At 33.0% G+C, this 59,509-nt stretch overlaps 4 protein-coding genes across 6 annotated transcripts; 1 reads left to right on the forward strand and 3 right to left on the reverse strand.

Moving 5' to 3' along the window:
• Positions 1-9,980: 9,980 nt before the first annotated feature.
• On the reverse strand, positions 9,981-18,032 carry LOC108904001 (protein bicaudal C). The gene is made up of 10 exons (XM_018706367.1): positions 17,951-18,032; positions 17,645-17,724; positions 17,379-17,591; positions 17,088-17,318; positions 16,643-17,036; positions 12,647-12,953; positions 11,264-11,431; positions 10,928-11,099; positions 10,434-10,749; positions 9,981-10,369 (listed from the first exon to the last, which is right to left on the reverse strand). Exons 1-10 carry the CDS (start codon positions 18,015-18,017, stop codon positions 10,266-10,268), a joined length of 2,052 nt encoding a protein of 683 aa, XP_018561883.1. The 5' UTR covers positions 18,018-18,032; the 3' UTR covers positions 9,981-10,265.
• A 1,235-nt stretch (positions 18,033-19,267) lies between these two features.
• Positions 19,268-21,276, forward strand: LOC108903991 (methyltransferase-like protein 14 homolog). Its single transcript, XM_018706358.1, has 5 exons — positions 19,268-19,393; positions 19,451-19,621; positions 19,723-20,159; positions 20,610-20,863; positions 20,918-21,276. The coding sequence occupies exons 1-5, from the start codon at positions 19,328-19,330 to the stop codon at positions 21,169-21,171; spliced, it is 1,182 nt and encodes a 393-aa protein (XP_018561874.1). The 5' UTR covers positions 19,268-19,327; the 3' UTR covers positions 21,172-21,276.
• Positions 21,277-23,924: 2,648 nt separating this feature from the next.
• On the reverse strand, positions 23,925-40,290 carry LOC108904012 (phosphatidylinositol 3,4,5-trisphosphate 3-phosphatase and dual-specificity protein phosphatase PTEN). 3 transcript variants are annotated; one of them, XM_018706381.2, is made up of 5 exons: positions 39,395-39,471; positions 38,597-38,818; positions 34,647-35,581; positions 30,139-30,283; positions 23,925-24,687 (listed from the first exon to the last, which is right to left on the reverse strand). In XM_018706381.2, the coding sequence occupies exons 1-5, from the start codon at positions 39,459-39,461 to the stop codon at positions 24,668-24,670; spliced, it is 1,389 nt and encodes a 462-aa protein (XP_018561897.1). In that variant the 5' UTR covers positions 39,462-39,471; the 3' UTR covers positions 23,925-24,667. The 3 variants fall into 3 exon arrangements, with proteins under 3 accessions (XP_018561897.1, XP_018561896.1, XP_018561895.1); XM_018706380.1 differs by lacking the exons at positions 23,925-24,687; positions 39,395-39,471 and adding exons at positions 25,259-26,914; positions 39,817-40,290; XM_018706379.1 differs by lacking the exon at positions 23,925-24,687 and adding an exon at positions 25,259-26,914.
• Positions 40,291-47,657: 7,367 nt separating this feature from the next.
• Positions 47,658-55,389, reverse strand: LOC108903990 (ATPase family AAA domain-containing protein 1-B). The gene is made up of 4 exons (XM_018706355.2): positions 55,031-55,389; positions 54,762-54,973; positions 54,283-54,709; positions 47,658-48,248 (listed from the first exon to the last, which is right to left on the reverse strand). The coding sequence occupies exons 1-4, from the start codon at positions 55,195-55,197 to the stop codon at positions 47,933-47,935; spliced, it is 1,122 nt and encodes a 373-aa protein (XP_018561871.1). The 5' UTR covers positions 55,198-55,389; the 3' UTR covers positions 47,658-47,932.
• Between the last annotated feature and the right edge of the window lie 4,120 nt (positions 55,390-59,509).

Consider the following 59,509-nt stretch of genomic DNA (forward strand, 5'->3'; position numbering starts at 1 on the left):
AAAAAAATCACAGCTACTTTGTTTATAACAATGAAGACTTCTAATAAGTGCCATATCGAAGATAAAGAGCTAAAGTTTCTATGTGAAATTTTTGAGGACGACAGCATTTCTGAGAATGCTCCAAATAATGACTTCGATACAAGATGACTGTGAGTCAGTGGAGGGGGAACCTACAAATCCACGAGCAAATTGATAGAGCAAGTTATATCTCTGGAACTTGTTGGCCGATTTTGTGTTTTTTGTTATTTGGGGTACCTTCTTGCGTACATCACAAATATGCATTTTGTTAATAAATAATTAATTAAATAATTAATAATTAATCCAGTAATTTGTTTAAACATTAACAAAACCTTTTTTTTGCAAAATAACATTTTTTGTAATTTTTTGTAATGGAACATTATAGGAATGATTAAATATCATTTTTTAATAAATTAATATTGCAATTAACTAAGTATGTTGTTTAAACTTTTATAAAAAGAAATTCTAAATTATCAACATTTTCGTAGTTATTTTGACGGGAAGTTATAGATATAGGTTCAATATTTTTCTTATTAATAAATTAACATTTAAATAATTGAATAATTTGTTTAAACATTAAAACATTTCAAAATATCAATATTTAAGGTTTTTCAGGAAGTCATAGGAATAATTAATTTACATATCTTACATACTTAATACTTAATTGTTATAAACAAAGTAGCTGTGATTTTTTTTAAAAAAGTGTCTAACTTTGCCCCAAATTAAGTTAGAACAACTTTTTCTTTTTTTTAATTTGTGTAAAAATTCCAGTTTTACGAATATGGAAAAATAATCTCTCTACATATACTGGCAACAAATTTATTCTAATTGTTTATAAGACAAAAATTACAGTGGTTTTGTGGTACGTTTTTGCAGTGGTAAAAACATTTTTTTTGCAATAAAATAATTTCTTCCAATAAAAGAAGTGTTTCTCTTTCATATGACACCCGCAGAATTAAAATATCTTGGTAATTTTGCGTGTCAAGTTATTGCAAAAATAATGCCTCAGAGATAAACATTTAGAATTTTGCAAAAACTATTGGATGAATCGGTCTGAAATTTTAATCATATATTAAGGACTATAAAAGCCAACTATTTGTGCAATATCAAAGCTTTTTATTTTTTTACTGTTTTTAAGTAAACACATATATTGTTCTCAGTTAATTTCTTTTGGCACTTTTACTTAAACATTGACCCACTGTGCATTCAGATAATAAAAAGATATATTTTGCAATTATAAAATATTTATGCATTTACGTTTTATTTCTCTAAATTTTGTACATTTTTTCTGAAAAAAAGATATGGTTTTTCAATAGTTTTTCTCGAATAACTCGGAAAATAGACATTCTATGAAAAAAATAACATTACGAAGGAAATGAAGCTTATAGAAAAAGAAAAATATCGAGTGTTTTTTTTCATTTATATAGGTGCAATAGGTGCTGAGATACGGCTGGTTGAAGATAATTTCATGTCCGCCAGAAATTTAATTGGAAACATTTAACGTAAAGTAACTAAAAAAAAAATCTATTTTTCAAGAAAAATGCACTGAACATGTTTTAAAGTACTTTAAAAAAATCTTTAAAATGAACTTGACTAAGTAACTCATTACTATAAAAATTAACAGTTATGATCAAAATAAACCTGTTAATTCGCTTTTTTGGAAAAAAAATCGGTACAAAAACTGATGAATTTTTTATGAGATTTAAAATTCAAGGCAAGTACCTAATCCTACAATTTACATTTTTCATGCGCCAACAATATATTATACAAGTTTAAGCGGTTTAGAATGCATATTTTTGAAAATATTGTTTTGATTGAAAAAAAAATTAATTCCAAAAAAATAACATATTTTTGAAAATAACTAAAAATAAGAAAGATAAGAAAAATATTCAAGAGTACAAAAATTTAGATTTTTTTTCACAGAATATTTTGTTTTTCTTTATTTGTGTAGGATAAAAATGAACAGAGATGTCGCTGCTAGAATTTTGCAGTTGAGGGCGAAGGTCATGTTTTTCAAACCCTTTAACCTCAAAAATCTCAAAAATAACGCGTTAAAAAATATTCAATTTTACAGTAGTTTTAGTGGAAATTATAAACGAAAAAAAATAAATGCGTGAGCAGGGGCGGCGGAGGGTTGATTTGGGGGGTGGAAAAGTTATGAAAAATTGTCAAATCTACAACTTTTGTAGAGGTCACTTTTTAACATCACCTCAAAATTTCCGAGAAAAATGCGAAAAACATCTTTTTTTTCGTTTTTTATTTCTCATTTCTGCAAAAATAATTTAATTTTGACGAAACTTGGTGAAAGTATACCTTTCTCTATCTTAAATAACCTTCATTTTTTTTAGATTAAAAAATCAAGAAAAAGTTTTTTTTTCAAAGAAAAATTCTACTTAAAAAAATCATCGTATAGAATTCTGCCGGTAATCATTTTTTTCGTTTTGACATATACTTTTTGGTGAAATAAAAAAAATTGTAATCACAGCTCAAAAACATGCTCAAAAATGCAAAAAAGTAAAAAATTACTTGCAACAATGAATTTTTCAGTAATTGTTCATAATTTCTTTAAATTAAAAAAACATTCAAAAACTGATTACACCATTCAATTCTACGGAAAAAAAACAAAAAACTGNTATTTTTTACGGTTTTTTGACCTTTTGACCCCTTTCCTGACCACCTAGGTCAAAAATTTTTGCGGATTCGGATTCCTGAGGGTCGAATACATATTTGCGCCCAGGTTTGATCGACAGAGGAAAAAATGGAGGTTCAGCCTTCATTTCAATGGACTAATAAAACCAATGTGAACCCAAACCAGCGGCTGCTTGCTGTGGATGTTTACAGTGCCGATGAGCGCTTTTGCCCAGGAATTGAAAAATAAAATTGAAAATAACCCCTGGAATCAATAAAGCAATCAATTTTAAAGCAAAAAGGATCTTATGAACATTTTCGATAAGTCAATATTTTCCGAGTTATTGGTGATTGAAAATGTACATTTTTATTTAAAAAGAAAGACGTTTTTCAGTAGTTTTTCTCGAATAACTCGGAAAATAGACATTCTATGAAAAAATAACCTTACGAAGGAAACGAAGCTTATAGAAAAAGAAAAATATCGAGTTTTTTTTTTTTCATTTATACATATAGGGGCAATAGGTGCTGAGATACGGCTGGTTGAAGATAAATTCATGTCCGCCAGACTCTAAATTAGAAGCATTTAACGTAAAATAACTAAAATAAAATCTATTTTTCAAGAAAAATGCTCTGAACATGTTTTAAAGTACTTTAAAAAAATCTTTAAAATTAACTTGACTAACTCATTAGCATAAAAATTAACAGATGATCAAAATAAACCTGTTAATTCGCTTTTTCGGGAAAAAAATCGGTACAAAAACTGATGAATTTTTTACGAGATTTAAAATTCAAGGCAAGTATCTAATGCTACAATTTACATTTTTCATGCGCCAACAATATATTATACGTTATAAGTTTAAGTGGTTTAGAATGCATATTTTTGAAAATATTGTTTTCATTGAAAAATAAAATTAATTCCAAAAAAATTACATATTTTTGAAAATAACTAAAAATAAGAAAGATAAGAAAAATATTCAAGAGTACAAAAGTTTAGACTTTTTTTCACAGAATATTTTGTTTTTCCTTATTTGTGTAGGATAAAAATGAACAGAGATGTCGCTGCTAGAATTTTGCAGTTGAGGGCGAAGGTCATGTTTTTCAAACCCTTTAACCTCAAAAATCTCAAAAATAACGCGTTAAAAAATATTCAATTTTACAGTAGTTTTAGTGGAAATGATAAACGAAAAAAAATAAATGCGTGAGCATGGGCGGCGGAGGGTTGATTTGGGGGGTGGAAAAGTTATGAAAAATTGTCAAATCTACAACTTTTGCAGAGGTCACTTTTTAACATCACCTCAAAATTTCCGAGAAAAATGCGAAAAACAGATCTTTTCTGATTTTTCGTTTTTTATTTCTCATTTCTGCAAAAATAATTTAATTTTGACGAAACTTGGTGAAAGTATACCTTTCTCTATCTTAAATAACCTCAATTTTTTTTAGATAAAAAAATCAAGAGTTTCTGAGATATTCTATTTTTTCGGCCTGAAACACTTTTTTTTCAAAGAAAAATTCTACTTAAAAAAATCATCATATAGAATTCTGCCGGTAATCATTTTTTTCGTTTTGACATATACTTTTTGGTGAAATAAAAAAAGTTATAATCACAGCTCAAAAACATGCTCAAAAATGCAAAAAAGTAAAAAATGACTTGCATCAAAAACTGATTACACCATTCAATTCTACGGAAAAAAATAAAAAAAACTGTCTCATTGTTTGATCCAAAACTAGTTTTATACAGTATTGCTATAAACATAAGTCGAATAGTGAATAAAATAAATAATATTTTTTTTCTGTAGGATAGATTAGTGTCTCGATTCGTGTACTAATTTTTTTAAAGTTTGTTGAATTCATAGATATAAGTGTGTTCAAGATAAGGATGGTATCCCAGTATCCCTATCGCATTAGGATCTAGGAAACAGTAAAAGATACGAGGCAGCTCAGATTGGAAAAAAGTTGTGTTTTCCGGAGATATCCGGAAAAACCCGAAATTTTGCTAAATTGTTTANAAAAATAAGAAAGATAAGAAAAATATTCAAGAGTACAAAAATTTAGATTTTTTTTCACAGAATATTTTGTTTTTCTTTATTTGTGTAGGATAAAAATGAACAGAGATGTCGCTGCTAGAATTTTGCAGTTGAGGGCGAAGGTCATGTTTTTCAAACCCTTTAACCTCAAAAATCTCAAAAATAACGCGTTAAAAAATATTCAATTTTACAGTAGTTTTAGTGGAAATGATAAACGAAAAAAAATAAATGCGTGAGCATGGGCGGCGGAGGGTTGATTTGGGGGGTGGAAAAGTTATGAAAAATTGTCAAATCTACAACTTTTGTAGAGGTCACTTTTTAACATCACCTCAAAATTTCCGAGAAAAATGCGAAAAACAGATCTTTTCTGATTTTTCGTTTTTTATTTCTCATTTCTGCAAAAATAATTTAATTTTGACGAAACTTGGTGAAAGTATACCTTTCTCTATCTTAAATAACCTCAATTTTTTTTAGATAAAAAAATCAAGAGTTTCTGAGATATTCTATTTTTTCGGCCTGAAACACTTTTTTTTCAAAGAAAAATTCTACTTAAAAAAATCATCATATAGAATTCTGCCGGTAATCATTTTTTTCGTTTTGACATATACTTTTTGGTGAAATAAAAAAAGTTATAATCACAGCTCAAAAACATGCTCAAAAATGCAAAAAAGTAAAAAATGACTTGCATCAAAAACTGATTACACCATTCAATTCTACGGAAAAAAATAAAAAAAACTGTCTCATTGTTTGATCCAAAACTAGTTTTATACAGTATTGCTATAAACATAAGTCGAATAGTGAATAAAATAAATAATATTTTTTTTCTGTAGGATAGATTAGTGTCTCGATTCGTGTACTAATTTTTTTAAAGTTTGTTGAATTCATAGATATAAGTGTGTTCAAGATAAGGATGGTATCCCAGTATCCCTATCGCATTAGGATCTAGGAAACAGTAAAAGATACGAGGCAGCTCAGATTAGAAAAAAGTTGTTTTTTTATACCTAACAATGTGCTGTTTAGAAAGTTTTAAAATTCCGGGTAGTTCCGGAGATATCCGGAAAAACCCGAAATTTTGCTAAATTGTTCAATTTTTTCTGGCTTTTACGAAATTTTCCGAAAATCGTTTTTGGATTGTCTTAATAGCTTTAAAATTAAGGAAGTTATCGTTAAAAAACCAACGGTACCTTACCGCTTCAATTTTCGGAGTATATCAATATTTTGGTTATCCACAACTTTGATAAAGTTGTAATATGGTAAACTCAATTTTTTTTGTATTTTGTTTTTGCGATAAATTATAAATTGTAATATAAACAGGTAAAAGAATTTAATTTATCCTGTTTGTACCATCAAATCATTTCAAACAGTTAAACACTATTTTTTTTATATTTTGTTATTAGTAGTTTTTTATGGGTTGAAATATTCTAATAAATTATTTATAATACCATAAACTATTGAAAAAATTTCTATCTATACGAGTATATAAGTTATAAAAATATTTTAAGGTCAAAGAAACTATTAATTTTATATTTTTATCAATAAGGGTGGTTTTTAAGGGTTGAAACTTTATATAACTTTTCATCTACAGGGTGAAATAAGCCTAATTCCAAACTTTCATAACTAAAATAATGACAATAAATTTTTCACTTTTTAATACAGGTTGTCCCACCAGGAATTGCCACTGTCGTTATCTCGGAAAGTATTGATCCGATAAATCTGAAAATTTGGCAACCTAGCAAGGGCCAACACAGCTAAAATATTTAGAAGTTTATGGCATTTTCGGTTATACTGGAAGTCGACATTAACTTTCTTATTTTAAATGGGACACCTTATATATTACCGCATTTTCAAATTCTACGTGAAATTTGAGGGTCAGTTTATTAAATATTCCCGGTACCTTGGAGTTATAGATTTTGAGATATTAATTTTTAAAGAAAAAATTTGGCAGATGCAAGGGTCCGCGGAGATGTCAGTAACTCTTTTTAAGAGCGTGATATCAAGTAGATTTTTGGTACCTGTAGAGGGCATAGGTCACACTAAGTCATGGCATACCAACAAATTAAAACAATTAATACTAGGTGTTTCATTTTTGGTGTTACATTTCGATAACTTCAAACAGCTATAACTTTGTTAATTCAAATGGAACGCCGTGTATTTTTGCACCATATTACAGAAAATCAAATTCCCTTTTCACCGATATAGGCATTGTAGGGGTTCAATTTCGATTTTCTCCAATATTTGCAGTGTTCTTCCATTCATTAAAAATATCATCAAATGTGTCTCAAACGACAAATATTGGTATGTCATTCAGTATTTTCATGGTTATTTTTTTAAATTATTAATTATGATTTGATTGATTTCTTAAAATTCATAATGTCTTTCTGCTTATTAGTAGTAAATTGGGGTAAAAAATTTTGCATGTTCTATTTATATATCTTATATAAATTGCACTACCCATGAATAGTAATACATTTTAAATATCAGCATTTGAATGCGGTTTTTTCCATTAATTTACAAATCAATATTTAATTATCACTGTCAGACTAACAGCAAATGGTGACTTATGGACAATATCGGTTGTTTTGCTTTTAAGATTCCCAGCAATTTCACCGCCATCCTCGCAAAAAATTGGGTCATTTGAATTATCACAAAAACCTCAATAACAGAAAAATTAAAAGAGAGAATAAGAGGGTGTAATATGAATAGACAGACGGTACAATTCTACAACAGGTTTTGATTAAATTCCATTTAAAAAAAAACATGTTTTGGCGGTTCGAAGTTAAGCAAATTCGGTAATAAATGTTCACCACTCTATGTAAAATTAAACAGTTTTTAAAGTAACTGTAATCAATGATAGGCATCCCTCTTATTTTACATGTACATTAATATTTATTAATTCCCATACATTTTTTTGTGAAATGGACTATGCAATAAGCTTAGATTAGACTAAACTAGAAAAAACTCGAAAATGGACTGTTTTTTGAATAAAATGGAAGAATTACGAATCAACAGAACTTATGTAATTTTCAAAATCCAGTACCTAGCTCTACCGCCCGTAAATTCATCCTTTCGTTCAATATCCGGGATATTAAAAGAAAATGTCCCTTACCGGCACTGCATAATTATTTCAAATTCGCCGCAGTTTGGTTCTTGTAACGATCATGTAACGTACCGGTGCCTGTATGCCGTTATTGTAATGTATGGCTGCGGAAAAAGTTCATTCAGATTGTGGGGTGCTTCTGGCCCCGATCCAAATTTAGTCGCAAGTGACTTATGGCAATCGACAATGGCTTTTCTGGCGTCATTTCTCTTTTCGCCCGTGTTTCAGGGCCACCGCGACGAGAGTTTGAAAAATAACCTAATAAACCGTCGCTCCCGACAATATTATTTAAAAAAAAAAATACTTATAAGTTAGACACTCACGTACTTATTTTCGGGAAATCCTTTAATATCCTGTATTGTCCACAGAAAGCATTTTTCTAATGATGTTTATAGGAATTCTTGAAGTATAATTATAATACCAACACTACTTTGTGTAAATATGCACGAGATATCGCCGCAAGTGACACTAAAACTGACTCGAGTGTGCTATGATTTAAAGTCTGTTCTGAATTATTTTTTCCAACTAGCTACCTACTGATTTGCGATTGTTCACGCTTGAGAAATTCGTGACTTTTAACAAAAATAAACAGCGTGGTAGTTGCAATAACTCCAAAATTATAGCATACCTACGACAAATCGCAAACAGTGACTAATGCTTTCTTAGAACTTAATCACAAAAAAACAACTTTTGAAAAATCGGTATTAAATTCATCCTCGTTACCAAATTAATGCTAATTTTGTTTGCTTTAAGTAGAATTGTTCATTACGACCACGACTAGGTATAATCATAGTCAAATAACAAGACAGAGATTTTGGTCACATTTTCGTGAATGACACTAATTGAAGGGCGAGTAATTTGTTCTTTATCGAATTACCTACGGACTAATGAGTATTAAGTCGACTGTTGCTGCATGTTATGGAATCGATTTTTATATTTATATAATTTCATTGATACAGAGCCAGTTTTGCATATTCTAACCTCCAACATAAAACAATAGAAACAGTTGACAGCCGTTGTTTCTGCAATCGATTCGACCGTAGGTACGTAACCCCATAAAAAGCCATTATTATAGTACTTGTGTACATTTCAACGAAAAAATCGTCATGTTTATAATCGAAAAATGCAAGAGGTCGCAGTAGAAAAAAACGCAATCGGCAGAAAAAATGTCAGATTACTATAATCGATTCCGTACAGCAAAGTTGTTTCTACTAAGACCGAAGGTGGTCCTGAAAAATGATACTATCACTTACCACGCTAATATAGAAGATGTTTCGACGATGCTTCACTCCAGACTTGCAGCAAACACCAAAACAATGTTAATTTTAACACAAAACATGAAATAAACTATTAATTTTACAGCACACACCACATAACATCAAGAAAGTCAAGAACCGACTTTATGGAACAACACAGTCACACACACACAGGCGCGTGCGCCACCGCCGATGATTCTTCGTCGTCCAGCCGCTAGAGGGGTGCAGCCGTAGTATCGAATTCTGCAGGAGGGCCACTTCACATTGATTTTTTAGGAAGTTAGAGGCGACTTCTACCGTCGAAATGGTCAATTTTAAATTCGTTCAAATTTCAAATAGATTGATTTGTGAGAAGAGGCGATGATTAAGGTAACAGTTTTATATTGTATCACTTTAATTTTATAAATTTTGTATAATATATATCCATAACACATTTTTTATATTTAAATAATAATAAATAACCATAAATACGTAATATCAATAATATAAATAGTAAATCAGTACAATAAAGAACAATCTACAAAAGTTTTAATTCATTATACCTAAAATACTATGAACTTGTAATAAATCAAAACTTTTGCTTACAAAATCAATACATATAAAACATATAGGCTAAAAATGTGAATTATTGCAATGAATTTTTGCCATAATAATACTTTAATAAATTGCGGGCTTAAAATATTACATCATTTACTGTAAAAATGTAGGCAACAATAAATATAATTAAAACATACAAATAATAAATAAAAACCCAATGAATTTAACTGTCATAACATTTACGGAAATTAGTTAAATAAAACATTCAAAATCGTGATGTTTTACTTAATAGTTTACAGTAAATCATTGAAAACAGCTAAAAAACCAGGTAAACCGACCACTTACCAAATACACTGTATAAATATATGCACGCAATTGACCCTTGCTTTTTTGTTAACCATCGACGACCATTTATAACAATTTATTCAATATAAAACGAATATCACAACAAAAAAACAACATCAAATGTTGCTATCACCGGAAAGGATCGAGAAAACGTTCAATATCCCGCTCGATCCCGTCCCTTTCCCTACAATATTAGTATAGCTATCAGCATACCAAAACCATTTTCTTAATACACGATGAAAGACAATACAAATATCTACGAAAATCATAAATCGCATCTCCGGTCCGTATTCAGTCATCAAAAAGGGCATTGTCGATTTTCTCACCGGTTCAAATCGGGTTTCCATCGGATTCAGGAGTCTACCAATTGTTCTCTCTGGGGCTCAACGTGGAGTTGGTGGAGGAGGAGCTTTTCCTTTCCGCACCCGGAGCCGCCGAGAATGGACTAGACCTCTTATTTAACTCTGGAAATCGAAACACATTCACAACGATAAAACCCCTCTGAAAGACTTATGACCAACACCATACCTGATATCGCCAGCAATATCTTCCTGCGAGCCCCGAAAGCGTTAATTCCGATTTCGATGAGATCCTGATCAGTCAAAGTCGAGAACGTTGTCAAATCGATTTCGTGAGTCGTGAAGACAGTTATGTACCGTTCCAGGCCCAGCGCGGACAGCATGCCGGGCAAGTCCGTCCAGCTGGAGGTGGTGACGCGGTTCAGGACGTGAGTCGAGGTGTGGTCGAGGATGTTGCTGGTACTCAAAGCCGCCGCTCCCGACGTGGAGGGAAGGTTGTACGAGTCGCCTTGCTTGGCCGTTGGGGTCTTCCATATGTCTTCGTCCTGGAAAAAAAACAAAACCGTTTGAAAAATATTGTACGAGAGGACTTTGCCAGTCCACGAATTAAAAAATTTAAAAACAAGTTGCAATTTCGAACGTCATCTGCAGGATTTTGTTTACTATTCTTTATTTTTGGCAAAATACCCGAATAAAGAAAGAACCAATAAGTAAACGTTGTACCTTCTTGCCCCTGTTCTTATCCGGGAGGCCACCAGCGGGGCTGGTGTGGCTGATCCCGTAGCCGGACCAAGAATTGTTCGGTACTCTGTAGATGCCAGGAGCCGGTCTGGTTTGCATGGCGCGGTATCCGGCCAGACGTTTATTTTCGAGTTCGAAAGGAGTCAGGCTGTTCCTGTCTTGCTTTTTGTCGACCGACGGTCCATGGTAGTTCCCCGGCAGGTTCATTTCGTTCAGTACTGCCGACAACTCAACTAGAAAAAGAATAGTCACGAAAGATTTAAAAAAATGCGATTAGATAAAGTGATAAAAGAACTGTTCTAACCCATTTTATCAGACGAAGGCGATTCTGTAAAGTTCCGATAGTAACTCGGGGATATAGAAGTCCTTGGGCTGGGCAGGGGGCTCGAGCCTAACGAGCTGTTGGTCGAAATGGAAGAATATGTTTCCCTGCTCTGTTCCAAAGAGGAATTCCCTGAAGAAAATTGGCCGTGAAGCGACTGATATCTGAAATATTCAAATAATAAGTACGGTTTCGCTTATATTCCTTTTTTTTCAGACAGCCTTAGGTTAGAGAAATGTAATGCTCTCAGTCTAAAATAAAAAAATTATGAGAGACTGCAGACTATCGTCAGTTGATTTTAAAAAAATATATACATCTCTACACCGTGTTCTGTTAATAATAACCAGAACATTTCTCCAACATTTTTTTGGAACACAGGACTTAGATTTTTTTTCTATGAATAATTGTCCTCCAGATGCATTTTTTCGACACGTTTTTTTCTGAAAATTTTTTAAATAAAAATTAGGACACTTCAAGCTGTTAGACGTCCAAGTTTTAATTGCCACTGTTGCGAGAAACAACTACTCCGAGGGCTATATGCCCCTACCGGCATTGAATTATACTTGCAACACCTAGTGCAACAGCTAGAGTTGTTCGTCAATTTAACCCACCAGGCACAGACTGGTTTCAGACTTATTAGTCCTCATCAGTGTGTCATAGGTGAGACAACCGACGAATGAACCAGCTGTTTTGCGTCGTATCGTCACGACAAGGAAATACATTGTATTTCAATGTATTTCAATATTATTCAATTATTCAATGTACAATGTATTCAATGTACAATACCTTGAAATCAAAAATGTCAATTATACGAAAAAGAAATGTTTCTTCATTGGTCTTTTTTGTTTTATTTCGACTGCCCAAAATCAAGTTTTGTTTTTCTTCAATTATTCCTGAAACACCCTGCATGAGCAGTAAATACTTCATGTTTGCAACAAGAAATGAAAATTAGGGAGGTTTTGAATATTTGTATTCGCATTTCCATGTGCGAAGTTTCACATCAAATTTGCAATTTGTACGTTTCATTGCATTTTTTTTTAATGAATACGAATATGCAAATGAACAAAAAAGGTTCATAGGAGATGAGGTTTCGTGTTCCAAGAAAATTTTATTTTCGCCAAAAATATCACTTCATTAAAAATAGAAAAGAACCAAATTTGTTCAACACTTTTTCTCGCATCCTGTATATGCTGAAAACTTAAATTTTAGCAAAAGTTTGTATCTTTATCATCGTTATTTCCCACTAAATCTATAAAAAAAAAAACAATGCAAAATCAGAGAAACCCTCGGAAAGAAATCGATTTTGAAATCAAAGCTCACTTTTAATGGTGCGTTAATATTGTTGGAAAATATATTTTCTACAATTATTGATTACATACCCGCTGCTCGCCATAGACTGCTGCATTACGTTGTACAAAAACTGAGGTTGCTGCATTATTCCTACGAATGGCGGAGCAGTCTGTCCGACACTCGCGGAAGGATATTGCCAAGTTGGGGAAATCAGGGGACTGAGCAGAGGGGACATGGGCGAAGGATTTGCGTTAGTAGGCGTTGGGAGAAGATCACTCGTTGGGAAATTTGAATGCAGGGGAGCGTTGTTCGGCAGATGGTAAGACGAAGGGATGTCGGCACACAGCGGTGGCTCCTCGAGGCCCAGGATAAGGTTTCTCGCTTTGTAGATGTTCACTGGAAGTGAGATAAGTCTGTGATATTAACATTGTCAATTATAACGTTAATTTTTGTATACAGGGTATCCCGAAATTAGGGGGTAATATTTCTACAGGATGTTCTATGTCGAAAAAGATTACTTCTTTATATAAACGTGGGTCAAAAAATTATTCCTAAGGAAGTTATAGCCACTTAAAGAGGCCAATCTGACGATGGTTTTTTCTAAATAACTCCGAAACCAGTTGAGATAAATTTATAAAATTTGGTAACTAACTTAACTCTTACGTACTCAGTCCGCTACTAAACCGAAATTTAAAAATTTTCATCACATCCAACACTGGGGGGAGGGGGGTAAAATTTACCATAACTTTTTTATGCCTGAAAAGAATTAAATTTTCAGTTTTTTAGTAAAAAAAGGTACTCTTGGTTCGTATTGGTAGAATGTTCCATTTTTGTGTAAAATCCGTTTAAAAATAATGTCACCGGAAATTGAAATTTTCAATGTTTTTTATTATCGCAGGTAACAAACATGCGTTTGGTGTCATTTGCATTGACAGTTCAGTTATTTACTGTTTGCGAATTGTTATCAGTCGAAAATGCAATATTTTACGAATGTACAGCTAGCAGATATTCATAATACCCATTTCCGGTCAGAGGAAGATCCACGGGCAATACAGCGCACAAATTTTCAAAACAGATTTGCGATAAATGTGTGGACAGGAATTTTAGGGGACCAGCTACTTGGACTAATTCAGTTTCCCGTTGCAGAAGAATACTTAAACTTTCTGCAAAATGATGTAAGAGAACTATTGGATGATGCACCGTTAAACATACGCTTAACATTACACTATCAACAAGATGGGACACCACGTCACTTTACCCATAATACCATAAATTGGTTAAACGATAATTTTTCTGGCAGGTGGATAAGTATAGGTGGTCCCACTCCATGGCCGCCTCGGTCTCTAGACCTAAATCCTCTAGATTACTTTCTATGGGGTAGGATGAAGGCTGTAGTTTATGTTACACAAATAAATTCTTTGGAAGAATTACAACAGAGGATTCGTTTATTCGGCTGCAAATCAAATCGCACAAAATAGCTGAAAAATGTATTCAGCAAAATGGAAATCTGTTTGAGCACTTGCTAAAATAAAAATAAAATAAAAATTACTACTGAGATAAAGATAAGTTTTATTAATAGTGCGGTATTCAATTACTTTTATTAGTTTATTGTATTTAATAATTTTATTTCAATTGTTTTTTTTTACTTTGTCAAATAATAATTTACTAAAAATAATAAATTTCTATAATAAAATAACAATTCGCAAAAAGTAGATAACTGAACTGTCAATGCAAATAACGTCAAACGCATTTTTGTTATTCAAAACCTGCGACGATAAGAAATATTGACAATTTCGATTCCCACATTAACACATGTAACATTATTTTTAAACGGATTTTACACAAAAATTTAACATTCTACCAATATGAACCAAGAGTACCTTTTCTTAATAAAAAACTATGAAATTTCATACTTTTCAGTCAAAATTTAAAAAGTCTGCGCATAAAAAAGTTATGCCAAATTTTACCCCCCTCCCCCCCAGTGTTGGATGTGATGAAAATTTTTAAATTTCGTTTTAGTACCAAACTGAGCATGTAAGAGTTAAGCTAGTTACCAAATTTTATAAATTTGTCTCAACTGGTTTCGGAGTTATTTAGAAAAAAACATCATCAGAGTGGTCCTATTAAGTGGCTATAACTTCCTTAGGAAGAACTTTTTGACCCACGTTTATATAAAGAAAATTTAATCTCTATAAATATTGCCCCCAATTTCGGGACACCCTGTATAAATCGTGTTCAAGATTCGATAGTACTGATCAGAAGAAAAATTAAGTTAAGTTCTAACGAACGTGTGATCTAAAACGCTTCTTAAGGGAGTTGTAGCCCTTTATAGAGTCGAGAAAAATAATAGATTCTGTCTATTTCTAAAAAATCTTGTTCATGACACCATAATTTTCAGATAATTTCTCTAAAAACCGCCTAGAAAAGTTATATCCCATACATGTGTCATTTCGGTGATCACATATAATCGTTCATGTTGAGAATAATATTCTGTTATAACACACTTGTAATGATATGGTTTCAAATTAATATAAAGCTTATTCAGATGTTCCTCAAGGTTCACACTTGGGACTGCTACTATTTCTTTATTTTATTAATGATTATTATACTTCGGTAAGGCCTACGCTTGAGTATAGTTCACAGCTTTGGCATACGAAGCAATTTATTCATACTAATAGTGTAGGGGAAATTTAAAAAATATACACTGTGTCCCGTTTTTCAGGTTAACACCTCTGGAAATGTGAGATGGCTGTGGACTTTCCGCAAGCCAATTTTTTTACAAATAATACGCTGAAGGAAGGTTATATTCTACTAATCCTTTTATTGATGTGACAAAAGCCTGGTCTACTACGATTTTTTAAAAGGGTCATTTTTCCAGAAACTAGTATTAGGCATTTTTTTATTAAAACGATATTATTACCAGGCTATTCAACACCCATCAAAATACCCATATACCAGATTTGAACAACAAATGTCTATTGAGTGTTTTTTATGTGGTGTCAAACTTCAAAAAATCAGACAACTGAGAATTATAATAAGCAGGTCAAAGATTGCCATGAAAGTGAAAACAAATACCAATCGGACAAAGAAAGAATACAGACACTATAAATTAAATACTTTTAATTATATTAATTAATTATAAAAATAATAACTTACAAAAACATTAATGAATTATAAATAATAAGATCTTAAACAAAAAAATTGAAAAACGTTAATCTAAATATAGTTTTAGTTTTCTCCACTCTTTCCAGTTGAACAATTGAACATTTTCCAATCCTCTTCCTAAATTTAAAAATATTTTACATAGCAGTTGTGGAATAATATCTGCACAAGCTTATCTTATGCAATTCATTAAGTCGTCCAAATTCCTTGGTCTGTTTTTATAAACTATTTATTTTATAAAACTGCAAAAGTAAAAATCCATAGTTCGAGCAAACTAGAATTTAATTTAGATTGTTTTGCAATTTTTCGTTTAACAACTTAGTATTTATAATTCATTACCTACATTTTTGTACGTTAATTATTAGTTTTACTATAGCCGCAACTAAAAGTGTTAAATTTATAGTGTCTGTATTCTTTCTTTGTCCGATTGGTACTTGTTTTCACTTTCATGGCAATCTTTGACCTGCTTATTATAATTTTTAGTTGTCTGATTTTTCGAAGTTTGGCACCCCATAAAAAAACACTTAATAGACATTTGTTATTCAAATTTGTTATATGGGTATTTTGATGGGTGTTGAATAGCTTGGTAATATTATCTTCTTGATAAAAAAATGCCTAATACCACTTTTTGGAAAAACGACACATTTAAAAAATCGTAGTAGGCCAGGCTTTTGTTATATTAATAAAATGATTACTAGAATATATTATTCAAGGTACTATTTGTAAAAAAATTGGCTTGCGGAAAGTCCACAGCCTTCTCACATTTCCAGAGGTGTTAACCTGAAAAACGGGGCACACTGTATATTAATAAAACTATCACCTCCCCAAGTTGGGTATACCATTTTTTTGACACCCTGTATTTAACAAATGGGTTTCGAAATTCCACGAATAACAAACAATAACTGGTTAACTATATTACTTACTGGCATGACGCTCAATCCCCTTGATGACGCACGCCTTGGTGTTCTGCTTCGTTTTCTGCCTGATATTTATAACCAAATCGCAAGACGATTGAATTTCTGCGATTTGCTCGGGCCGCGTCCTCAGGGCCATCGAATCTTCCGGGAGATCGAAGATAATGATCAACGGCAGGCTCCCCATCAGCAGCTGCCTGGCTTTGTACACGCTGTGGATATTTCCCGTTATAGTGACATTGCTCTTCTTCAAATTCGGAATGTTCGGATCCTGAGCGTCGGGGAACATTATCTGGCAACTGGTATACTGCATTACGGCCTTCAGATTGGAGTGGTTCTTCCCCAGGACTATCTGGTGGTGGTGTGGTGAGATCTCCATGGACATCTGAACGGGGATCTGGCTCTAAACATTAAAACCGTTCAGTCGAGACGTGGAGACGTTCCTTTTACTTACCGCTAAACTGTCGCATATGTACTCTATCAATAGAAGCGTGGCGTGTTTGACTTGATCGACTTCCCATTCCACACCTTTGACCAGCACGAGGGTGGCATGCAATTTGGGCCTCGTCTTGAACATTACCTGCACCTTGTACTGCTCTTGGATCTTGATGACGTAAGGGCAAGTAGCGTCGACGTTTTGAGACATTATCGGCAGCTCAAAACCAAATATCAGCGGGATCAGCTCCTAGTATTAATCTTGATCTTTCAGTATTTTGTCAGAAGACTCGAATTTTATGTAACTTACCCTGACGCGACTTCTAGCACACTCCACGCCTTCGATATCGCCCGATATGGAGACCTGGTTGCTCTTCTCGGTGGGATTGGAACGGTTGGAGTCGGGGAAGTGGACGTGACACTGCGTTTCCTCCATGACGCGTTTTATACTCAAACCGCCTTTTCCAATGATGTGGGAGTGGTCCGTATAGCTCACGTCCATTTTCATCGTCACACGATTGCACTGGAAAACGAGTCGTTAAATTCGAAATCGTCTTTGGAAGTGTGGCGTCTTACCCTGGTGTCTAGAATTGTCATGATTCTCTCCTTGGCAGCTTGGACGTCGTCTGGCCTGCCTGCAATTCGCACATGGGGGTCTGAAACGCAAATATATTACTTAAAAAAAATTATGTACCTGATATGAGGTTGAAATTCCTGAAAACGTTTTTTGAATGTACTCAAAAGGTTTAAAGATAAACAAATTAAAATTATTTAATTTATTCAAAGTTTATACCAATCTGGAAAACGTACAAGACGAATAAGTAACAGGTAAGTGAAAAACAGTGTATATTATCGAGAGAAAATGGCATTCAATAAATGTACCTTTCTTAGATTTTGCTCCTATCTTCAATTTATTCGGCCAGGTGATATACGTATCTGTATCTTCCATAATCTTAGCAAAAAACACGTCTGCTGGAATAAGAGCGTCATTGTCACCTGAAAATTAAGAAAAAATGCTCCTAAGTTGTTATCAGAAGTAAATAAATAAAATATCGCCTTACACACTAACAAAAAAAAGTTTTAAATTGGAAAAGAAAAGATAAATAAACTGAAAATTATGTTTCATTCCTCACCGGTAAGCATCTGCTCCAACTTCTTCCTGTCGACCCTGAAGCGGTCCTGATACAAGTCCGAAACGTCCTTTAGTCCTAGTTTGGTGACGAAATCCCTCAGTTCCTCCCTAGAGTCCCAGTTGGAGTTCCACCCCGATGTAGTAGTGCCGCTCTCGGATACTTCAGATAGCGTGTCCGAATTTTTGTTCATATCCACAACACGCGGCGGTAAAAAATTACAGGACATCTTACAGTTAAATTAAAAACGACACAAACGGCTGACAAACTGTATACAATTGTAAATAGATGAGTTTAGTATAACAAAATGGCTATAGTCACCTTAGTTTTAAAAGTTTTTCGCGTTTTCAGGATCTGTAAACCTAGTAGTGACTCTTTGAAATTTTAACACGGCCAAAAGAGTTCAAAAGCCGTGCGCTGCGCGCATAGGAAACTGAGAATTTCTTACAAAGGAGTAGTTTTTGCCTCACTATCAGTACCTTTTTTATTTAAAATATTTGTAGAAAAAAATGATGGACATATTTCCTATAAAATGTTATCATTATATTGCCTGAAGTTACTGATCTAAAAATTAAAACAAATTTTTGTCCTACAAAACATTCGTAAGTATACATATATAAAATTATGAAAAAGTTAAATAACTATTTTTACTTTAAAATTTATGAACTGAGCCCCTTTTAAGCCGGCAACCAACTTAACACTGTGTTATATTATTGGTTGTATGTATAAGGGGGAGGAGATGACAGATTATTTTAGAAAATTCAACTAACACGCTCTAGTATTGTGCATATTATACAAATACAGGGTACTCAAAAATATTAGAGAGGTTTGTATTCATAAATAGAATATTATATGTTTAAACATTGGCAACAGAAATGTCACTCAACATGGTAGAATATATCATTTTCATATTATTTATAGTCTATGCATTAATTATAAATACAGTACTGTGTTTGAGAATAATAGGCACATTAGGAAAACTTTGTTAACTATAAAATTTGTAGCCAGCTGGCCAAGGTGGAGGCCATAAAAGTGAAGAAGAAGTAGAGACAAAAAACTGTCAAAAACATTGACAACGTCATTATGTGTTTTGACTGATTGTTGTTAAACATTGTGGAGTTTTTTTAAAATGGGGGATATGTTAAAAGAATTACGCGAAAAATCACGTAAAAGAAAGTTGCTATTAGCCCAAACGGTTGGTTACATAAATATTGTTGACAAATAGGTACATAACCTTAAACATGATTTTTAGTTGGGAGTTTCTGGAGCGGAGGAATTAAGACAGGTGTTGGGTACTGCAGAAGGCTCCGTTAAGAAGCTAGTTAATAAAGAATCAGCCAATAGTCAAGAAAATGATAAATATGATTATAAAAAGGACACTCCAGATGAACTCGTTTATAGAGACTCGTCAATGTTTTTGAAGGTGAATTTCAGTAATATAAGAATTATCTTACTGATTTAACAGTAAATATACTAATAGAACAAGAAATAGCTACATTTTAGATACGAATATATTTATTTTAGGGTACACAATCCTCAAATCCACACAACGACTACTGCCAACATTTTGTAGACACAGGCCAAAGGCCTCAGAATTTTATTCGTGACGTGGGTCTCGCAGACCGTTTCGAGGAGTACCCCAAGCTTCGCGAACTGATAAAACTCAAAGACGAACTTATAGAACAGACAGCCACCCCGCCGATGTATTTAAAATGTGATCTAGCAACGTACGATCTCAAAAACATCAACAGTAAATTCGACGTCATCCTAATCGAACCTCCCTTGGAGGAGTATCAGAGGACTATGGGGGCGACCAACATGCAGTTCTGGTCGTGGGACCATATTATGAACTTAGATGTGGGCGAAGTGGCTGCGCAGAGGAGTTTCGTGTTTTTGTGGTGTGGAAGCTCGGAGGGTTTGGACATGGGAAGGGTGTGTTTGAGAAAATGGGGCTTTAGAAGGTACGGAATGAGTGTAGGGTGTATTGCGGCATTACTATAAGTGGTGTAACGTAACCGGTAACGCACAATTTGAATAGGAATTTTTAAAATGAAATTGGATAGATTAATAGAAAGATTTTCGAATAACACAGCTTTTATTAAAAATTATCAAAATATAGTGAGGAATAAAAAACTAACAGGGAAAAATCAATTTTCAACTCCCATTTAGCAGATTTTTAATTTTAATTAGATAAATCGTCAGCCGAAGTTCTACATCAAATATATTTAAAGAAAATATTATTATTTTTTTTATTTTGATACAAAAACAAAGTATTACTGGACATTTCTTCATAAAAGTTTTATTTTATTACTTTAACCACTCGAATTCAAACCTTAAATTCGATCAATTAACGATGGAACACCCTGTACGAGATCACAAAATTTGTAAGAAAGTTACCTTTCTTTATTTAGGTGCGAAGATATATGTTGGATAAGGACCAACATAAAAAACCCAGGCCATTCGAAGAACCTCGATCCGAGGGCCGTATTCCAAAGAACGAAAGAACATTGCCTAATGGGTATTAAAGGTACAGTTCGACGGTCAACCGACGGGGATTTTATCCACGCGAACGTGGACATAGATCTCATAATTTCCGAAGAGAACGAGTATGGGAGTTTGGAAAAACCCGTTGAAATATTTCACATTATAGAACATTTTTGTTTAGGTATGTACACACATCTCTACCATGAATCGTTTCACTCCAACTTTTTTTTTTCAGGGCGGAGACGGTTGCACGTATTTGGTAGAGACAGTACGATACGACCTGGGTGGCTGACGATAGGTCCCGAACTGACAAATTCCAATTTCAACGCTGATTTATACGCAAGCTATTTTGGCAACAATACGATCACCACGGGTTGCACAGAGAGGATAGAGGCTCTCAGGCCGAAGAGTCCCCCACCGAAGGGTAAGGGCAACGCGGGTGGGAGGGGAAGAAACAACTTTCAGAGGGGAAGGGGACGGGGACGGTGAGAAACGTTTGTTTGCATTCGCCTCGTACGATTCTCTTTTTATAAACAATTATTTATTGTTTTATCCATAGTGAGGTTTAAGTCATTTGTAATAAAAGTATATTTACAATTTTAATTCTTGTTTTGCTTTGTGAAACTTAAGAAATGAGTATAACTCTAAAAAAAACTTTATGAATCTTGAATGAAGATCTCTGGCTGCTCCAAAATTGAATATTTTCTCCAAGTACATGTAACGAAATACTAAAATTTAATAGGCAATGTGGGTGAGATATAACCTACAAAGTGCATGCAGTTAAAAAGTTTTAGTTTCAGAAAATAAAGAAAGAAGCGGTTTTTTATATGCCCCGAACATCGTCGATAGTCCACAGCAAATTATCGAAATCCATTTTGACAAGAACAGGACGTAAAAAAATATCAAAATATTAGTCACCATGTCACCAAACATAAAACTGACAGTTGAAATAGATGTTAGTACAAACTGAGTAGGTCACTCTGCCTGTAGGTATAAAGTAGTACTGTTCCAGGGGCTTGATTTTTGAAAACAGGAGAACTGATTCTCCAGAGAAAAAATTCACCGGACAAATTTCTCTTAAAAACATAAATACTTATTTTTGAACGTTGAAGGAATCCAATTCTCTAGAGAATTTAATTTATGCCGTATGTCGAGGATATATTTGCAACTGACCAATCAGCGGGCAGAGTTTTCTTCAATATTTCAGTGCCATTATTGGCGACCCTGATGTTTAGTCACTTGATTTGATTTTGAAGTTTGTTTTGTAAATGTCATTATATTCGTCAGGGAGACTAGACATCTCCATGATATGCGTAGTAATTTAATATAACTTCAATTTGAATAGAACTATATTTGAAAACACAAAAAAATTAATATTATTATAATTATGATGAAGCGTTCATTCACGTCGAAAGCGCAAAAAAGAAATTAATATGCTTAGAAACAACGAAGAACTTTTTAAAATGAAAGTTTTCTTCTACTTTTACTCACAAAAAGGCCCAAGAACAGTGGTCAGATATTGCTGAAACTTTAAATGGTTTAATTAATTGTCGCGGAAGGTTTACAATTTCTGCAGCTTGCAAATTATTCATTATATTTAGATTTAATAATAAATTATTTGGATCCATTACAAATTTCAAATTTCAAATGATTACGCACCTTCGAACAGCGAATGAATGAAGTGACAATTTGCGCATGAGCATGAGATGACATTCGGATTCAAACTATTCGGAGAAAACGCCAATTCCCCCGACAAAACCCGGTGGAATTATTTCTCTTGATATCTAGAGAAAATATTCCACAAGAAAATTTCAAAAATCACATTATCTGTGTGTCAAGAGAAAATGACGTAATTTTCTCGAATGAACTAATTCTCCTGTTTTCAAAAATCAAGCCCCTGATAGACTACACAACAGCTGATGCAAAATACAGTTCATTAATTTCCCTGGCAGGTTGCCAATTACTCTACAAAAATTTTTAGTGCGTTTTACTGATACAATTACAGAACGTACCCCTAATGTGAAAACCTGTTTTGTGGTAAAAACTGTTTTTTTTAATGTAGATTGCTTCAATTTTGAATGTTTATATCTTTTTTGTAAAAGGACGGTATAGTTTTAGAATAGTTCAAAATTGTTGCCACTTATTAAGCAAATAAAGACGTCGATTTCTGCCAATAGGTACATGTTTTGTGCCAGTAGGCATTCAGTAACATGACTTTGTAGGTTAGAATCACCTATCAAAACTAAAACACGTCTGTAGTCAAATATGTAATGACTAAATTGTTTGATAAATGACATGTCTATGGCTGGTGATGAATAATCTTACCTGTTTACTACATACAAATTCGATTCTGATGCACTCCATCCATGTTCCATTCTAGTGTTTGGTGAAGGAAACTAGCGGACAAGATAAAGAAAATCGAAGGAAGTACTTTTAAATATATATTTAATCATATTCGTTTGATTTCTTCTAAATATGTCAAATTATTTAAGTAGTAAATTACGTTCAGATCTAAAAAAAAAAAATTGCGCCAACTGTCCTCCATCGTACTACTTACATTTTCCAATCAAGAGCATTTATCACAAAAAACTAACATTATAATTCATATATAAAAACTATACAATATAATTTTCTACACATATATAGATCTATATATAAAAAATAGTATTCGTCATAAACGAATAATATTTTATTTAAAGAACCTATCACATTTACGTTTTTTCACCACCAAAAAACGGTGATATTTAAAACCATTTTATAACTAAATATACATTAGCCACATTACATGATTAAGTAGGTATACCAAATTTTACAATATTTGGTCGTAACACGAAGCTATGGACAGGAGACTTGCAAAACTCTCATCGAAAGGCCATTTTACACTTACATCTTTTTCGAATAAACTCGTTTTGGTGCACTGGGATCGAAATCGAAAAGTCTGTACTTTTTACAGAAAAACATACATTTTTCGTTTGTACGATATTCGGTGACTGTACAAATGAACTACCGTCAATGCGATCGTGGAAATGACCGTTTTTGAAAATCTCCGTAACAATTACAGCATGGTCTGTCGTCTGCTCAACCAAATTTTAGGTTTCGTGTAAAGAATAACTGAGAAATTAATTACCATGGTACGATTAACATATATTTAATGACAATACTATTACTATTAAAATTTGGCATTGTAAGTACATAAAATTATAAAATAAAAACAACCTACTACATTTTTAAAATATTTCAATTTTCCTAAAACCGTTCGTTAAAAAATTAAATAGGCCTAATCTAAAATGAAAATCTATAAATTTAATTTTAAATATAACAGCCTTTTCTAGGAAGAGAGGAAAATTTTCTTTTTAAACAGTTAAATTTTGAACCAAGACATTGAAACACAGAGACAAAAATGAACACAATATTTCGTACATATTTACACATGTAGGCGTTCGTATATACATGGCGTTTAAATACCTAATGTAGAAAGTTCCCCGTTCAAACGTCAAAAACACTCATTTCTGAGATCCGAAACCTGAAAATTATCGATGAAACGTTTTTTATTCTATGAAACGAACTGTTTTATTACAACCACACGGCGAATTTTCTACATCATATTTCTACACGCTTCGACTGTGGCGTATTTTTAAAACGACTGTCCATTTTGTTCTTTTCTTCGAACAAATGTAGTTAAAAAAAAAAGGAAATGGCAAACTTATATTATCTTGGTAACCAAATAAAACATTGGCAAGACAAAAAAAATAACAACTGAGATCAAAAACAAAAGAATTTGTACTTTCTAAAAACACAAGTTTAAAACTAGTTTTGACTTCCCTTAAAAAAAATAACAACGTAAAGCAAGCACATGAGAATATGGACATGGATACATGAAAATGTGACAATTAAAAACCACTTTCAGATGAATTACATGCAATATTTACATCATCTTTAATTTTTTTTTTGTTGAAGACATGCCATTAGATGTTTGCGGCCCCCTTCACAGGTATGTCGATTCCCCTGGAAATATAAGTTAGTTTTACATCTAGTTCCCATTCAACAACACAATTTAAGCAATAAGCTGGCTAACTTAAAAAATAAACAGCAAAAACCACACCGACTCTCACACGTCACATGAAATCTTTATTTTACCCAAGCATGTTTAAAAATCCTCTCCCATTTTGTTTAATTCCTTGTACAAACATCAAATGACCCAGTTCTAAGGTATCCAAATTCGATTTTCGACTTTAAGCCTACTCTAAAGTTTCATGAAACAGGTGCCAAAAATATCCCGCTTCTGATCTTATCAGACGAAGCAATCTAACGGCTGCTAATGGCAAAATTTCAGGTCTACATAATTTTTTTTAGTAAATAAAAGGTATCTAATGTGAGTGATAGTGAGAAAGATAATGATGTAAGTGCAACGATTAGGTAAAACGAAGAACCGATCAAGAAAAAACGCTACAGGCATGCACACAGATGAAACGTGAACGCAAAAAAAAAGAGCTGTCCAACAACAAAAGCGTATATTGAAAAGTTAATTACCTTCATCCCAAAAATTTTTGCTTGTTAAGGAAAAATATCCGACACATTCAAGTAAACCTTTATTAATCTTAACGGAAAATACATCACTCTACAAGATGCTCATGGTACAATTTTTAATAGTGAAGACGCAGTATATCAAAGACCGGTCTAATCGAGAAAGAAAAAGCCTGATCGCTCTACGAAATTTTTTACATGAGGTAGATAACGTTCTCGTCAACGGATAAAACTTGGCCGAAAGTGTGCACGGGAGGGTCTTTAATATACCGTCGGGTCAGTATTTCGGCCTCGGCAAAAGTTTTTGTACTGTTTATTCTGCTGAAGGAGTCGTTTGTAGCTGGGGAGAAAATACTACTTTTATGTATAAAAAATATTGTTCGTAGGCATTTTTTTATCACTATCAGATAAGGTGACGTCAGTTGGGAAGGTGGCAAGACATAGACAGGGTTCGATTCGGATTTCGCTTCGTTTCTTGTGCAAAAGGGATAGATATATACTTAACAGTAATCCTAACTGCAACAGCATGTATCGCTACTAAAACTGCAGAATAATTCGTTTAATTTTGATCGAATTTGTACGAGACGAAAATTTTAACGATGAACGGACCAAACGGTTTATGTTTCTGGTTTTGAAGCACTATTAAGTATATATCGGTGCTGCAAGTAGCAAAACGATGGTTTCTGGAACGATTTATAAAAATTGTCATATTTGAAACATCGAAAAGTTCGAATGTTACAATTTCAATATATTTGGCAACGAAATTAACGTGCCACTAAAAACGGGCCCCAATTCAATGTACGCGAATTTTATTTTGAAGATTTTTTTAATTTCAAATTTTAACAAAAAATCGCTTTCACAGTGTATCTCAATTAATAACAGAGACAATGACGTGATTTAAAAATGTTCAGAAAAGATTCATTCATTGCTATTTTTACAGGCGCACTATACAGGGTGTTTCAAAAAAATAGGAGAAATACGATTGGACATTCGGGAGAAAAATCAACTTGGAAATTCGGGTTCGTTTTTATTAATTTTTACGCAAGTCAGAGGCGGACTGGCTAGATAAACAGGCCCGGGAAACATTCATCAAGCGGCCCGTTTTTTGAAAGAAAAATATTTTACATCCTTCTACAGCGCGGACCGGCTCAAAATGACCGCGGCCCATCGGGAAACCTCCCGAGTTCCCGCATAGCCAATCCGCCTCTGACGCAAGTGTACGCCAAACCGTCAAATTATAATATGACCAATAAATTTCCCATCGTTTTGCTATAGGCAGCAGATTAAGCGATACATATCGTGTCTATGCCTTTGCTTGTCGTAATAACTTCAAATCATACTAATACGGCAACAGTTCGCATTTCGAGGTAAGTCGGTGCCAGAATCGAACGTTTTGCACTTTAAAAGCTGAATTCCGCATTAATTTATCGTCGAACTTGCAATTTATTCACGAAATCACGTATTCATGACGATTCCAAAATTTATTCCTAATAATTAACCCCCGCCTGCGTAATTCATCTTTCAAATTGACGAAAACGTCGCTTCGCAACCGACCCCCGTCCCCAGTAACTCGTCCACTCTCTAAATCACACAATCAGTAACTCGGGTTGCTGTTCGCTACTAGACGATGTCAACTGGGAGGCTAGCTCGCATTCCGACAAGATTCTATACCCAACGCCGCGTGGATCCAAGTGTTCGCCGTCCAGGACTGCATTAAAGTACCCCAAAACGTGTATTAGTCACATGCACTTGAGAATACAACGGAAAAAATGCTCGGTTCTGTCTTTCTCTCGCTTTCAAACGCGTCTATGGGGTAAAAACGTCTTTGAAATACTGATAGAGTGGAAATCTTAATACTTTCCTCACTCTGAGATTTCAAGAAGGCTTGTTGAAATGAGTGTTTTTTTAGTAAAAAATTACTACTAATTTTTGACTCAATAAGTTTATATTTAACACTACTAATTTTAAATAGTACCTACAGATTAGTAGGTCATTTTGTCAGTAGGCATAAAGTACCGCTTTGTACCAGTAGACACAAACTAATGCTTTGTGAAGCTTTGTGACAGTAGGCATAAAGCAATGATTTCTGACAGTTGGCACAAAGTAATGATTTCTGACAGTAGGCACAAAGTAATGATTTCTGACAGTAGGCACAAAGTAACGCTTTGTGACAGTAGGCAACGAGTAGCAATGACATTTAAGAGATGACATAACTGATAGGTTATATACCTCACCCCACTATCAATTTTAGTTACATTTTAACGCTTATTTTAATTTTATTCCAGCAAAAGTTATGTCTGTTACAATTTTGTGGTTTACTATTTTTGTGAATGATTTTTATTTTAGTTAATGACGTTATATTTGACCAATAAATTGGCCAATTTATTGTACGACATAAAAAAAAATGTCACCAATACTATAATGACAATAATTTCTTGAGTCAAAAATCGGTAAATGTTAAGAGTTTAACCAAAAATTCGTAATAAAATAAAACCTATAGAAAAATTAAAGTTACCGGGAGACAATTTTGGACATGAACCGAGAATTATCGACAGAACTGAACTTTTTTCTTGTTGACAATTAGAGAAACATTAAAGCAAATAGTTTGTTATTGTATTAGTAGAAATCTGTACACAGAGAACAAAAGTTAAACGTTAAACAGAGGTAAGTAAATGTTTTCAAAATTATTCGGACAGCATTCGGTGGTAAATTTACATTTTTTTATAATTGTTTCGAACGAAAAATATATCCCAACGCTGCGGGCGAATAACTTTGAAAAATCCAGTACACAGAATGGAATGAGTGATGAGTGAGAAAGCCAAAAGCGTTGTACTTAAGATTACCCAACAAAAACTTGTCCGATAATAAAACAATTTTTTTAATTTTTGAATTTTGGTATTTTTTTTGGAGGCCAGACGAAAAAAATAAACGACTCGCGAAAACAAAAATTTTACAAGGCCAAATTTTCTACAAACTTATGGAAATGGAAAAGGAATTCTGAAAATTCGTCACATAAAAAAATTAAAAACATCCGCATATTTTAAATATGCACATAGAAGGGTATAAAAAAAAAGGTAATAGTAGGTATATCTATACATAAACTTATTTTAAAAATAAATACTCTGCGTGATACTGTAAACATTCATAGAATTTCATAGTTTCAACATATTTAAATACATTTGTGCGAAAATGTACAAATCAGGTGCTACAAGTGGACGACGACGAGGTCGAACGCCTTTGACTTTACTTTTTCCGGATCGCCCACTTATCACAGACAAAAAAATTCTCTTCTGGCTCTTTATTAACCGCGAAAAGAAATTACAATTAAATGTAATCGGGTCGGATAAGTTTTAAAGAGGACGTCTCGTGGAGATTAAAAAAAAAAGGATTAAGCGGATAATCCTCGTTGATTCCTTGATCCGTGTTATCTCGAATTTAGAAGTTTAAGCCAAAGCAAATGTTTGCGATGCGCACACAGAAAGTCTGATAAGCAAGTTATCAATGAACAAATATTAATTTAAAAAAAAACTAACACCAAGTAATAGTAGCGATTCCATATCTACGTTTATATTTTCGCAGAAATTATTTCTTTCAATTAAATGTTGTATGGGGTGTAACGCGGTGTCCAATCCAAATTTAACAATATATTCTTTTATAAAAATTTTCCCTCATTTTTGATATACAGGGTGTTAAAATTGAATAACGTGAAAAAATTGAACCTCAACTCAAGCCAGTGGCGTAGTGGGGTATGATAGTTACATTCAACGCTCTGTAGTTCAAAAAAATGAGGATTTCAGCCAATCTTTATGTCAGAAGTTATTCATAGATTTGGAAGAGAAAAATACCATTTCGTTTTTGACATTCTGCATCACACCCTGTATAAAATAATACCAAAAGCGATGTAGTATACAAAATAACGTAAAAATGATTCCACACTACTAATAAAAAATAATATTTTATAATCACCGTTACACAAACTTTCTTTGCGTTACGATTCTAATTGTTTTTATATAATAGCCTTCTAGATGCATTTCTTCTTGGTAATTCATGGCTTGCTACAATTTTTTAAGTGACACTTAGGAAAACAACTTTAAACATTTTTTTAACTAAAAATCTAACCATAACTTTAACCAACATCACTAAAAAATCTTAAACTTCATCAATTTATAAAGCTGAATATTTTTCTACAAACTTTTAAATTTGTTTACGATCAAGTTTGAAAATCTAAGAGGCACTGGAAACAGTTGAAAGTAAAAAATTTGACAATCATCTACACTGCCGATTAAAACTGGTACAAAATAGTCTGCTTAAAAGCCTAAAATTGAAAAAATTTTAGATCCCATTTAAAATTGTGAATATAACTTATAAGTTGTCTCTATTATTTGCCAGCAGTGCCAAATTAGCAAATTTTTCATCATATTCAGGTATTTCCAACGTCTCCTAGATTTTTAAACCAAAACAGTAACAATAAAACTTTATACCCAAAAAATATTCTACATTATAAATTTAAGGTTATGTTATATGGCCTTTAAGGTTATGTAGCCAAATATTTTTATTGAAAAAAAATCCATTAAGCAATTTTCCAAAAAATCAACGATTACATCTTCAAGACTACTATTTATAAAAAAACGGATTCGAATGGTGTGCATCGAAAAAATTTTACAAGGCCACACCGTGTGTCAATTCCGAGGCAAAACGCGCAAAAAACACATCTGCTTCGCTTACGAACGCCACGTTCCGCCGTGCACCCCTCATTTTCCACAATTGTACTCACTCCCTCCCCCGTCGATAAAGTTAAAGTATAAAAAATATACATTTGGAATTGGCAAAAATATCAAAGATACATCGATCGGCATCGCTACCGGCATGTTTACAACATCACAATAGACAGACATCATTCGGGTATATTGGGTAAAAGTGTATTGCCCTCACCACTGTCCCAGTCGTCCTCCTCGTTCGTGTAGTCGTCCGAGGAGTCGGCGGAGCTCTCGCTAGGCGTGTCCTGCACCTGCGACGGCCGCTCGTACGTCGACGGGCAGCAGTCGTCCCTCGGTATTCTCTGGAGGAGCATCGTTAACTGCAAGCACACAACGGTCCACGTTACTTGTGCATATAACGTAAATCAGAAATTTTAAACTGGCGATATTTGCGGGAAGCAACTACTCTGTGGACTAATACTCTGACCAGCGCAATATCTAATAAAAGAAATGGCACGGTATTCTCAAAAATGATACGTAATCTAGCTGATAACTTTCTGTTAGACACTGGCACTTACTGTGACTTGTCATTCCCTCTCAACATCGGCAGTTCTCAATATGTTTGTATTTTTTTTTTTCATCAAGTACTTATGGTCAGTATAATTATATTTATTCTTCTTAATTTTTTTTGTGTCGTATGGTTTAATATGAAAAGGCGGTTAACATTAAAAAACAATTTCCAAGTTTATAAACACCCTGTAGATTAAAAAAAATTAATCAGTATTTGCAAGTTATCATATTTAGTTCATCAAATGAAAGATTTGATTTATACATGGTTTTCGTTATGAATGAGTCATGGGAAATTACAGACTTTTTGATTTATAGGTTGTAAAAGTTAAAAAAACAGTTTTGGTGATATTTCAAAGACCATTTTATGAATCAGGCTGAAAATTTCAGTCCGTACGTTTTTAAAGAGAAAATTTAGAAACTAGTATTCATTTTATGCTCACTGATAGATGGCGCTAGTTGCCTAAAATACTGGAAATATATATTTTAAATATGAAGCAAATTAGTTTAGAGACAAGATAATTCGAAATGTTTTAATCAAGTTGAAAAAAAAATTATTATATTTATTATTGCAATATTCTTACAAACAGTATCAATTTTGTAATAATTGTAATACTGGAAATTTGCTTAACTTTGAATTTAAAAAATATACTAGTTAGAAATATAAATAATAAACATCCAAGCATGTTTATAACGAAATAAATTTATTTTATTTTATCCAAAGCTTTATCCATCTTTATTGTTATAGCGCTTTTACTTTGAATATAATCGAGTTTTTTACTTTCAACTACATAGTAGGATCGTATTTAATGCAAAGTAAAGCAAAAAGTTGTCGGTCTTTTATCAAAGAAAACTCTTGTCATCTTTTTTAGGAGGTGCAAGATGAACAATTTCAAATTTAAAATGAAACTGAATGTAAAATCTGAAATACTGCTGCATACACATTGTATTCTGGTAGTAACTGTAGTCGCCCAGGTGCATCAAATGTACAAAAAACAAGTAAACAACAGTGGCGCCTACAGAGGTAAAATGTATTATGAGAATGAAGGAATTTTTGTAGGAACAAGGATGTCAGACGTGAATTGATCCCTTAATTCCTCCATAATGCATAAAGAAATTATTCAATTTCTAAACCCCTTAAAATCGTATTGCACTGGATCCCTTGACATGCAATGATTTATTACTTTGTATCGAATATGATCCTACTATAGTGTACTCTGTTCTTAAAAAAAATAGCCACTTATCATTATATTTTCTCAGAATCGTTGAGCAAAAACAAAATTTAATTAACAAATGAGATTGTAGAAAACTATCACTCTACTTTTTATTTAATTTTAAAATATTTTGTTCAAATCGAACGCCACTGTTATCAATTTTAGTCGTACTAGACTATACACATGTTATTACAGGAAACTTCTTATTTATGTAACTCCTCTCCCTTCCTTTGTTACTAGAAATAAAAGAGGAACAGTGATATGAGATTTTAGTTGAGCTTCCTATTAATAGATGTCAGCATAGTTCAGCATGCCAGCCAGCTAAACAAAGATTATTTGCAAAAATAAACAAATGGGTCAACAGAGTTCACAGGTCAAAAGTAATAAAGAATTCCCTGACTTTTCCAGGTTTTCCCACTTATAAAAAAAGTCCAGGTCACTTGTAGTTCATTTTTACCTACTAATTGGTGTTTATGCATTAAATATTTTTTCGATTGGACTCCATAATCTTTTTTATACTCTAAGAAGCTCTTATAAAGGTTTCAAAACCAAAAATAGTTTTCTCTTTCAAGAACCCAGCGCCGGCTTTCACAAAATTTCCAGTTGCAAACTTCAAATTCCCTGACTTTTATGAATATTTTTAAAATTCCCTGACTATTCCCTGTTTTCTATGAAGAAAAATGAATTCCCTGACTTTCCCGGTATTCCCAGTTTTCCCGGCGCTACGAACCCTGGTCAAGTTTTTTGCCACATTATTTCATATCTGAAAAGGTGCAAACACCCCACTACATCGCATACAATATTTTTAAAAAGGTAAATTTCAGCACCTTCACGGTGCCGTTTTTTTGTCTTGTTGCCCCTGATCAATGATCGATGACACATTGGACGTAGGGAGTAGCTTATAGCGACCAACTTAACCTCATTTCTCAACGAGCTGTATAGCAGCTGTCAGTTTCAATAACGTTAATGACTATATAACTTTATTTTAAAGAATAATCGTGATAACGATAACAAACAATTAAAGGAGCTGCGGAAAGTGTCCCCCTCCTTGTTATAACAATAAATTAAAGCAGCTGCTGAAAGTGTCCCCCTCCTTGTTCCAATCACTTTTCACACCTGTTCCTCAAAGAATTAGACATTTTCTAAGATGCTCGGGGTATTGTTTATTTCACGAATCTTGTCTATAAGTCGAGCCTGCAGATGGTTTAAATCAGGAATAGGCAGTTCAAAAATAGTGTTTTTAAGGTAAGGCCGCAAAAAGAAATCACACGACGTAATATCACATGACCTCGGTGGAAATTCATGTTCAGCATTGAGACTTATTAGTCGATTTTGGAAAACTTCCCTCAACATATTCATTGTCTCGCCTGCCGAATGTGCCCTTGCGTCATCTTGTTGAAAGTAAAAGTTTGTAATTTCGTTTTCTTCCAGCTGGTTAACAAAAGGAGCGATAATTTCTTCTCTATACCTTTGCGCAGTAAGAGTACCATTAAAAAAAATAGGTCCATAAATCCTCCTTCGATTGAGAGCACACCAAACTCCAATTTTTTGAGCGTGTAGAGGGCCCTCGACAAAGAAGTTATCAGGTTTTTCAGAAAAAAAGTTGATATTATGAAGTTCACCGTAGTTGTTTAAAAACCATTCACAAAATACAGCCCTTCGCGGAAAATCAACTTCATGAAGTTCTTGCTGACAAGTTAAACGATAGGAGAACAAACGCAAATCTTTTTTTAAGACTGTGTGGCAGGTACCGACTGATACTCCCACCATTTGTGATAAAACATGTACAGAAGTTCTTGGCGCATTTTCCATTATTTGTTGGACATTTTCTTTTAATTCTTCAGTCCGCTATTTAGGTCGGCCGCTTCCTTCTTTTCTTGTTACACTGCCCGTTTCATGAAAAACATTAACACAACGCTGAACTGCTCTTTGAAAAATTTTGTACTCAACAACGTCGGGAAATTGATTTTGAAATTCTATGAAACATTCCTCAATAGAATACTTCCATATTCCATCAATCTTGCGTCCATTTCTAAAGTAGGACTCTATGATAAACACTTTTTGTTCTTGAGAAAACACCATTTTAAACGCTTTTTAAAACGAAAATATTCAAATTGATAGCGGCGATATAGCGCTTTGACAGATGACGTTTAAGTTCATTTGCTATACGCTACGCCCTACGTCCAAATTTTCAGAACAACTTGACCACGTTTTTATTTGAACGCTCGTTATAATTTTAAAATTAAAGGGAATATCAGCGAAAATACAGACATGACTGAAAAATCCCCCTTATTCGTTTGGAAATATTAGCGATTCACATCATTACCGGCGAGCACCAAATACCATTTTTTAAATTATCCCTCGAAAGACATTACTGGTGAAATTTTCACTTCGATTGGTTAAATGATTTTCAAAATCGACAAAATTCAAATTTTTTCTGTAAGCTGCGATATCCTTTATATAGAAATAGAGCAATATTTGATTAAGCCGTGTTTGGCTTCATAATCCTATGTTGACCCCGGCAATGTCGATAAAACATCCTGAATATGTATGTTTTTTATTTGCTGAGATTTATTTATTTATTTCCCACGGATTTAAATCCTTTTAAGTTTAATGTAAAGTGTACAAAACCTATCCACAAAAAGAAAACATAAATGATAAGTCAAATAGTTACGGTTAATTTGAAATCTTATAAAAAATATATTAAAATTTTAATACGAACTGACTGTGGTCTACCTTCAATAAAATTTAGTGTTTCTCAAATATATTTTCAAAAAATTCCTGAATTCCAAAAAACAATATTAAAATTGTGCTCATTTTACGATTTGTGAAAAGTAAATATGTCTAAAAATGTTAAAAGTTTCCGTCGTCTTTAGTTAGTCCATACAAGTAGGTGGCGCCACCTGCCGGGTAACTGTCACAGCTGTTGCCGAGCATTTACAAGAAAATAGAAAGGACTTACCTTAAAGTCGGCACTAAATACTTTATTCTGCTTGTCCTTCTTATTAACGATATCCAACTCGTTCTTGTCGAACGACAGCACGTAACAGCAGTCCTCGCCACTACCGTTCCTGTCCACGTACCCGTTAACGTCCACAACGTCCGTTATGAAAAACGTATTGAACCAGAACTGAAACAGTTTCTCTTTCCGCATCATCGACTTGTTATAGAACTCCACTTTGATGTCGCCCGTCAACGGCAGGCAGTAGTCCAGCTTGATGGAGAACGGCGAGTCGGCCTTCTTCACCTCGAACGCGTCGTTCTTCCGCAGCTTCTTGCACTTCTGCGTCAGCTTCTCGCCCTCCTGCTGCAAGGTCTGGTGCGATATCGTAAAGCTGAGACACCCCTGCCCACCCACGAAGTTCGGCACCGGGTTAAAGATGAACTCCTTTATGTACATGGAGACGGGCGTGTAGTTCAGGTTGCCGCGCACCAACTTCTCGTAGTACCGCACGTACCGCACCTGGCTGGGTATCGTCACGCCCTTCTTGTCCTGCGTCCTCGTCTTGCCGTAGTGGCACAGGGCCTCGTCCGCGCTGGGGAACATCCCGCTGTGCAGCAGGTAGCAGCAGATCATGGTGCCGGTACGGCCCTTGCCCGCCTTGCAGTGGACGGCGGCCACGTTGCGCTCGTCCTTCGACAGCCACTCCTTCACGTCGTTGCAGAACGGCTGGATGGAGTCGATCTTGGGCGGGTTGTGGTCGTCGAAGGGGAACACCTTCACCCTGTTGTGGAACTTGGATTTGTCGTAGCTGCGTTCCGAGCACAGGTTGTAGATGTAGTAGTGGTCCAGGTGCTTCTTGTCGAGGAACTTCACCACGTCGTCGATGTGGTTGCGGTAGACGCCCTCGATGTTGGACGCTGGGTAGCCCATGGCGATGATGTTGTCCGTGATATCTGAGTGGGGGTTAAGGAAAACGGACCACAACTTTTGATAATCGGTTTTACTTGAGATTATCAATTTTTCACTTTTTTTTGAAATATAAAAAATCCTTAAAATTAAATGGTTATATTTTGATAATAAAGCGTGGAAAGAAGTTTTTTAACGAAAAAATAAAGCTTGAAGTTTGAAGACTATATTCTCATTGGTGCAAAAATAAAGAAAAAAAAAAAAAATGTGAAATAAAAAATTAAATTACGGATTCCCGACCTAGAGATCTCGAAAAAGGGTTGCACACATATCTATTAAATATTTTTTTTCATAATCAACGGAGAGATTTGAATAATCGATTTATTATTTTTCTGAAAATTTTAATTTTCCTTAAAGTTACAACATTGTGACGTTCGAAAAAGAGAATGTTAGGATCAATTTAAAGTTTAAGTTAAGTATAACCGAGATATAAATACAATTTTTTGAAAAATTAACAAAAAATGTATTGCATTCATTTTGATTAAAAGAACAAATAATAAAAATGTTTTGCTTTTATTTGCAACTGCTATTTTAATGTGATGATAATAACCGCCCCCTTAGAAACACCACTGCTTCAAACTGATGTAAAAAACACACACAATTGTTGTTTGAAACTGCAAAATTACGCATTTTTTGTAAATTTAATTTCCTGTACATAAAACTAGTCAAAATTGGTATATTTCATTAAATTTTACTTCTATCCAGTATTGCTTGGTTTAGCCATTAAAGGGCATTAAATTTGACATTTTTTTCCAAATAACTTGAAAATGCCATCCAATTGAATTTTTTAATTTTTTTTTAAATTTTCTTCCATTTCACATTACCCAAACAGCATAACTGCACTTTAATAACTACTTTTTTACATACTGCTTTTGTAAATATTGAAAAATACGAACCACTTAAGAGCATTTTCAAAAAAAATTGAAAAATATTGGGCATTTTCAGAAGAATATTCAAGAATAATAAAAATATTCAAAAAATTGAAAATATTTTGGGTTTCTTAATTTTAAAAACAATTATATCATACAGTACATAAACTTGCAAGTTCTTCAAATTTATCCTTGTTTATTAACAGTTCATTCTCTGTACAGGCTGGTCCATTTTCGTTGGGATTTCAGGGTATTTCAGAAACTACTAAAGATATAATAAATCTGACTTCTCTCGAGCTCGATTTTCATGGCAAACTCAATTGTGAAATTAGAAATTTGCTATCTTCATTTGTTTCTGAGTTACAGGGCGTTTCTCGTTATCGTGACAGTTTTGAATATGTCTATATCTCAGCTGTTAAATAAGGTACAGTTAAAGAGAAAACTGATCAAGACTAATTCTTTGGCGTAGAATTGAGTGTCGGTATTAGATTTTTAGTAGGTCTTAAGATTCCAGAGTTATGACCCAAAGTTATATTTTTTTAAATGGAAATCGTAGCTGGTCATGACCTAAAAAATTGGAGATTTTATCTTGCTTTTCAGCAATATATCACATGCTATAGTTACTTTTACTCATAATTCCGAAATCTTAAGATTTACTAAAAATCTAATACTAGCATTCAATTCTACGCCAAAGAATTAGTCTTGAGCAGTTTCCACTTTAACTCTAACTTATTTAACAGCTGAGATATAGACATGTTCAAAAATGTGACAATAACAAGAAACACCCTGTAACTCAGAAACAAATTTCTGATTTGACAGTTGAGTTTGCCATGAAAATCAAGCTCGAGAACGTCGTGTCAGATTTATCATATTTTTAGTAGTTTCTGAAATACTCTGAATTCCCATTGAAAATGGACCACCGAAATGGTACTACGGGCGTTACGGCTGGAGGCGGAGATATTGCTCTCCCACTACGATGATTTTACGGTGGATGTATTTAGAATATTTAGATTGATTTAAACGAGCCACTAAAGTTACAATTTTAACTTCAATAATTGTATTCGAATTGATACAACTATTGTACCGTCGGTGTTGAAGTTGTACAAACAATTTTTGTCGCAACGCAAAATTGAATGACTGACACTCCGCGGACATCAGTTAATTACATTTTTTAATGCTCCTCTTTTTATTTTTGGTTTTATGTAACACTACAGTCACTGTCCCATATAAAATTTGTGTTTCCAAAATATTTTAATTTAGTAGATTATTTCGAATATGTTGGATCAACACACTCCACTGTCAAATAAAATGAGCCGAATATTTTTTTGAACGACAAATTGATATAATTTTGGTATCATTGCAAAGCTAAAAGATAGACCCACTTCCCTCGTGTAAGCAATTTTTGATTTGAGCCTTTAGTTTTAAGTAAAAAATGTGCAAATATGGCGATTTTTTGCACAGTTTTTTACTTTAAATTTAAACAATAAAAAATTAATTATGAAAAAACTATTACACAACACCCTCATTGTCGTTTTATTTGGGTCGCTATGTTTATTTGTTTTCCAAATAAGTGTTATGGGCCAAGTGCAAAATATGGGTCTATTTCAAGCTCGTGACGTGCTTTAATTTTCATTTGTGCTTGACCGTGGAAATTATGGAAGTTAATTACTCCAGTATGCACAAATTTAGCTTCATCTGTCTAAGAAAGGAACAACTGATCATTGTCATATACGTCTAATATCCACCGGCAAAAATTAAAAAATAAAAGGCCTAATTATGTGAATACGCAGTAGCAAATTTCATTCAATTCCATCATTATGAAGATATGACAGAAAATATATATTTTTGTAAATTCTAAACACCCTGTATCTCAAATACCGCGACTCCCAGGAAAAAAGTTTATACAGCAAACTCTACATACGTTTTGGTAATGAATCTATTTCTGCAGCTTCTGCATTTAAGGTGAAACCACCCTGTATGTAAATTTATTTAATTTGAACAAAACATTTTAGTTTTGACAAAACCTAACCTAAAATCTTTTTAACTTTGACACCCCTCGCTGTTAAACAAAGCAACTTTGGATAGAGTATCGTAGAGTAAAGAAAGATAGAAACACTTTTTATAAAAGGATACAAGTTAGATCTAAATTGAACCCATCCTTCTTGTACCTGTATCTTCTTTTACTGACAAGCCCTTTGATAGGGTTTGTGAGATTCATATTTGAAAAGGATGTGGCCATCCTATCCTCTACATAGGGGGCGCTCAGTCTGTTCACGTGGCTGGAACAAGGTGTCTCGTGAGGTAAGTAGACTGGCGATACGGCCGAGTGTATCTGGCATATCTTAGTGCTTTTAGCTGAAAAGGAAGAGATATGAAAAATTCCCATTTTTTTTGTGCAGAGGGAGACGTGACAGATAGCACATTTACTATAATTGACGTTCGTTCAGAATACACTATCTGCAACGCGAACGTCCAATTTCTTGTTCTCTTTTGAATTTCTGACCTCGTAACCCCAATATCTCATAACTTTAATCATTAGCCAGTCCGTGGAGAATTAAAAAAACTTGTATAAACGTGTGTAATTGCAAAGTACTTTATTACATGTTTGTGAAACATACAAAAATTCCTTTTAATATGATACAGCAATCTATTTAATTTAAAGGAACATTTTTTTAAGCAGTCTCAAAGGAGAACTGAGAAGTGGATTTTACTCGAGCTTTAATCAAATATTGTACAATATAATTTATTCCACCAACAAAATGTCCATACTGTTTCGTTATATCAGCTAATAAATGTGTAATTAAAAATTTGTACTGCAATAAAGTAATCTTTTGATGCAATCTAATTGCATGTCGAATTTGGGAGTTCACACAATTCATTGTGAATCAAACAGATATAATATGATTAATATTTACTATTACTACTACTTACAGAACTTGGATTCTTTCTGCCATTGCGTCCAATAGTTTCTGCATAAAAAAGTAAAATTACCTCTCATTTTAAACAGAGTAACCTCACACTTGAGCAAAACTTAGTCGACTAAAAGAATAAAAGCATATTTTATGGTTTTTATAGTGATGGCCCAATTACACGACAATTCAGATAAGTTTTATCTGGAGAGAGTTTGTATTAATATTGCGATTAAAGCGAGATAAGGATTCTTTTTATAGGATATATTTAGGATATCTCTACAAATCTTAACCTTAGATAATTCGATTCTAATTGGCGATAAGGATGTTCTTATAAGATTTGGGACTTATTTTTAAACTGTGAAATGTTCAAGTATTAAATAATCTTAGAGTCGTGCCCCCACTTGTCCCCTGATAATAGCTGATTTGTGAGGAATACATTACCTTTAAATTTATCCCTAGACCTGCTGCAGCTGAAACAGAGACCCATAAAAAACCTTTAATTTGGTCAAATTGTTTAAATAAGTTTATAAATATTAGTTGATGGAATAACAACGTTGGCAACATTGAAAAAATTGCACACCACTGGTTCCTAGTACGGAAAATAAAATCACAGATTACTTTTTAAATTATTAAAACACGAGAATGCAGATATGATAAATTACACCGTATTGGCACAAATGAATTATATATACGGATATATAAATGGCTCATAGGTGCGATAACACAATCCACAATTTTTAATAACACATGCGTTGTGAGGGCTCGCACTCAGAACTCGGAGACACTGTGAGTTATTAATTTCATATTTATACGGATACTGAGAGTTTCCATAAAGGCCTTAAAAAAATTCTAGCACTGTCAAGTCTTTGTCTTTTTAGACGAGTAAAGAGAACTCACCTCACACAGAACATCGCGAGCGAACAGGCAGACAACACTACAGTTCGAAAAGTAACCGGCAGATGTCAGATTGAAACAACCGCGAATTTCGTAATTCTCGGTTTTTTTGTCGGACTGAAAAAACCGCAAACCTTGGGAGATTCTAAAATCGGAATACATATAACTCACATTTTTCTTATTACAGTGACGTCACGGTCTATTTAAAATACGGTGGATATCCAAGATCATAAAAATGTAGACGCCAGTTCGGATCTTAATTAAAGTGATGATACTATGATGCAACTCTACTGTCACTTCCTATCCTATTATCGCTCATTCCGAGAATTTGCAAGGGATCTCATAGTTCCGAGAATTAATCGTATTTTCGTACGAATTATTATGGAATATGATGGACTGCGGAATTTCGGTAAATATTTGCTAATTTGATACAGCTAGGTGTATGCACACCCGGCTAGGATAAAAGGATAATATCTAACGCCACGCGAGTGTGTCTATATGTATAAATTCACGTAGGTATTAAAGTTATATACATTCTGATTAGATGAATACTTATCGTTATCTGTGGAAAGTTAAAGATAGAATTTCACGCAGATAGACTACATGGCAACAAGGAAAAGCGGTGTAATATTTAAGAGTTTGTACAGTGGCGGCGGCGGAATATTTTCGGGGCCACGATTACACTTCGATATTTTATATAATTTAAAAAATATTGACGGGCTTATATTGCCTTTATAATTAAACCATTTACAGTTCTAACGAATTAGCAAGTTTCAGGAGTCGGGCGCATATTTGTAACTTAATATATAGGTATTTAATTTATCTTTAATTCTTTATGGATTAAAATTTAAAGATATTTAATTTGTTTGTTTATTTCTCATTTTAAAAATATAAGGATCGTTTATAATACACTCCAGGACAGTTCATGAATTCGTATTTTTTTTTTAGAGAATTGATATTTATAACAGTCGCACGATATGATTAAAAATTTAATTAAATATATTTGTACGTAATATTTATCACTATAAGGGGGATGAGTAAGTTATTGCGACAATTGGATATTGGATTATCTGTTGAATAATTGAACTACGCGTGGATATACTGCTTGCAAAAATGCACGTAAAATGTTATTACTCGTCATGATCATTGTCACGATTAGTTTTAAATAAAATAAGTATGTACCTACTTAAATAGGATTCATCTTTATTTAATTATACAGGGTGTTACAAATTAGTAGGTCAAGCTGTTAACCATATATTCTTATTTGGACTAAAAGAATGGGACTTTTATGCCACTTTTCATTTTGGAGCCCCATTTTCAAAATACAGGGTGTCAAAATTAAAATTTAAAAAATGATTTTTATTGATAACTACGGCGATTGTAGATATATTTATTTGAAATTTAGCACATATTTTGATCTTTACACTTTTTGTGTAATTTTGGTTTAAAATATCAAAGCGCGAACGGAGGGGAGGGGGGTTGTAGTACCCATGGACCCCCTATTTTTTTTGAGTACGTCTATGCTTTCAGAATATTTTTTTAGATAAAGCGGCGTTTTATTCTATTTTTTTTCAGTTTTGTAAGATTTTTATTAGGGGCCTCGTTTACGAGATATTGTAACTTTTTTGGATATGCGATATCAATTTAGTTCATGTTTTTGAAATATAAAAAATGTTTAAAAAACTATTGCTATTACACGAAAATCAAATATTTTTTAAGGTATGCAGTCATGATCAATAATTGTAAATAAAAATAATTAAGAACATAGTTTATAATATAAACGTACAGTGGCGTAGCAAGGGGCCAGCCGGGGGTGGCTGCCAGGGGCGCGAACCTTAAAGGGGCGGGTGCACTCACAAGGGTAATGATTCATGAATTATACGATGAATGAAACGTAAAAAATATTTTGAGTGAAAAATGTAAAAAAATAAAAAAAATCCCCTTCATTTTGGCTTCGAAATAATGTGTGGATCATAGACATTCGTCAGTGGACGAATTATTTTGTAGATAGATTTAAAAATGTCAATGTCAGCCCGTTCTTTGTTCTTCTCTTTTCGTGAAAATACTTCAGCCATTAAATCTTTTGTCATTGCAGAAGGTACTCTTTTGTGGAAATGGCGAGGTAGAAGGTAGAGCAGACCACAGATTCAAAGGAATCGACTTTCAATGTCGACATTAACTACGACTATGACTTACTTTATCGCTCTCACGTAACTGCCGATGAACCATGGGGACATTCCGAACCTGTATAATAATCTTCGTAAAAATATTTGTGAAAATATTGTAGAAAAAATAATGTAAAATCTTTTATCTGCTTGCCACTATGGCATATTTTTATATAAAAATATAATACTTATTTATCACAGCACCTACGCAGTTGATGTTACCGTAGATATTATTCTTTTATTTGATTTTAAAACAACTGTACAAAATGGATGCAGGAACTATTCCTAGATAAATGATACTATAGATAGGAAACTTGAACAGATTTCGTGGTCATTAATAACGCTAACTGTTGACACTTTCTCCAACTTCTATTGCTTTCCTTTTCTAGGAATTATCGGTAATACAGTGAGTTAAATTACCTGTAGCCGGTAAAAGATGCAAGCGCCATCTAGTTGTACGCTCTACAACTATATACCTACCTACTCAATATTTGTTTTAGGTATTCTGCCGCCGCTAAATTTAAAATTACATAACAAATCTCACCCTACACAGATTACTCAGAAATTGATTTTGTAAAATAATTTTCACGTAGATAATTTTTTTTGTCACCATGAGAAAATAAGTACATTTGATAAAAAGCATTAAAATCACTCAAGCATTAAAGACACTTTTAAATGCTCTAATAGTCTTCCTACTTAAAATAAGAAATAATTTTGATACTGTAACTTTTTAAAATGTTTGTTGAAAAAATTTCAAATTTCAGTACATATTTTGAAAAAAAAAGAGTGAAAATGATTATAGAGTTTCAGTGCTTTCTATATTGTATTAGCTTTCACGGTGAATAAAAAAATATTACAAGTAAATAATTTTACTAAACCAATCTTTGATTAATTCTTGTAATAGAGATTTATTATGCAACTTTAAATTTTTCGTTGTGTTGATATCCATAAAAAAAACTACCTACCTCTGATCACATTTTTTATAAAAAAAAAACAAAACATTTTATTATTAATAAAAAAATGTGATTATATGATGATCAGACATTATTATGTTATATAAATAAATGTGAATGAAATATCTAATAAAACACACTAAAAACACAAATAAAACACACACCAGCACTCGCCAAACCTAACCAACAATAAACATAAACAACATGAATAACTTGAAATGATTCATAATTGCAATTGTCAAAATTTATTCTACAAAATCTTTGTGGCGACATCTATACTCTTTCCCCAACTTGTAAATCCATCTCAAGTCACGTGGTTCCCAGTGTCCCCATATTTTCAAGTATAAGTTCTCGGGCCCTGGAACTATTCAAAAGTCATTGTGACCAGCACTATTTAAATTATAATGATTACGCTTAAAAGAACAAAGAAGTAAATAACTTAAAATAAAATAATTGCTTATTTGCCCTCTCGTCTAGGACATCGTTCTAGACACGGGAAGTGGTAAATGTTAATTAATTACTTTAAACACAGATTAAATAAACATAACCTGTAATTTGAACTGACAGGTGGCAATGCAGACATAACAAATAACTTTGTTCTGCGCAGATTTACGCGCATTTTTATAAAGAAAATTAGAACAAGTTCTAAAATTTCTGTAAACATTTATTAATAAATAAATCTGAATAGAATTTCATATATTTTCTGTTTGTCACGAACATATTTTTATATAAAAAAATTTGCTCAGATTATGTAGAAGATTTTAAACAAGAAATGCTATCATGTCAAACAGCCTTTAAATTGAATTTCCTGCATTGCACTACATTTTTATTAAAAAGTAATATTTAATAAACAAACCATCAAAAATATGCTGTGCCTAACACTGAATAATTATTTATTTTATTATTTTACATTTACATTAATGTAAAAAAAATAAGAGGTCTCATTTACTGCATAATTTTAATTTTTAACACTGCAGAAAGCTCGAAATAAAATCTGAACATGGGAGTTTTGTGGGAAAATTATTTTGAAGATTTACGTCAAAGTAAATTGAAAATATATCTTCTTGTAGACCCTCAGAAAATGAAGTTTATTTGAAATTTAGTAAGAGCACGATTTTTTGATAAAATCCTTAAGTGTTTCGACGACATTTCACCGATTGCATAGTTCATTGCACTCTTGAACACAATGATACGAAAAGCAGGCCTTCAAGTGGATTTTTGCCACGTATCATTTTCAGTTGATTTATGGAAGGAAAAGTGTAACAACACTGATAATCACGAGAGCACCTAATAAAGGGATTTTTATTAATTTATCACAATTTTTTTATCTGTCATTGTTCTGATAGTTGAGCGAGATTAACTAAGTACATTGGACTCAATTAGGGACAGTATGTTTACTCTGCTCTGTATATTATGCCAAGATAATTTTTTTTATATCGCTGTCGCAACTTGAAATAAAATCTCTCTCAAACAAAACCTAATTTTATTCTATTTTATTGAAATAGTCCAAATATTTGAACTGTAGATACTATTTACAAATTATTTTTTACATGCAAATGACATAACGTTAACGACTTTATTTCTGTAGCAAAAATAATGCTCATTAATTAAATCCAGATAATTTCTGTACCGCAATACACGAGTGTTACACCGTTATCAACAATTTTTTTGCGCTCAATCAAAATGCTGCTTATCGTTCGTGGGTACAAACCACTTGTTAAATTTATCGTAATTCACAAGTTAATGAATGTAGAAATACTTTAATAATCATTGCAGATAATCTGAGCCGTTCCGAGTATTAACCCAGTATTTTTCCTGCATGATAAAAAACTCGAAATAGGATTTAAAAATATTTAATGATTTGTTTTCTTAGAAAGAAAGATGTAAAAATTATGTATTTAAATACACCAAAGAGGAATTTGATCTATCATTTTTCGTTTTGAAGTTATCAAACAAGAATTTAATCGAAAATAGAAAGTGGTGGACTTTTTCTATGGAGAATTCAAACAACATAAAAATTTTGTTTCCTTTTGGAGCTATATTAAATTTCTTTACTATTTTCACCCTTTTTCCGCAATCGAACGATTTGGTTTATCCATTTTTTAGACTACGATCAGTAATTTTCATCGAAATACAAATTCATCTGCTTCAAAGAGTGCTCTGAAAACAAATTATTCAATTGTTGCTCCAAATTAATTTTGACAATTCAGTTAAATTTTCATCGGCGTTAAAATCAAAAAAAGTTAAAAAGACAATGTCATATGTCAAATTAGTCGATTAACAAGTTTGAAGTTCACATCACAATTTGAGGCACATCTCGCTGTTCTTTGTGAAGCGAAGTGAAATGAACTGTCAAAATTTCATATGTTTTATATCCAAAGTACTTTTCGTAAAAATGGATAACTCAGTATTTCAGCTAAAATAAATAAGTATAGCACGACATATGACACGATCTTAATCAGAAAAATAATATAAATAAATTTTTGCTTTTATTTTAATTGGCCAAAGAGGAATTTGATCTCTCACTTTTCGTTTTGAAGTTATCAAACAAAAATTTGAAATAATTTTCGTTCTTGTTTTAATCCAAAATAGAAAGTGGTGGACATTTTCTATGGAGGATTCAAATAACATAAATATTTTGTATCTTTTTGGATCTATATTACATTTCTTTACTATTTTCACCTTTTTCCCGCAATCGGACAATTTGGTTTATCCATTTTTTCGACTACGATGAGTAATTTTCATCGAAATACCAATACTAATGCTTTAAAGAATGCTGAAAACAAATGATTTAATTGTTGCTTAAAATGAATTTTTGACAATTTATTTAAAGCCTTTAAAAACGACGTTACAGTTTAAAAAGTTAAAAATACAATATTCACACGAAATAAAGACAGTTATATGTCAAATTAGTCGATTAACAATGTTCTTGTTCTGTTCTTTGTGAAGCGAAAATTTAAGTGAACTGTCAAAATTTTATTTGTTTTATTTTCAAAGCACTTCATAAAAAAGAATAACTCTGTATTTCAACTAAAACAAATAAGTATGACACGATCTTAATCGGAATTGAGATAAATTAAAAAATGTGAAACGTGTGTCAAAAAAAGAACAAATGCCGATAGACTGAATAGCTAATATAACAGCATATTTGCCTTTTGGATATTATAATTTATTTTTTTTTAATTCGCTCTCAAAGAAAATTTAAGTGAACTGTCAAGACTTCATTTGTTTTATTTTCAAAGTACTCTCCGTAAAAATGGATAATTCCATATTTCTACTAAAACAATTAAGTATTAGGTGAATTAAAACATGTGAAAATTCTATGTGTAAAAAAAAACAAATGCTGGTAGGTTGAATAGCTAATACGACAGTACGTTTGCCTTTTGGACATTATAAATTTTTGCTTTTTTTTTAATTCGTTGTCAAAGAAAATTTAAGTGAACTGTCAAGACTTTATTTGTTTTAGTTTCAAAGCACTCTTCGTAAAAATGGATAACTCCTTATTTCAACTAAAACAAATAAGTATTAGGAGAATTAAAATGTGAAAATTCTGTGTAAAAAAAAAATCAAATGCTGATGGGCCGAAAGCTAACATGACTGACAGTGTGTTTGCTTTTTGGATATTATAAATTTTTGTTTTTTTTTATTCATTGTCAAAAAAAGTTTTACTGAACTGTCAAAATTTCGTATGTTTTATTTTCACACCAAAGCACTCTTGTAAAAATGCAAAATTTGGTGTTTCCATGAAAACAAAACAATGATCCATACTTCGTCATAACCAGAAAAATGAGCCCAATTAAAAAAAGAAAATCTAAAAAAAAATAAAAAAAACGAAAATAAAATTTTCTTTTTCATTAATAACTTCATACAAAAGAAATTTCAGATCGCAACAATCTAAAGAAAATTTAAGTGAACTGTCAAGACTTCATAGTTTATTTGTTTTAGTTTCAAAGCACTCTTCGTAAAAATGGATAACTCCATATTTCAACTAAAACAAATAAGTATTTGGTGAATCAAAAAATGTGAAAATTCTGTGTTAAATGAGCCCAATTAAAAAAAAGGAAAATACTAAATAAAAAAATAAAACAAAAACGAAAATAAAATTTTGTTTTTCATCAATAACTTCAAACAAAGGAAATTTCAGATTGTTGCGCTCTTTTGACTGTTTTGCGGACTGGTACGGTCATCCAGTACACAAAAAGGTCCCAAAAAAAAAATTACACCTTACTGCCTGTTTTGTGAAACCCGACATGATTTTTTTTATTGTTTACAATAATAGTTATAATACAAAATAAAGAAAATACTATCACAAAAAAAGTTAATCATACAAATTATATTTCATTTTAAGAGCATGTGGAAATCTTCAATTACAAACTTATTAAACGTACAGAAATTTATCAGCAATCCACGTCCTTCCACAACGTCTATAATTAACTACTATCGTCTACAGGTACCGCACTTTTTAAAACTTGCTGCGAAATTTTTGCATCTATTAACGTACCCGTCGAAATCCCCCACAAACGGCTCTAAACGACTGAACAACAGTTAGTCGAGGTCTATTCTAGTTTGTAGAGGGAGAGAGCCGCACTGCATTTTGCTTTCTCTCATTTTATTGAAGGAAAACTTCAAGTCCTCCATCGTGATCGGTCTCAGGGTGTCGTGGAACTCGTCTTCCGAGTCGTTTTTGGAGGAGGATTTGCCGGGTGGGCTCTCGATGTGCGTCCGAAGATAATCTCTCACTCTGTATACTGAAGCGTTTCGACACAGTTCTCTCAAGTCCGAACCGGAGAAGCCTTCGGTGGATTTTGCCAAGACTTCGATGTCGACGTCGTCCGATACGGGTTCGTTTTCGAGAATCAACCTGAAAGAATTGAGATTACATCCAACTAGAGGATTAAAAGTACTGAAATAGTAATTATTTTGTAAATTGTGGCGTAGTTACGATTCGAGTACCTTTCCAAAGTGACCAGGGCGGATCTGTCGAAATATCCCATTTCTTGGATGTAAGAGGGGGCAAGCTAATTTTTGCTGCAATACCACATAATAAAAGTGTAGATCTCTAGATCTGGGCGAGATCCGGAACATTTTCAAAATTGCAAAAATGTTTAAAAAATTTTTTAAAATACCTATTTTATCCGAGTTTTTTTACTTATATCTCGGAACCTATGCATTTTGGAAGAATATTGGAAAGGAAAGAGTTTTAGAATTGAATTTTGCACAATATACTGTAAGTTGAAAATGTTTAAATTTATTGCCGATGTTGCAAAATAGCAATAATTGATGAAAAAAAGGCAAAATAATCGAGTTTTTTGGATAATTTTTTTTTTAATATTTTAATTGCTCCAAGGGCATTCTAATTTTGGTAAAAAAATTTTTAGAGTATAATAAAACAACACACCAAATTTCATTAAAATCGGTTCGATAGGTTTCTCATAATAATTTTTTGAAATAAATTTTGAAAAATGTTTTTTTTGAATTTTCAAAATGTTGCACAGCCTCAAATAAAGCATGTAGACACTTGAAAATTTTTTCACATAGAAAAGACCGTTCAACCTTTCAAATGGTTTTTGAAAAATTGAAATCAGTTGATTAGGACGGTCACAGTAAATTTTTAAAGTTAGCACCCTTTTTTTATTTTTAAACAATTAGATTACATTTATCAATTGGCAATTTGCAATTTTTCCAAAAATTATAATTTTAAAGTACACAGAAAAACTTCTGTTTTTTTTTAAAAAAAAAAGTTAAATTCCGTTTATTGGTTCTCGAGATATAAGCGGTCAAAGTTTATTGACATTTACCGTTAATTTATAAACAATTTAGCAATAATCTTTGATCCAGTGGCTTTGTTTTTCCGAGATCTAAGCTGGAAAAAATTTTCATATCCATGTTATCGGCAACATAAATAAACAAGCGGAAAAGCTGTCGCTCGCACACGCGAAAATTGACTCAAAACACGAAAAGTGTCGGAGAGGGCATTCGCTCCGTGACTGAATTTGCAGGTTCAAAATGCGAAGGTACGAAAAAAAAATTGTATTATCTCGGTTTCTAATGGACTAATTTCGATCTTTTTTTTTTAATCCGATGTCTCGCGAGCCAAGGAATTCGACTATCGTAATGCCAGTTGTCTAATTTGCACATATTTTGTTATAAACAAAGTTTATTATTTATGCATTAAATATACTGTCTATTTTACCCTATGCTATTGCATTTTTTCAATGAAAAAAATTGTTTACATATATATTTCAACACCGAATATGAATGTATTTAGTTATAATTATTACAATTATTTAAATAATTTTTGTTTAAACAAATTAATTTTTTTTTATTTGGAAATTAATTTTTTTGTTAAATACAGACAAAATTAAGAAAAAAATAGTACTTTAAAATTACAATTTTTGGAAAAAACTAAATTGCAAATTGATAAATGTTACCTATTTGTTTAAAAATAAAAAAAAGGGTGCTAACTTAAAAAAATTACTGTGGCCGTTCTAATCAGCCGATTTCAATGTTTGAAAAACCACTTGAAAGGTTGAACGGTCTTTTCTATGTGAAAAAATTTTCAAGTATCTAGTTGCTTTATTTGAGGCTGTGCAACATTTTGAAAATTCAAAACTTTTTTTTTAATTTATTTCAAAAAATTATTTTGCGAAAACTATAGAACCGATTTTAATGAAATTTATTGTGTTGTTTTATTATACTCTAAAGTTTTTTTTACCAAAATTAGAATGCCCTTGGAACAATTAAAATATTTCAAAAAAATTATCCAAAAAACTTGATTTTGCCTTGTTTTTCATCAATTATTGCTATTTTGCAACATCGGTAATAAAATTAAACATTTTTAACTTGCAGTAGGTATATTGTGCAAAATTCAATTCTAAACCTTATTTTCCTTTTCAATATTCTTCCAAAATGCATAGGTTCCAAGATATAAGAAAAAATTCACAGAAAATAGGAATTTTTTAAAATTTTTTAAACATTTTTGCAATTTTAAAAATGTTTCGCCCCGATCTAGGGATCTACACTTTTACTATGTAAGTTGTACTGAAGGTAATCCTGAAAAAACTTGCTTGCCCCCCCCTCTCACATCCACCTCAAGACAGATCCGCCTTGGTCTAAAGGGACAAATGGGAAAGTTAGAGCGAAAAAAATATATAAATACATATTTTATGAGGATTAAATCATACAGGGTGTCCCGGTTATATTTAAAAAAAAACTGCTATTTTTGTAAATAGGTCTACATTTTCAAATACTTTGGCCACCTGTTTTAAAACTGATTTTATTAGACTACAAAATTGTGTTTAAAAAAGATAAAGAATTACTTTGCAATGTAAGTACAGTTTAAAATTTGGTTGGGGCGATTGGCCCTTAAAGAAATTGATTTCATCTAAGAAAAATTCTATTACCAAGTCCAACTATTTTTGTAAATAAAACCAAAAAAGCTAATTTTCCTTTATATTTTCACTTTATTCATTTTCACGTTTCTCCTTTGGATCTCTTATAGAGCCTTCAGAAATTTTAACATGCCACTTGGCCACCCAGCTTATGCAACCAACGTTGCAGGACTGGTACTGTTAACTAAAAATCCCTAAATCTTGGCGTCACCAATACTAATGATTCGTTTACAATGAACAATGACAAACCGTCGCGTCTACGCTCGAGCCAATGCGATCGCTGATTGGTTGAATACAATATCCTGAAAAATTACACCAATTGCAGCCGGTGAGACAGAATTTTACCGGAATTTAATTGCCAACACGAAAATAACTCCAAATGCGAAACAAAGGATGCTCTTCCCTTCGTTGACCCGCACCATCTCCCTTCACATGCTCTGTAGGTTGGGTACAATTTATGTATTTGTAATACATGAGTATTACACAAGAATTAAAGTGCATTTTAAAAAACTAATTGTAACTAGACTATTTGTTTGATTAAAAAAAAAGAATTTCATATTTGTATTCAGGGGAATACGCTGTTTTTATTTGATTTACGTGTACTTCGATTTCATTGAAATAGCTGTAAGTAAATAGTTTAAAGATGTATTCGTTATGTGCTTAGATTGTCGTAGTATCATTATATCTTATTAAGAACAGAAAATTGTAATTTAATCCGTTATAAATAACAATTCAGGATATGCCTGAATGTTATAAATTGTGGGATAATTGTTTAATTCCGGCAGTCAGTTTATCTTAGGCAATTAATTAATTTGAACGTATTTGGAACAATTTATTACACAATAACTCAATATTCACATGTAAAATAATATAATAAAATTTTGATAATATTTGGATATAGATATCACACTGACATTTGTCATAATATATCTATGTACATTCAAAATTATATTTTTTACGTCTTATAAAAATATTTTGAAGGCGCAATATTATATTTCAAGGTTGGCAAAAGATTTTGCACCAAAATGGCGGGTCTAGGAGCTTTATTAAATTTTAAAGTCCCTAGATATTGATAAAGTACCACATTCAACTGCCACTTTGGGATATGACCCCTTTGGCCAACTTTGAAATACAAGTTTGAATTTTGATACATTTTCAAGCAATTCATTAATTTTCACATATTTTATTATGAAATAAACTAATATTTTCCTATAAAATACAACAATTAAATTTTGATACAAATATCAAATACTGACATTTGTTAAACCATCATTTTGAGGCAAGCGAGAAACAATTGATTGTCAATCTTATTAAACATTAAAGTCTCTAGATACAGATAAAGTATCGTATTCTGTCATTTTAGGACAAAATCCCTATAGTGAACATTGAAAAATAAATTTGAATTTCCAATATATTTTTATGTAATCAATTTTCACGTATTTTGAAGTTTATTATGCAATAATTTGATATTTTAGTTTTATTATATAGATAGTACAAACTGACAGATGTCAAACCACCATTTTGAAACAAATGAGATCGGTTGTGGTACTTGATCAATTTAAGAACTTTATTAAATTTTAAAGTCCCTAGACTGACCAAGTACCACAATTAATTGTTCTGGTTATGCAACATTGTCAATTTGTTCTATTTACATAAAAAAAAAACTATTAAAATTTAATTGTTGTTATAGATAGAAGTACTAAGGTGTTGTTTAATGAATGTACATATTATGTAAAAATTAATGGGATAAAAATATGAGAACTTATACTTGTAAGGTCGTCAATGGGGATTTCCCCCAAAACGGCAGTTAATAGTGGTACTTTATCAATATCTAGGAGCTTTATTAAAACTTGGCCCTGTAANTGGTTACGATATGAACAAATAATAATATCAACTAATAAATAATAATACGTATTATACACCAATAACATACCCCGCCAAGCAATGCTCTGCACGGCACTGGCAAAGCGATAAAGCTAAGTGTACCATACAAAAACATTATTTACGACCTAGTGGACCAATACAGATTTGCTTTGACGACCAGCGCGCCGCCGTCAATTCTACATCAGGCGGACTAGTTTACCAACACCGGACTCGCCGAATTGCTATTCGAGTATAAATTACGAGACACATCATGGTCAAAGCATAAGAAGAAATTTCAGGAGAAGTGCATACGGTCCTGTGCTTTAAGAATTACAGGTTCCAATCGACATCGTAACAACTATACTAGAGTTTAATTAATTCATTTATTTGTTTTTGTTTTGCTTCATGGACAACTTGATATCAACAATAAATTAATTAAAAAAAAAAGTAAACACTAAAATCGTTATTATTTAAAAATTTTTGATAAAATTTGGTATTGGCCCGTTTTGGGGGGTTCTGAATCCAGTGTTGGGGTAAAAAAGATCACATTTTCAACTAATCTACGTCTTATTCACCCGTCCAACAATTTTTCTTGCAGGTATGAAGCCATCATCCCATGACCAACATTTCCCTGTCGAACTCCACGCAGACGTCTGCCGGACTGGACGACGAAGCCGCCGACAACACCGTCACCTTCGTCATAGGCTTCGGCGTGCTGTTGCTGTTCCTGATGATGGGCGTCGCGGCGGGCGCTTTCCTCTGCGTCACCGTCAAGAAGGATCCCTACCTGGGACCCGCCGAAACCGACAAGTGCGGGCGGGAGGAGCAGCAGTGCGGCCCCTCGGGGAAGCTGAAATGTGAGGAGACCGTGGGACTGGAATGCACACAAATCTAGTAATAAACGAGGGTTTGTCGGCCGGTAACGTTTGTTTAATTAAATTCCTTCCTACTTCCTTTGGTCCGGAACTGTCGCGAAGGGTGTATTTTGGTGTTGTCGCTTCGTATTAGGCCTGGGAGAGTCTCAGTGTGACATGGACGTCGTTAACACGGAATTGAATGGGGTCGGAACAAATTTAAATTATCAGAATACGTAACCTCTTGATAGGTCTAAGATCCGTGAGTAAATCGTACATGGCCAGGGACTGATTCAGGACACCGTGCTGATATTACACAGAAATAAATGATAAACGATATATAAGGTGTCCCAGTATTCAGCGTTCGTGGAGATACCATAGCTTCCTGCGATCAAAATAGCAGATTTAAATTTAAAATTAACAAAAATAATGGNAGGTGTTGTTTAATGAATGTACATATTATGTAAAAATTAATGGGATAAAAATATGAGAACTTATACTTGTAAGGTCGTCAATGGGGATTTCCCCCCAAAACGCCAGTTAATAATGGTACTTTATCAATATCTAGGAACTTTATTAAAACTTGGCCCTGCAACGCCATCTAGTGGACTACTAACACACTATTAGTACATTCTAATCTTGTTTGTATACAGACAAGAATTTTAACGTTTTGGAATTGGGGTATTCACGGTAACTGTAACTTTATAAGAAAATAATTCCCAATAAAACAAAAGTCGCATTCGTTTCACGTAATATATGGGTAAGTATCACTCAAATAAGCACTTACCTTATAACCTGTCTGCGTTGCGAAGCGTTCGGCATAGGAACGTGGAACGTAGCAGGCATCCTCCTCAAAATAGCCCTATCCAAGTCCTGAGGTCTGTTGGTAGCGCCCATAATGATAACCGTGCAGCTGCAGTCCGTGATCAGCCCGTCCCATAGAGACATGAATTGTGCTTTCATCATCGCCGTGGCCTCGTGATCAGAACTGTTCCTCGACCGTAGGAACGAGTCGATTTCGTCGATGAATATTATGCAAGGTTGAATCTTAACGGCCAACGTGAACACCGCGGCGGCTAATTTCTGGCTCTCCCCGTACCATTTGTCCGTTAAGATGGAGAGGTCTAGGTTTATGAAGCGAGTTCCTGCTTCTCGAGCGGTCGCTTTTGCTATCAGGGTCTTCCCGCAGCCAGGGGGGCCATGTAACAGTACACCTACGAAAAAATTTGTTATGTAATGGTAATTGTAAGTAAGTAGCGTTTCTACCTTTTGGAGCAGTTGTTAGTTGCGAATCCGCAAACAGTTCCTTTCTTTGAATCGGCAAGATAACGGTTTCTTTTAATTCCTGAATCAAGCTCTCTAGTCCAGCAATATCCTCCCACGTAATTTTAATGTCCTGCGGGTGAATTAGATGGGCAGCGATCATCATTTCATAATCGTTTAATTTGTCTACAGCTATCGAATCAGAATGGGCTAGCCTACAATAACACATTCGCTCTATCATTATATATAAAAAAAAACGTCGTTTGGGTCACCTTTTGAGCTGTTCCTCTGCTCTCTTCCTGGCCTTCTTCTTGTTCTTGTTTGTGGGATCCACCTGATTCATGATCCATTTTATGCTTAAAAATGTTACAGCAGAAACCAAAGTTAACCTAATCACTAGACCTACTACTTCGTTTCTCGTAAATGCTGTGTCTGCCATGTCGATTATAATGAATTCACTTTTAATATTATACACGAATAAGTTTAGAAATTATGTAAAAATAATTGATCAGATCTAACATCGTACACTAAACTGCTCTATAAATGACGAAATAGGGTTGGGGCAAAGAGTTAAAATGTCATGATCCGGCCACTGACTACAACAGCAGATGTCAGATGGGACGGGTTCCACATTCACTAACACTCATTTCACATTGAGTAAGAAAATAACTGCCACACCACACACACGTTCGCTTTCGTTATTCGTCGGTAATTGCTTTAAATACATGAATTTCTATTAATAGATACAATTATGACCTTGAAATAAGTCTTAATTGAATTGTGTCGTAAATATAGTATACTCACATATCACATCATGAATTGAATTAAACACTTCCAGTGTTTAAATATTATATAGTTTTGTATTATTTCTGTACTATATGTATTTATTGTTACATGTTACTGAGAGATGTACATATAATAATAATAAAAAAAACTAAACTAAATCGTGCAAAAAAAATGATACATTAACAACGAAATTGGGTTCACTAGATACCGATTTGAGGATACCTTATCTTCACATAGAAGTGGAATTCATTTATAATGTTAGATGAGAAGTTTTGAAATTTCAATAACTCTAAATCAATATTTGACTTTTGCCTGAAACTTGAAAGCGAACGCACCCAATATACAAATTTAAAGATTTTTAATCCCAAAACTAGATGGCGCTGTATTTGATATTCTCCAGAATGTGACATTTAATTGTTTTTTAAATTGTTTGCAGCTTCCGCACATACTATTTTTTTCGAAGTACGAAAGTAAAATGATAAGGAGGATACATTATTTATTGTGCGTTGTCTGTAAATCATAGTGAATTTTGTATAGTAAAAAAACAAAGAGGTCATCATCAAAAGATGAAGGGAACAAAGACTGCAAAAAATAGTGTCTTTTCTTACATCTAAGTAAAAAATATTTTTATAAACACATACATCTAATATTTTTTTACCACTTTTTTGAATTACCTATATTTTATTTCTTTGGTACAAATTAAACTTTTTTCTGTTAATAAAGTTACCTTCGGTGAAAAAATAAACGAACATCGTCAACGATTGTCATTATTACCAGTGCCAGTGGCGCACACTAAATGTACGCCACTGGCCAGTACGTCAGTGGTGGATGGGGACAGCGGATCAAGATTAGTGTCTGTTACAATTTCGCCAGTTCCTGCTTTTATCCTTATTCTATTGTGCACCGCTTCCGGTGAGGGTAGCGCAGTGAGTCTTAAAAAATGCAGTGAAAAAATCACAGAAAAGAGAGCGACATATGGCTGATGCAAATACTGTCAGATATTTCTGTATTTGTAAGTAAATTTTTTTGTACCATCAAATAAAAAAATAAACGTGAGTAATTTCCACCACAACATTGTTTTTTATGTCAGTATAACATATATTATGGCAAGGTGTTTTTTTTCTGATAGCGAAAGATGTAGAATTTATAAAGATAAAGAAAAAAATTTATAGATGATGCTCATTTGTCATTTTATATGCAATAAATTCAAACAAATTTTTTAAAATCAACTTTTGGGATTTCTTTCTTGGTTGGCTGGGTCGTTCTTAAAAATACATTAATGAATATTTTTTAGGCTTTTCTCACAAATTATATTCGAAAAAAGTTGTGTGTATGTATTTTTCCTTATTACTTTCAAAATTAAAGCTACCTGTTGACTACTAATTTATTCATGAAAAGAAAGGGTCATAAATGTAATCCTATAGTCTTATTTTTTATAAAAGTTCGCGACAAATACTCGGATAACATCTCAGGGAATCAAACAAATGTGTTTATTGATTTATTTTAGATTGAATTGGACAAAAGAAATGGAAATGTATTGAGGGAATTGAATTATTCTGTTTTGCGCGCGTCTTCCAGTTGCTTGTCGGACTGACAGGACAATTTCTGGCAACCCTTTTCGTTAATGGATTCTCAATCAGTATCCAACGAAATTAGTTTACGATGCCTCAAAAAATATAAAATATTTACCGATTTCGAGAAAAAAATATTTGAAGCTTGTTGATTTAATTTGACAAATGCCTGTATTATCGTGGTTTTCATAGTGCTCTTATTACTGTGGTTTATTGTTACATCGGCCTCCCACGTATTCAAAACGGCCTATATGTATAGCAATACTGAATTTAATTAATGAGGAAGCAAACAAATTGCATTAGCAGCTTCTTCCTTGATTGCAAGGTGATGATTCACCGATAACGTGAGAGAATATTGCCATTGAATTATAGAAGAGATGGAGGTCATACTATAGAACAAATTCTGAATATTGTGTACGCGTAGAAACGCTCTTTGTGTGATATGAAAAGTCCTTCTGGACTAAAGACTTGCAAAAGGTCATATAACGAAAAAAAAAATCGTTATAAAATATTAAGTCAGCCTGTTTTATATTCTGTAAAGATACTCACCCACATTTCGATGTTGGCACATTGGTTCTATAAGCTAGGCTACCGTAGCAACATGTGTATTGAATTGCATTAATGTAAACTATACAGGGCCTCCAAATTTATGAGTCGATAAATGTTATCAAATATCAAGACAACTACATAATCTCATGGTGCTTTAGTACTTTTTTTAATACAGGGGAGAATTAACAATATTTAGCTTCAAGTTTTACACACTGATGCAATTGTTTCCTTCAACTTTTTTACGTAAAAAGGAGGATTCACTAATTTCAAGTTTGCTCAGTAGAAATGACACAGATATAAGATTGAAGATAAGATTGTAGGAGCATCAGTTATAAACTGTGACCCATTTGCTTTTAAATCACCCTGTAAAATCTGTATTAATTGTGCGATTTCAACCGGAGTTTTTTAAGTTGTAGAGCTTGATGAAGTGTGCTTTGTGAAGCAAAATGAGCGCGGTCCCACAAAATCCAAGACATACTACGTACGTTTCTAGGAGTGAAATTCTAATATGTATTTCAAACTAGGGATTTTTCGAGAAAAAATATATTTACGCCACTGAATTCAGGACCCCCCAAAACAGACCAGTACCAAATTTTATCAAAAAATTTTAAATAATAACGATTTTGTAGCCAAATCAAAAATTCACAAGTCTTTACTTCTTTTTGATTAATTTATTGTTGATATCAAGTTATCCATGAAGCAAAACAAACATTCAGGTAGTCGAAAGTAACAAATTAGTGTGTAACAAACTTAGTATACTATATTAGATCTATGAGTAAAGTTTATCTTGTGCTAATAACCATGGAAAATATACCAAATAGAAATTGTACTTGTTGGCGATAATGCGCGTTTAGCAAGAAATGCTGTAATAGAATTTAAAACTGTGTAGAAATTACCCCGAACCAAATACAAAAAGTAATTACAAATGTACGTCAAAGAATTGAGAAGTGCATAGAAGTAAATGGTGGATTGATACAAGTGACAAGAATATAATTATTTAAGTTTTGTTGGTTTCAGTTTCAATATTTTATTTTTAAATTTGTCCAAACTAATGTTATTAATAATTATTATAATACCATCGTATAGTCGTTACGATCTCAATTGGAACCGCATAAAAACATTTAACTCATAAATTCTACGGACTCCATAGACGTCCAGAAAAATTTTGCCCTGTCTCGTCTAGATATACTATACAGGGTGTCTCATAATTAGCTGCCAACCCTGAACAGGCCGTTCTATGATCAAAACTAAGTAAAAAAGTTCATATGAACATGGGTCCGGAAATGCTTCCTAAGGGCATAGGGACCCATTGAAGAGGGAGGAATGGAAATCATTTTTTTGCAATATCTCTCAATCGCGTTGTGATAAATTAATGAAATTTGGTATACACAGCTAAATTTTGATGAGCAATTTGATGGAGTAATCCATTTATTTCCACAAGGTCCATTGGGGTGGGTACGGGGGGGCCCTTGGTACTTTGCGTGTGTAACTTTTTTATCTTTGACTTTTTAACAAATTGGACAGCAAATTCCGTTTTCCCGAACTGTTTTACGTTAAAAAGGTACTCTTGTTTCAAATCGTTATCTTTAACGGTTTCTGAGAAAATCGCTCTTGAATTAATCCCACTTTGGTCAATTTCATAGTAATTTAAACAAAAAATAATAATAATAATTTAATACGTAATCAGTAATACACATTATTGATGTAGAACAATTATGATATGATGATTTGTTTATGGCTTTTGCGATGGTAATGCTGCGCGGCAGAACGCGAGTACGGCAGAAGGTTTCCAAACAGAAGGCTGACATCAAGGAGGACATTCCTCACTGTATTCCGCAATTTAGC

Source organism: Anoplophora glabripennis, unplaced genomic scaffold, assembly GCF_000390285.2.
Source record: "Anoplophora glabripennis isolate ALB-LARVAE unplaced genomic scaffold, Agla_2.0 scaffold237, whole genome shotgun sequence".
NCBI classification, from domain to species: Eukaryota; Metazoa; Arthropoda; class Insecta; order Coleoptera; family Cerambycidae; genus Anoplophora; species Anoplophora glabripennis.

Coding starts and splice junctions, on each gene's coding strand:
- LOC108904001 (XM_018706367.1), bottom strand. CDS start 18,017: ATGGAAGATACAGATACGTATATCACCTGGCCGAATAAATTGAAGATA. Junction 17,319..17,378: donor GTGCTAGAAGTCGCGTCAGG/GTAAGTTACATA, acceptor GATTAATACTAG/GAGCTGATCCCGCTGATATT. Junction 11,100..11,263: donor AACTTTACAGAATCGCCTTC/GTCTGATAAAAT, acceptor AAAGCAAGACAG/GAACAGCCTGACTCCTTTCG.
- LOC108903991 (XM_018706358.1), top strand. CDS start 19,328: ATGGGGGATATGTTAAAAGAATTACGCGAAAAATCACGTAAAAGAAAG. Junction 19,622..19,722: donor ACTCGTCAATGTTTTTGAAG/GTGAATTTCAGT, acceptor TATTTATTTTAG/GGTACACAATCCTCAAATCC. Junction 20,864..20,917: donor TATAGAACATTTTTGTTTAG/GTATGTACACAC, acceptor TTTTTTTTTCAG/GGCGGAGACGGTTGCACGTA.
- LOC108904012 (XM_018706379.1), bottom strand. CDS start 39,461: ATGAGAGGTAATTTTACTTTTTTATGCAGAAACTATTGGACGCAATGG. Junction 35,582..38,596: donor GTTCAATTTAGATCTAACTT/GTATCCTTTTAT, acceptor ACCCCCACTCAG/ATATCACGGACAACATCATC. Junction 30,284..34,646: donor TATTTAGTGCCGACTTTAAG/GTAAGTCCTTTC, acceptor GTGTGCTTGCAG/TTAACGATGCTCCTCCAGAG.
- LOC108903990 (XM_018706355.2), bottom strand. CDS start 55,197: ATGGCAGACACAGCATTTACGAGAAACGAAGTAGTAGGTCTAGTGATT. Junction 54,974..55,030: donor GCAGAGGAACAGCTCAAAAG/GTGACCCAAACG, acceptor GTGTTATTGTAG/GCTAGCCCATTCTGATTCGA. Junction 48,249..54,282: donor CAACGCAGACAGGTTATAAG/GTAAGTGCTTAT, acceptor CAATTCTTTCAG/GTTGATTCTCGAAAACGAAC.